General features: G+C 38.3%; 1 protein-coding gene across 5 annotated transcripts; it reads right to left on the reverse strand.

Annotated features, from left to right (window-relative positions):
- Positions 1-13966: 13966 nt before the first annotated feature.
- Positions 13967-46745, reverse strand: LOC113524599 (gamma-aminobutyric acid receptor subunit beta-2). 5 transcript variants are annotated; one of them, XR_008304046.1, is made up of 8 exons: positions 46506-46745; positions 36343-36425; positions 29023-29160; positions 26917-27069; positions 24143-24387; positions 21071-21211; positions 17424-18222; positions 13967-17352 (listed from the first exon to the last, which is right to left on the reverse strand). XR_008304046.1 is itself a non-coding variant. In XM_053240425.1 (7 exons), exons 1-7 carry the CDS (start codon positions 46709-46711, stop codon positions 17875-17877), a joined length of 1314 nt encoding a protein of 437 aa, XP_053096400.1. In that variant the 5' UTR covers positions 46712-46745; the 3' UTR covers positions 13967-17874. The 5 variants fall into 5 exon arrangements, 2 of the variants coding, with proteins under 2 accessions (XP_053096400.1, XP_053096401.1); XR_008304045.1 differs by having other exon boundaries at positions 17407-18222; XR_008304047.1 differs by having other exon boundaries at positions 13967-16953; positions 17005-18222.
- Between the last annotated feature and the right edge of the window lie 23255 nt (positions 46746-70000).

Here is a 70000-nt window from a genome sequence, read left to right on the forward strand (position 1 = left end):
AAAATTGTTAAAACAATGACAGTAATATGATAATAACCCGACAGTAATACAGTAATAACACAATGACAGTAATACAGTAATAACATAATGACATTATTACAGTAATAACACAACAATGACAGTATTACAGTAATAACCCAATGACAGTAATACAATAATAACACAACTCTGATGAATAAGTGAGTGTAGAAGCGGTCTGTCAGCGGCTCGCTCTGCGCCGTTACACTCATCTGCAGTCTGATGAAGTAAAAAGAGAAAAATGTTCTCTCGTGTGGAGATGAAGGTCACCTTTCTCTCATGAAGCTCTGTGATGAAGAGGAAATTAGTCGAGGCCCGATGTGTCCACGAGTCCTTTTCTCTCCATTAGCGCTCGTCACAGAGAATCAGAAAAAGCGTCATTATAAATAATCAAACCTGAACTTCGGTGGCCTTCAGGAGCATCAATCTTCTGTTCTAAAACCCGAACACGCTCGCAATATCACGATAAATAAACGTCACAGTCAGACGGTTAATAAACCAGCGTGAGTTCGGAGAAACTCATTACTGCCGTTCCGTCGCTCTGTGAAATAAACGCTGGGATTTATTTTTTACTTTATAACTCACATTCGTTATCAGGCTAGTGGCTAACTGCTAACAACAACAAAGCACACTTTCAGGGCTATACGATAAGAATATTAAAATCGTCTGCGTGGAGGTCACGCCTCTGAGGTTGATGATACATGAACGAGAAGATGGCGAGTGTTGAAATAAATCTAATAGGAGTTTTATATATTAATAATATATTACTGCACGAATAGTTCTAGCTGTAATTATCTCATTAATCACTGGTTTAAATTAATGCGCTTACTATTCAGCAGCTTATAGAATAGCACTTGATCCAGCACATATACAGTATTTTATTTTATTTAGAAACTAAAATGGAGGTGATGAAATCGTAATGTGTGTGTGAGATGTAGGAGATTTTATCCCACTTTTAATTCACGATGTTGACGTGTTGAATTAATAAAATAAAGTCAGTGTTGGTGTTAATTCACTATGTTGACGTGTTGAATTAATAAAATAAAGTCAGAGTTGGTGTTAATTCGATGCTGTAAAGAAAACATGCTCACGGAGTGAAGGATAATCTGACCTAGCGCTCATCTGCTACGCTTACAGAGAAACTTTACCTCCATTCATCACTTTATCCGTAAAATATTCCCTCCTCCAGATAAGCCGTGTCTGTGATTAAGACGCGTCTCCTCCCATGTGTTTTGTGTGAAAAACCTTTTCCTGAGCTTTAAAGTGAGGATATTATTAATGACTGAATAGTGTGATATTTATGTATTTAAATTAGTTCTCGAATGACGTTCCACAGTGTGTGTGAGTGTGTTTACAGCCAGAACATCAATCTCAGCGTGACGTGTTGTGGTTATATTAAACTGTCAGACGGCGGCGCTGGACTTAACGCTGCTCCTCACTCGAGCGAAATCACGCAACAAACATGCGCTTAAGCTCAAGATCAGAATCCAGCGTAACTGAGACACGCCCCTGTTTTAGATAAACTCCGCCCCCGCATGCGTAACTCTCACGTATCTTCTGAAGATCGCTTAAATCCTCGTGCACTCTTAACTCTAAATACGGCGTTGTTTCTGTAAATGTATTTGATGCTGTTCGAATTGTTAGTGTTCAGGAAGCATGTGACATTTTTCTGTGAATTCTGTAAAATAAAAGTTTCCTCCTCTGACCCTTCAGTCCTCTGAAGAAGGTTAGCATGTAGTGAAACTCTGTTACAGCTTATTAGCGTAATTACTCGGTCACCTTAGCAGTGACCCCTCTACGACCTCAGAGGGGAAAAAATCATGTGTTTTAGCCCAAACTGCATTTTTAAATCTCATTTCCGAGGGAACACATTAAAGAAAAACTATTAGCATCGTCCCAAAGGAAGGTGTGATGGGAAAATAAGCACTTTCTCTCTCTCTCTCTCTCTCTCTCTCTCTCTCTCTCTCTCTAAGGCATTAGCTCAGGCACTAAGCAAAATGCACAAACGTTTAATCGAAACCCATCACTTCCATTCAGCTGTGTGTGTGTGTGTGTGTGTGTGTGAGGCTCCGATTAGCGCTGTAGCAGTGATTAACGTAAATCAGGTCAAATGCCATGTTTGTGTAGAGAGACAAAAATGCTCCGTGCGTTAATGGGATCAGCTTCAAATCGCGTTTCGATGTTTAATTTTTAGCACAAACATTATTACAGCATGTTTGAAGATAATTATGTTGTGAGATAATTGGGATTAAGCGTCATACAGAGTTTTATACGAAGCACGTCACACACATTTCTCTGAAATCTCTCTCTGTTCTCCTGCTTGAGAATTGATTACAACGGATGTTAAAATTAATGTTTTCAAAGCGAATCCACTAACACACTCCATAATCTAAACTTGCCACTGCAAGTCAGGAATCTGCTTGTTTACTATAATGATAGTTAGGCATATGTAGGCTGTTAATGTCATTATAAAGCAACAATTTCATCACAATTAGCATAAATTTAATGCACAAATTAGCATAACTAGCACCACAGCATGATATAAGCCGTTTCTCAATATGAGTTCTTATGCGATCTTGTGTCCTTGTGTACTCGTTCTACGTCGAAGTTCAATTCCAATACTCAAGAACGCAAGCACTGAGGAGGCATGAAATTACCCAGATGTGTTCTTGATATCGACGATGCATCGGATGCAGACTTCAGCGCACCGAACAACGCTCGACGTCCCAGAATTCATTGCGGCAAAACAACGGCGGCTGACGGAAACCTGACCCGTAACTGTAACTGCTTTAACGTCATTTTAACAACAATGATCTAAACATGCATCAAAAAAGAATGATTTTTGATATATGATTTAGATTGAGATATATATGAGGTTGTTGAAAAGTCAAATTTATTATATCACGGCTCGTGAAATTAATAATTAAAAATAATTAAAATAATTTTAATAAAGTAGTAAACACATGGAGAGAGACAGTGGTGCTCAGGTTCAAATTCAAAAAGTACAAGATTCTTTATAATAAAAAGCATTTGTGACATTAAATATATATATTTATTTATACACATATACACTGTTAAAGAAAAAAGATAAAATACAATAAATATAATGTAAAACAAATGTAAATAGTAATGATAATAATGTAAATAATGTTTAGCTAGTAATTAGCATGTGTGTTTATTTTATAGCATAAACTCATTATTATAACATAATTAAAAAGAAGGAAGCAACTAGAACTAAAAATAGCACTAACGGCTGTGAAAAGATAAAGACTTCACCTTGTATGAAAAGTTCCTGTAGACACGAAGGAACATTTTTTATTTGATAAGCGGTTCCTTTGAAACGAGACGCATAAAAGGTGCATTTTGAGTCGAAAAGCGTTCTTTTTGGCTTTTGTTAGTCCTTCGAGGTCGCAGAAAAAAACACGTTCTGCATTAACCTCGCTGCAGGAGAAGCTCCCTAAAGTGACAGAATAATTACGCTAATAAGCTGTAAGAGCGGTTCAGTACACGCTCACTTTCGTGTAGGGGTCAGAGGAGAAAAATGAAACTTATTTTCCAGAAAAAAAAGCAGACTAACATCACAAGAGTGCCACGTGCTGCTCTGAACCCAGAAATTTCTTTTCAGTGAGACTTTTCAGTGGCTCGAGCCATTCGAGTCAGTTCAAGTCCAACGATTGATTCAGATTCGTTCACAGATTTATTGCACAGATTGATCATCTCTTAAAATGATCACTAATAATTGTTGGTATTTTGTGTTATTTTATAATGAGCTTGTTTGTCTATGTTTCATTGAATCAATCACTGATTCTCTGAATGAATAAAAACCTCAGAGCAAAATGAATCACTGACTCAAATACTGATTTACTGAATCTCTGCCATGACTGAAAGGTTCACTGACTCATTTACTGATTCATTCAGTGAACGAAAGAGAGGAGTGAATCTCACATCTCAGTCTTGACCAAAAAGATTCACTGACTCAAACACTGTTTTGCCGAATGATAGAAGAGCGAACATCAGTCTTGGCTGAAAAGATTCACTGACTCAAACAATGATTCACTCAAACAATGATTCACTGAATGATGACCAAAAGATTCACTGACACATTTACTGATTCACTGAATCTCTGCCATGACTGAATGGTTCACTGACTCAGTTACTGATTCATTCAGTGAATGAGAGAGAGGAGTGAATATCAGTCTTGACCAAAAAGATTCACTGACTCAGACATTTAATCACTCGATCAGTGATTCACTGGATGATGACTGAAAGGATTTGCTGATTCAAATACTGATTCACGGAATCTCTGCCATGACTGAAAGGTTCACTGACTCATTTAATGATTCATTCAGTGAACGAAAGAGATGAGTGACTCTCAGATATCAGTCTTGACTGAAAAGATTCACTGACTCAATGATTCACTTGATCAGTGATTCACTGAATGATGACTGAAAGGATTTGCTGATTCAAATACTGATTCACTGAATCTCTGGCATGTACAAAAGGTTCACTGGCTCATTTACTGATTCATTCAGTGAACCAGAGAGCGAGAGAGAGAGAGAGAGAGAGAGAGAGAGAGAGAGAGAGAGAGAGAGAGAGAATCTCAGATCTCAGTCTTGACCGAAAAGATTCACCGACTCAAACACTTGAACAATGATTCACTGATGATGACTCAAGCACTGAATTTCTGAATCTCTGACCCAAATGCTTATTTGCTGAATGAGAGAGGAGTGAATCTCAGTGTAGAGAACATGGACTATGATCTACAGTAAAGGAAAAAAATCAAAATACCATCACCTTGGTTTAGTAGCTTGTTTAGCATCAAAAACTAGCATGACTTACTGCTCATCAAACTCCGCCATGTTCACAGATCTAATCATTCAGCTGATCGATGTACCTGATCACCTGATCACCTTCTCACCGAATCACGCCTCATGTCGTGTCTCCACTCCTTCTACACTCCTAACATCTGATCCTGCTCTTATTTCCTCCTGGAAATTATGGAAACTATTATGAATGTATTATTAATCATATTGATCGTGTGGGGTTTATTTTTTATTAATTATGCTTTAAAATAAAGTCTTTTAGCTGGTGAAATTAAAACACCATGAAAAAAAAACCCTGACGATTATTTTTAAAAAAAAGTTAAAAGAGTTCAGCATTGGAAGAAATCAATTCTGATTAATTTTCTATAACAACATCTCTGACAAAATAGTATTTATTTAATATTATTTTATTTTACATTATTATAAGATTAGGTTTATTTATTCAATATTATATGAATTTATTTATTATTTATTTATAAACTCAATTAAGGCAATATATTGGATATAATAAATGATCTTTTTTTTTTTTCTTTCTGAGAGTACATATTATTGTATTCCGGATATTAATTTCCGGTTCCTCTTTCGGAATTCTGTGCTGAGTTCAGGACAGACACACCGGCGAGATGATAACAAGCTGGTAGGAAGGAGGAAAATCAATCCAGTCGGAATAATTTTATTGTCAGGAGACAACAGGATTAAACACGAGGCTGTAAACAGATCGATCGAGATTTTCGTTGTTACTGTAAGATGTTCGAGACGTCCAGCTGGAGGTGTGACCGGAAGACGACGAGGCATCGATACCTAGAAGTCTGGCATTCCTGCGTAAATCACATGACCCTCGTTTAGCTCAAGGTCAAGGTCAAGGTCAAGGTGACTCGGGTCTTTAAAAGACAGCTCCTGCGCTGTTCTGAGATGATGTATGAGTTTGGAGACAGTTCAGGGGCGTGGCCATCAACTGAATCCATCAACCTGACGAGAGCTCGTTCTAATACGTTATCGTTTCCATAGTAACAGCTCCTGTACGGAGAACGCGACACTAATAATTAACGGGTTTAAAAAATCATTGATTTGTAAAGAGAAATGGGTTTATTTAATTAACATTTATGGAAGGAGTCTCCAGTGTCAGAGGTGAAGCTGTAACTGTAAGTTTTCCGAAATCTTCAGGACCGAGGAGTTTACGCTTCTTTTGCAGTTTCTTGGTAAAATGACGTAACAAGTTGCATTTAATTTTTTCCGTCTTATTAACTTGAAGAGAGAGAATAAAGAGGCTGGTGAGGGAATGAGTGTTTATAGCTGCTATAACGTAAGTGACAACAGGAACTAACTCGTTTTATGGACTTTCCACAGCATTAAATGTAACGACAAACTGATAAAAACTAAATAAAGACGTTTGATTCTTTAATTAGTTAGATTTAATTTAAGTTGTTGGGAAATCACTGTGACGTGAGAGGAGTAAAACGTTTTTAATACAGTAGATGAACGTCTTCTGTATCAGGGTTTAATTTTAGCAGCGATTTTATCTTTCGTTCGATCGAACAGCAGTAACATGTCACACGACACAGACGTAAACAAACCCGTCCCGCTCTGCGCGCTGCTTTAGAGTCGGCGCCGCTCCTGTCCTCACGCCAGATTAACGCCTGATTCTGCGACATTTGTGCACAGCGAGGACGCACACACTCCCCTCAGGACACCGGTAAACACGCCAGCCATGACATCACCCTCTTCATACACACACACACACACGCACACCCTCTTCATACACACACGCACACACACACACTCACACACACTCTTCGCACACACACACGCACACACACACACCCTCTTCATACACACACTCACTCACTCACTCACACACACACACACACACACTCACTCACTCACACACTCACACACAAACACACACTCTCACACTCTCCATCTTCACACACACACACACACACACACACTCACCATCTTCACACACACACACACTCACCCTCTTCACACACACACACACACACACACACACACATTCTCTTCACACACACACATTCTCTTCACACACACACAATCATACAGACACACACTTTCTTCACACACACACTCTTTACACACACACATAACACAATCATACACACACACTCACACACCCTCTTCACACGCGCACACACACACACTCTCTCTCGGTGAAGAGCTGAGGCACGTGTGCTGCCAGGAAACGCTGTGAGCTCAGCGGGAATTTCATCAGCGCTGATTGGATACGGAAGATAAGCTGCCAGCAGCAGATGTGAAGCCGTGGCTTCGGACTGGAAATAAAGAATAAAAAAATAAAAGCAGTCGCTGGTTCCGTCTCAGTGCGATAATGAATCAATCAGACGCTTAATTTAATTTCAAATTCACCTTCTACACGGAACATCAGAGCGCAAATCCAGGGATAATGCGGGAGAATTTTATAACCTTCTCGAGGTTTTCTGTCATCAGTCAACAATCCAATACCACAGAACGGCTAAATCTGTGACATCCAATCTGTCGTCTAATCTGTCGTCTGATCTAATCAAATCAGAAAGAAAAAAGAAAGATATTAGACTCGCAGGAGACTCGAGAAATGGTTTATTTCCTTCCTGCATCTACTCTGTAATGTGGGGACTAAATCTTACGGCTAGTGTTTAATCTAGGGGTCTAATTTGCTAACCAATTTGCTAATCTGGAAGTTGATTTGCTAATCTTGTGGCTAGTGTCTAATCTAGGGAGCTAATTGGCTAATCTTGTGGCTAGTTTCTATTCTAGGTAGCTAATTTGCTAATCTGAGGGTTGATTTGCTAATCTAGTGGCTAGTGTCTAATCTACGGAGCTAACGAATCTCAGAGCTAACTCAGAGTTAATCTGGAAGCTAACGAATCAAATTGGAAAACAGGTTTAGCGTCTGTGTCGTTAGCTTAGCACTGGATCTTATAGCGACGAGTTTAGCATCGTGTTTTTAAACATGGTTTGAAGAGAAACCTCACTGCCAGATGCTTCTCGTGTAACTGGAGATGTCTTCTCTCTTTAGTAAAACACATCTGAAAAGCACTTCCTGTGCACCCGAACACCACTTCCTGTGCACCGAACACCACTTCCTGAGCAGTGAACACCACTTCCTGTGGAGAATATTATGTCCAGACAGAACCTTCTGTTCAGTTCAGGTGAAGAGCACTAATACAAACCCTTATTTTACTATTTATTAAAAAAATATATATATATTTTTATCCATTTATAGTTACATTTAAGCTAATCTAACGAGTTAGTTCCTGTTGTCACTTACGTTATAGCAGCTATAAAAACTCGTTCCCTCACCAGCCTCTCTTTATTCTCTCTCTTCAGGTTAATAAGTTTCAAAAATGAATCGCAGCTTGTTACGTCATTTTACAGAGAAACCGCAAAAGAAGCGTAAACTCCTCTGTCCTGAAGATTTCGGAAAACTTAAACTGGAGACTCCTTCCATCAATGTTAAATAAACGTCTCCTTAATTTAAGAAAACTTCACCACATCTACACATCCTCATATTTTTTTTATTAGCGGAGCGTCCGTGGTACATGTCCCTTTGGTTTTGTTACTATAGAGATGATAACGTATTGATGTTCACGCTAGCAAGTGCCAAGTGTTTTTGATTCCTACTAGCTACTTCCTTCCGAGCTTTATTTTTCTTCGTAACTTCTCTGTCTGTACACGTTTAACGAGAGTACAAGTTTAACGTTAATGACAGGAGAAGATGAAGTTATATGTTTTTCTTCCAAATGCGAACTAATTACAGGTAGGAACTAAAGTTGCGAGCGGGGAACGGAAAAAAACGTCGGACCACATGAGCCGTACGATTGGTCCGAGGAATTGTTCAAGACGATTATTTGGATTTATAAAAGAAGAAAAATTTTTTGTCGCTTTGTTACTCGCTAGTGTGAATTCAGTGTCAGAACGTAAAACTCACTAACGACAAGAACGTAGCTAAAGAGCTACAACGTTGAACACCGTTCATGCTAACGCTAAACTTCTGCACACTCACACTGAGGCGGCGGGGGAGGGGAGAAGAGACGTGTGGTAACTCGTGTGTGTGTGTTGTGTGTGTGTGTGTGTGTGTTTGTGTGTGTGTTTCTCTGGTGGAGAGCAGCGATGAGCAAATCGGCCACTTCATCACGACTGCGTGCTGAGCCGAGATAACGATAACACTGAGAACAGCTTCGTAGCGAATGACTCAGCGGAGAACAAAAAGCGCTAACGCTCCATATTTCTGCACATGCCGATTAGCATTAAAGCTCGTTTTGTGTGTGTGTGTGTGTGTGTGTGTGTGTGTGCGTAGGCGCAACAAATAGCCTTGTTTTTTTTTTAAGCAGAACCTCATGTTAAGTCACACACTCACACACACATATCCTGCTAAAATAATAATAATAATAATAAAAAAAACCTCCTTTAACACTTACAACAATAATTCATAAAATAGCTTATTTTACATCTTTCTTTCAGCTATAACGCTAGTCTGTGCTTTAGCCCGTTTACTGTAACGCTAGTCTGTGCTTTAGCCCGTTTACTGTAACGCTAGTCTGCACTTTAGCCTGTTTACTCTAACGCTAGTCTGTGCTTTAGCCCGTTTACTGTAACGCTAGTCTGCACTTTAGCCTGTTTACTCTAACGCTAGTCTGTGCTTTAGCCCGTTTACTGTAACGCTAGTCTGCACTTTAGCCTGTTTACTCTAACGCTAGTCTGTGCTTTAGCCCGTTTACTGTAACGCTAGTCTGCACTTTAGCCTGTTTACTCTAACGCTAGTCTGTGCTTTAGCCTGTTTACTGTAACGCTAGTCTGCACTTTAGCCTGTTTACTCTAACGCTAGTATGCACTTTAGCTTGTTTACTGTAACGCTAGTCTGCGCTTTAGCCTGTTTACTCTAACGCTAGTCTGCGCTTTAGCCTGTTTACTCTAACGCTAGTATGCACTTTAGCCTGTTTACTGTAACGCTAGTCTGCACTTTAGCCCGTTTACTCTAACACTAGTCTGCGCTTTAGCCTGTTTACTGTAACGCTAGTCTGCACTTTAGCCCGTTTACTCTAACACTAGTATGCGCTTTAGCCTGTTTACTGTAACGCTAGTCTGCGCTTTAGCCTGTTTACTCTAACGCTAGTCTGCGCTTTAGCCTGTTTACTCTAACGCTAGTCTGCGCTTTAGCCTGTTTACTGTAACGCTAGTCTGCACTTTAGCCTGTTTACTCTAACGCTAGTCTGCGCTTTAGCCTGTTTACTCTAACGCTAGTCTGCGCTTTAGCCTGTTTACTGTAACGCTAGTCTGCACTTTAGCCTGTTTACTGTAACGCTAGTCTGCGCTTTAGCCTGTTTACTCTAACACTAGTCTGCGCTTTAGCCCGTTTACTGTAACGCTAGTCTGCACTTTAGCCCGTTTACTCTAACGCTAGTCTGCGCTTTAGCCTGTTTACTGTAACGCTAGTCTGCACTTTAGCCTGTTTACTCTAACGCTAGTCTGCGCTTTAGCCTGTTTACTCTAACGCTAGTCTGCGCTTTAGCCTGTTTACTCTAACGCTAGTCTGCACTTTAGCCCGTTTACTGTAACGCTAGTCTGCACTTTAGCCCGTTTACTCTAACGCTAGTCTGCACTTTAGCCCGTTTACTGTAACGCTAGTCTGTGTAAAAATCATTCTCCATCCCAGTGTGTGTGTGTGTTTAAATGCTATAAATAATATGTCACAGGTTAGCACTTGAGCTCCTTAAACACTTTTTTTAAATAAAAGAAAAGAGTGACGTTTTGGTCGCAGTTTGGAGAAAGCTTCATAACACTGCGTTAACACGAGGTTTCATTTTTAAACCTGTAATTAATCCCGCCACTGACACACACGCTGACACACACGCAGACACACACGCTGACACACACGCAGACACACACGCTGACACACACGTTTATCCGTCACAGCAGAGCTTCACGCCACACGCTGATGGAGGAATCAATCCAGAGCCCAGATGGGAATTCCAGCCGAGTGTCAGCTCCGAGCTCGGAGCAGGAGAAGAAGAGAAAGAAGGTGTGCATTTCCTGTAGCACCATCGTGAAGTTTGTGGATGATGCTGTGGTAGGAGACCTGCGGTGATGACCACCAAGAACGATGAGATGAAGTGGAGCAGCCGTCCCAACAACCTGCTCCTAAACATCAGCAAGACAAAGGAACTGGTTATGAACTTCAGAATGACACAGCGGAGGACCTACACAGCTCTAACCATCGATGGAACACCAGTGGAGATAAGGAGCAGCTTCATGGACTCTACACACTTCACCACTTGACCATCTCAGACAGCTGAGGAAGTTCTACATCTCCTCAGCTACCCAGAAAAGCTTGTATACTGCCACTACAGAGAAGTTCCTCAACGGGAACTGCAGTGCTGAGGACCACAGAAGGTGGTGAGATCTTCTGAACGGATCACTAGGTCAGGACTGCCCAGTCTGAGAACAAAGATCTTCAGGGATCCACAACCACATGGCCAGGACTGAGAGGATGAAGAGGAGCTTCATCCCTGAAGCCATCAGAACCCTGAACTCCTAACCTCCAGCTCCTTACATTACATTCTACTTCTGATGGACGTCTCCATGGATTCTCACTGAAAACAAAACAAATAATCTTTCACTTCCTGGTTCTAATATTCTGAAGTCATGTGGGTGATTTGTTAAGGTGTGTGTGTGTGTGTGTGTGTGTGTGTAGAAATCACACTCTGAGGTTTAAATCTGGAATTCAGCCACAGCTTCACACACGTCCGAGTCCAAATCTCTACAAACCTCCAAGAAAATCTTACACAACTTCCCACACTCTTATTCTCTATTTCCTGGCTCCGCCCCCAAGCGCTATCATTCCTGTCTAATTTGTCCTTTTAGAACATCAGAGAACGTTAATTTAATAATTTACGCTTTAATGCGCCTCTCATTGACTGTCTGGAGGAAATACAGTCAGGTCCATAAATATTGGGACAGTGACACAGTTTTGGTAATTTTGCCTCTGTACACCGCCACAGTGGATTTGAAATGAAGCAGTCAAGATGTGACTGAAGCGTAGACTTTCAGCTTTAATTCAAGGGGTTTAACAAAAATATTGCATTAACCGTTTAGGAATTACAGCCATTTTTTACAGAGTTCCTCCATTTTCACAGGCTCAAAAGTAATGGGACAAACTAATATAATCATAAATATTAGGATTATTTTTATTACTTGGAGGTAAATCCTTTGCAGTCAATGACTACCTGAAGTCTGGACCCCATGGACATCACCAAATGCTGAGTTTCCTCCCTTGAGATGATTTGCCAGGTCTTTACTGCAGCCATCTTCAGTTGCTGCTTGTTTGTGGGTCTTTCTGCCTTCAGATTTGTCTTCAGTAAGTGAAAAGCAGCTCAGTTGGGTTGAGGTCAGGTGACTGACTCGGCCATTTAAGAACATTTAATTTCCAAGCTCTTGGGCTGCTTTTACAGTATGTTTTGGGTTGTTATCCATCTGTACTGTGAAGCGCTGTCCTATCAGTTTTGCAGCATTTGACTGAATCTGAGCAGAAAGTATAGCTCTGTACACTTCAGAATTCATCCTGCTACTTCTATCAACAGTCACATTATCAATAAACCCCAGTGACCCAGTTCCATTGGCGGCCAAACATGCCCATGCCATAACACTGCCTCCACATGTTTGACGGATGATGTGGCATGCTTTGGATCATGAGCCCTTCCTTTCCTTCTCCATACTTTTCTCTTCCCATCAATCTGGTACAAGTTAATCTTGCATCAGAACGGGTCAGGCTTTTTTTAGAGGTTTTTTAGCAAAGTCTAATCTGGCCTTTGTGTTCTTGAGTGTTACTGGTGGTTTGCATCTTGAGGTAAACCGTCTGTATTTACATTCATGAAGGTGGCTCTTGATTGTAGACTTTGACAATGATAGGCCTACCTCCTCCAGAGTGTTCCTGACTTGGCTAGATGTTGTGAAGGGGTTGTTCTTCAATAAGAAAAGAATTCTGCAATCATCCACTTTAGTTGTTTTCTGTGGTCTCCCAGGCCTTTTGGTGTTGCTGAGCTCGCCAGTGCATTCCTTCTTTTTAAGAATGTACCAAATTGTTGATTTGGCCCTCCTAAAGTTTCTGCTATCTCTCTGATAGGTCTGTTTTGGTTTTTCAGCCTAATGATGGCCTCCTTCACTTGCATCAACACCTTTCTGGACGGCATATTGAGAGTTCCCATGAACAGCTACCAAATGCAAATTCAGCACTTGGAATCAACTCCAGACCTTTTATCTCCTTAATTTATCATGATATAAGGAGAAAACAGGCCATAGCTGGCCATGAAACTGCTTATCAGTCAATTGTCCCATTACTTTTGAGCCTGTGAAAATGGAGGAACTCTGTAAAAAATGGCTGTAATTCCTAAACGGTTAATGCAATATTTTTGTTAAACCCCTTGAATTAAAGCTGAAAGTCTACACTTCAGTCACATCTTGACTGCTTCATTTCAAATCCACTGTGGTGGTGTACAGAGGCAAAATTACCAAAACTGTGTCACTGTCCCAATATTTATGGACCTGACTGTAAAATGCTGGATGTCAAATAACGTCCTGCTGCTCAACATGGATGAGACTGAGATAATTCTCTTTGTTCGCTCTAAAACCAGAAATTCTGTTGTTGGGAATTTAGAAAATCTCGCTCCATATGTAAAGTCTCATGCAAAAAATCTTTATTATCTTTAACTCTGAGTTTTGTCTTGAAAAATGAATTAGCTCAGTTGTTAAAACCCATTATTATCAGCTGAGAATCATCTCCATCGTCACTTAAATCGTCGCTTTCCTTTCACGGTATGGAAAAAAATCTCTATTTTTCTATATTTCTATTCTCTTGCTTTTCTTCTCTTTCTATTTTCAAGTCTAGACTTAAGACACATTTCTATTCTCTTGGCTTTTAACTTATTATGTACTGTTGTCATTGTTGTTGATATTGTTTTATTATTATTATTATTATTGTTGTTTTTTTTTTTATTCTATTTGAGAATTTGTTGTATTGGGTTTGTTCAGCACTTTGGTCAGTGTAATGCTGAATTTAAATGTGCTTTATAAATAAAACTTACTCACTCACTGTAAAACAGCAGAACACACAGTGGTTGATGGCGGATCGTTTATTTTCCAGTGTTTTCAGTAAAGTCATAAAATCAGCAGCACAAAGCAATCAGAAAGAACATTCTCTCTCTCTTGGGTTTGTGTTGTTGCTGTTGCTGTTGTTGTTGTTGTTGTTGTTTGTTTGTTTATATTTACAGTATGATTTGTCCGTTTTGCCGTCGTCCATGCCGTTACAGTAAAGTATAAAACATTAGAAATTGAAGCGTATTTACAATAATCGGGTTTTTAGCGCTGCGCCGTATTTACACAGGAAGCCCTGATTGCTCTCGTCCTGTCGCTAATAACACACAGTTCAACAGAAACGATCTCGCTAGCGTGAAATTCTATACAGCGTCTGAATGATAGAGAGATAAAGAGTAAAGCAATAGAAATAAATAAATAAATAAATAAATAAATAAATAAATCAGGGCAAAATTACACGAAGGTCTCGTTTGTGTTTGTGTCGTTACAGACAACGCGCTCTGCATGCTAACGAGACTTCCTGTTTAATCTTCATTTCTACCTTCATCCAGCTGCTAATGACCCGTTTATCTGTCAGGATGTTAGCTAGCTAGCTTGGTGTCGCCTAAGTGCTACTTATGATAGTGTGCTAAACGTTTTAAACTGCTAATAAATATTAAATATATAACTGAAATATGCTTTAAATTTATTAGTGTACAGCAGCGCAGGTCACATGATTAATATTAATATTATTATGATGAAGAAAAGTGACTCTTATAACTACAGCTACGCTAACTACAACATCTACACCTGTGCCGATATTACAGTAAAATACTTTTAGGAAGGATTTCTGGCTGAATGTAACCATGGAAACAGCTTCAGACGGAATGTAACCATAGCAACGACGTATGGCGGAATGCAGCCATGGAAACGATTCAGGACTAATTGTAACCATGGAAACTGCGTCTCTCTAAACGTAAACCAGGAACTCTGACTATGACTTCTGAAGGTAACGATGGAAAAATCGTTAGACTAAACGTAACCATGGAAACGACTCTGGACTAAATGTTACCATGAAATGAATTCTGTCTAAATGTAGCAGTGGAAATGACTTCTGGCTGAACGTAACCATGGAAACGATTTAGGACTAGCTGTAACCATGGGAATGACTTTAGACTAAACTTAACCTTAGAAATGACTTCCGGCTGAACGTAACCATGGGAACGATTAGGGAATAAACGTAACCATGGGAACTGCATCTGTTTAAATGCAGCAATAAAACAAATTCTGGCTGAATGTAACCATGGAAACGTCTGCAGATTAAATGTAATAGAAATGACTTCTGGCTGAACGTAACCATGGAAACAACTTCATACTAAATGTAACCACGGTAACGACTTCTGTTTAAATGTATCCATGGAAACAGCCTCTGGTGATCTACAAACATGACATTTAATGAGAATAAAAGTACAGGAAGTGATGCATGAGACATGAATAAAAGTACAGGAAGTGACGTATGAGACATGAATAAAAGCACAGGAAGTGACGTACGAGATGAATAAAAATACAGGAAGTGATGTATGAGATGTATAAAAACACAGGAAGTGATGTATGAGATGTATAAAAGCACAGGAAGTGAAACATCATGTGTTTAAAATATCGCAGTACGACACACGACTGATTATCGGCACGTTTTATTCGAGGATTATGAGACATTATTAGAGTTTATTATTTTAAATAAAAGCGCTTTTAGTAAATAAATAAATAAATAATTTAAAGCGCAGCTGTAGCGTGTGATGAATAAAAGCGTGACAGAGAGCGTTATTAACCCTTTCTCTCCTCCTCCCTCTAAACCCCTCCTTATTGTGCTTCATCACTTACAGGCGTTTAGTCTGAAGGTTCGACAGAAATATTTACATCCTCCGGCGTAAAAGGTAAGAAGAGCAGATTCAAGTCGTCCTTTTTTTTCCTGATAAAGTGAAACTTTCCAGACGGAGAGAAAGACTCTGTACAGTCCACGACGTCGGTGTCTTTCCCCCGCGATTCCTTCAGGCGTTTATCTTTCACATTTTTATAAAGAAACAGATCATTCCGTATGTAAACACACACATATATATGCTTAATAGTAATAATGCGTACTTGATTCGAATACATATAACAATCCTATACAGCATGTATTTACAAAAAATAGAGCAAAAAAAAGAAAAATTTAATTAGTTTTAATTTCTTTTCCAGACTCCTTAACTGCTGGCTGTGTTCAGAAAATACAGAATGAAAAAAAAAGAACAAAAGAAAAATTCAGATAATAATTAAAATAAATAATTTAAAAACTTATTTATTTAAAAATTATGAAAAAATTCTGACCAAATGCAATTTTTTAAATTAGATATTTCTTGTATTTTTTTAAAGCCCTCACTGAACCTCTCGAATCGTCCTTGCACTATCTGTAATTTTTTTTTTATACAATTGACCTAAAAATTTAAGGATCTAAACATATTTAATTAATTAGTTAAAAATTTAATTAAATTGTTTAATGAAGCTGAAGAATAGCAGCTTGTCTAAAGTAATGAAAGTAAAAATTCCTTCTTCATTTTGCAGTAATGTAATAATAATAATAATAATAATAATAATAATAATAATAATAATAATACTTATAATAATTAATAAAATAATTAATAATTAATTAAAATTGCATTACAATTTAATAAAAAATATAATAATAATAATAATAATAATAATAATAATAATAATAAAATATCAATTACGTAGTGTAAAAAACAAAAATATAAAAACTATTCTACTCTCTAATTAAACTACACAACGTGATACTTCTACATATTACAAAATAAAAACAAATCAAAAATAGAAAAATCAATTAATGAGTTAATTTCACTCACTGGCAGTTTCACTTAATATTATCGTAAGAAGGACGTGAAATTGTGTATAAGTTGAACAAGAAAAAAAATTATAATAAATAAGTAAATGTAAACATTGAAACAGACTGTAGAATTGACTGTAAAACCTAAGACACCTGTAGAAGCGTAACACCTGTAGAAGCGTAACACCTGTAGAAGCGTAACACCTGTAGAAGCGTAACACCTGTAGAAGCGTAACACCTGTAGAAGGCGTAACACCTGTAGAAGCGTAACACCTGTAGGAGGCGTAACACCTGTAGAAGCGTAACACCTGTAGGAGGCGTAACACCTGTAGAAGGCGTAACACCTGTAGAAGCGTAACACCTGTAGGAGGCGTAACACCTGTAGAGGCGTAACACCTGTAGAAGCGTAACACCTGTAGAAGCGTAACACCTGTAGGAGGCGTAACACCTGTAGAAGCGTAACACCTGTAGGAGGCGTAACACCTGTAGAAGCGTAACACCTGTAGGAGGCGTAACACCTGTAGAAGCGTAACACCTGTAGAGGCGTAACACCTGTAGAAGCGTAACACCTGTAGAAGGCGTAACAACCTGTAGGAGGCGTAACACCTGTAGAAGCGTAACACCTGTAGAAGGCGTGGTCTGTTTAAGTGTAGTCGCGTTAGCCAGCAATTAAGGAATGCTAAACGATAAACTAGCATTCGTTTTTTATAAGTTAAGGTAATAAAATATTAAAATATTCGTCTGTGTTCCAATACTGTACTTAACACTTCCTTATAAAGATTTCTCTAATACTTAATAACTACATTTCTCTCAGTTTCCTTTTCAAAATAGCAAAAACAATTAAAAAAACTGCAGTAAACGAGGAATAAAATGCTAGCTACATTCAAATTCAAACTCCTGTTACTTAATACCGCTAGCTAGTTAGCGATATAGCGAATAATTAGCTTCAGCTACATCGTTCTCGGTGCCTGATTCGTCCCGACGCTTACGTTATGAACAGTAGTGGAACACAGGATTACGAAAATAAACAGCAGGAAACAAATCGAAACGAGAAAAACAAATCAAACGTCCCGCTCAGTTGATGTAGTAGAGCCAGTAGACGACGTTGAAGAAGGAAAAGACGGTGGGGAAGATCATCCTCGACCACTTGTCGATCGAGTTCACGTCAGTCAAGTCGGGGATGGTGATCTTCAGCTGCGAGGCGCGTCTCCGCAGCCGACTTTTCTTCTGAGTGACGTGACGTTCCAGCGCGTTCCGTCCGAAGTTCTGCCGAGCGAGTCCCGCTTTCCGGTACTGTAGCGCCGAGCTGTCGTACGCTAGCATGGTGCTGCGCGGGTCGCCGAGACCCAGAGCTAACTCAGACGGAGACATCTCGTTCTTCATCTCCAGAGGCGTGAGGAGGATGTTCTCATGAGGGTCCATCTGAAAGACGATAGAAATTAGTCCTGAAATGTTCATTATTCATAACAATGCTAACAATGAACTATTGCTAGCTGGAAATGCAAACGAGCAGCAGGTTCTCTGTGAATTCTATGATTTTTTTTTTTATTTTAAATATCATTTTTTGTTATATTATCTCATAAAGCTCCAATAAAGCACTAACATTAATTCTTATGAAGACAGGAAGGAAGTGAGTGAAAAGAAATAACACAAAATTATTACTACATTATAATTTCACACAGTTGATGTATTTCAAGTGCTACACACACACACACACACACACACACGGCACACACGCACACACACACACACACACACGGCACACACACGCACACACACACACACACACACGGCACAATGGTCACGTACGTTTGTGAGTATGAGTCGCAGGAGAGTGGAAATGATCTGAGAAAGCCGAAAATATGTAAATATTTCATTCGCATCATTTTATTTATTTTATTTTATTCACTTCATCTCTTGCTTATCGATTAACATCAGATAAAATATATACAGTGTTTTATATGTGTGTGTGTGTGTGTGTGTGTGTGTTTGGGAACCAGGTTTTATTTATTTATTTTATTTATTAAAAGTTGTTTTCAAGTTTACATTTCCTTTCTAACTTAGAATTAGAATATAAAAAACTTTAATTAGAATATAAACTTACCCACATTAATGAAAATGAAAATGATTTGAATTATATATATATATATATATATATATATATACAGCACTGTGCAAAAGTCTTGGCACCCTATTTTTTTAGTACAAACTTTATTATAGATGTTTATTTTCTGGCTTCTACATTATGGATTCAGTACGAAAACCTTTTAGATTCCAAACATTAGTTTTCCAGCACAAAATGAAACGTTACAGAAAAATGTTTGTATGTCAGTAAAGAAAGCAGCAGATTCCATAAGAGACACTTTTCAGATAAAAACATAATGAAGGCTGCTGGGTTTCGCTGCAGAAATAAGAAGCGAGTCGACAGTCAAAGTCTCCAGAAGAACTGTGGCTGCTTCTGCAAGATGCTCAGTAACACTTCCAGCTCATTTCCTTATAAAACTGCACACACTGCACCTCAGATACTGCTTTATTTATTTAAAGTGAAGGATCGTCACATTAAATACTGACTTTGTTTCATTTATTACTGTTTACTGCTCTTTATAGGATTTTTTAAAATGTAGAAACATTTAATTTCATTATTTTTGAAGGCGTCTTTACTCTACAGCATTTCTTTACACACGACTAAGACTTTTGCACTTTGTACTGTATATTTGTATAATGTTTATATATATATATATATACATAATGTACAATGATCAGATTTAAAATTCAATTTTAATCTCTTGAATAAAGAAATCCTACTTATTATAATTAAAACACTTAAACATTTATAAAAAATTATATCTTCGAAATTTATTATATAAATATCATCACCATATTACTAACTTTACTAATAATATACATAAAATAATAATAATAATAATAATAATTTATGTTTTATGTATATTATTAAAGTATTAAAGTAAAGTTAGTAATATGATAATGATAAATATATTGTTTATATATTATTTTATTTATTATTATTACATTATATTATTTATTTATATACTGTATAAATAAATAATATAATATAGAAAAAGAAATAAAATAACCAAAATAACTTATAAACAATATATTTAATTTATATTATAATACCATTTGTTGTGTTAAAGTTTTAATAACATAATAATATAAAATAATTACGCATGAATACGTCCAAAATTAAACAAACTTAAACATTCATCAGCTCTTAAATTAAAAATTAAATTAAATTAAAATATTATTATACATGACAAGTTGCTTCATTTTAATTAGAATTTTAAAAATGTGAACTGAAATTTAAAAAATTTATAATAATAATAATAATAATAATAATAATAATAATAATAACAATAATAATAATAATAATAATAATAATAATAATAATAATAGTTTTTTAACCAAGTTTTTGGATATAAAATTAATAAAATTGTAAACTGTAGAATTAATACAGTTATTAGTATTGGGGTAATTTATGTTTTGACACACTTTGTAAAAGTTAGAAATGAAAAATATATGATAAGTTTTTGGATTAAAAATAATAAAATTGCAGAAATAAAATTGCTTAAAAAGGTTAAAAGTATTAGGGTAATATAGGTCACAGTAATAAACAGAGTTTTAATAATAAACAGTAATTTGCTTTGTAATGTTTATGTCTGTGTGATTTGATTGTTTGTTTACACTTTGGAAAGGTTACAGTAAATCACATGTAGTTGTTGTTGTTATTGTTGTTAGCATTGTTTGTTTAAGCTTGCGTTGTTGTTGTTGTTAGCATTGTTTGTTTAAGCTTGTGTTGTTGTTGTTGTTGTTAGCATTGTTTGTTTAAGCTTGCGTTGTTGTTGTTGTTGTTAGCATTGTTTGTTTAAGCTTGCGTTGTTGTTGTTGTTGTTGTTAGCATTGTTTGTTTAAGCTTGTGTTGTTGTTGTTAGCATTGTTTGTTTAAGCTTGTGTTGTTGTTGTTGTTAGCATTGTTTGTTTATGCTTGTGTTGTTGTTGTTGTCGTTAGCATTGTTTGTTTAAGCCTGCGTTGTTGTTGTTGTTGTTGTTAGCATTGTTTGTTTAAGCCTGCGTTGTTGTTGTTGTTGTTGTTAGCATTGTTTGTTTAAGCTAGCGCTTTTGATTGCGGAATGAAGAGCGGGTGTAGGACAAGCGATGGTAGCGATGAAAGAAAAAAAAACTAAATCGTGCTCTGAAACCAAAACAGAACAACCAGGATCGATGGATTCGTCCATGACTCGTCACATGATACCTTATTTTTTTGCTCGCCTAGTCCTATCGCCGCATCGTCCACAAAGATCGGTTCCCACATCGAGTCATGAGCGTCAATATCCCTCGGTTTCATTCTGGCATACAGAGCATCGTTTCTCTGAACTACATTTCCCATCAACCACTGCAAGCACACAGAACCACACCGTCAGCCGCCTCGGGCCCGGACGAGCAACTCGCTTAGTCACGCTACACTTCACTTAGAATAATAATAATAATAATAATAATAATAATAATAATAATAATAATGATGATAATATAAAGGTTTAGATTGCGGATGTGTTATTAGGATGTGAGAGGAAGCAGGAACTAAACGAGCGTCAGAAAATAAACAAACCGCTAGAAATTCTAAACAAAATCTAAAAACTAAAATTAATTCTTTAAATTTAATATCTCTAATTTTTTCCTACAGAAGTCTGGGATAAAGAAAAGGTCAGAAAAAAAGGTTTTCTCAGTTACTTTGGAAAAAATGCGAACAAAAATTATTCACAGTCAGAATATATTTTATATGTAAATATATGTAAATGTTTAAAGTCAGTTTGTGGCTGGATTTAAACTTTTGACATCAAAACATCTGGTTCTGATCAACACTTCATCATGATGTTCTTCATAATATCAGTCAATATCCATTTTTTTTTAAATAAAAAAACTAACTTACTAAAAAAATTAATGAAAATGGAGAATCATCTTGAAAATTTGTTGTTTTTATTTATTTTGAGAAAATCATTACACCATGTTCTTTTCTTTCAGAAACAAAAATTTAGTAAAAATGACAAATTTTCAAGATGATTTTTCCCTTTTCACGTTTTTTTTTTTTTAATGTATGATTTTTTTTGTTTGTCTGTTTGTTTGTTTGTTTGGCTGTTTTTAATCTGATCAAAAACTCAATCATGATGTTCTTCATAATATCAGGAGCCAGTGGAACTTCAGCAGTTCGGTTCCTGTGGAAGGTTCTGAGTTCGAATCCCTCAGCTGCCCGTGAGCCAGTTTTGGATTTTCGCTCTCGAGATCTCGTTTCTGTGCTTAAATGAATCAACGTGACGTTGAACATTGATCAGCTCTATTCATATTTTGTCTCAGAGTCTAGAAAAAAAGGCTTATTATGAGTTTTAGCACTAATCATTTTCCATTTTTCCTTTTATTTTGCTTAAATTTTTTAATTTTAAAATACAGTTTATCATACAGAACTCTAACGTTCGCTACTGAAGCACTTGATATTTTTTTCTTGAGTTTGTTTTTCTTTTTTTTTGGCTGTCGGATATCAACAGCACATTCGATCAGCTCTGTGATGCTGTTTATGAAACATTAATAACCATTAATAACCATTCATAAACATTCATAAACATTCATAACCATTTATAAACATTAATAAACATTTATAAACATTTATAAACATTTATAAAATGAAAACTGACTGGACAAAATGATCAGAACAGAAAACACCAGGTTAGCAAAGCTACATGCATTATATAAGTAATAAACACTCTGTGTGTGTGTGTGTGTGTGTGTGTGTCTGTGAAATTTTCATCAATTAAAAAAAATGACACGTCATACTTTTTAGCCGCTTATAGTTACTTTTAATGTTGAATGGTGACTTCCTGGTCTCACTTACACTATATGACCATAAGTATGTGCGCCCCTGACCATCACACCCAGCAGTTTCCCTTCACTGGAGCTACGAGGCTCAAACCTGTTCCTGAAATCAAGTACAAAAGGTTCCTCAAAGGTTTCTTAAAGGTTCTTTGGATATTCTTGGCATCCTAGTCTCTTTGAAGAACATCTTTTCTTCAAGGTTCTACAGAGAATTTCCCCACTGGGACAACCAAAGAAATCTTAAGATTTCTAAGCTGCATCCCAAATCGCAAACTTATGCACTATCGCTGTTCTGTAGTGTAAATAGTGTGAGTGGTGTGTTCACACTGAAAATTCCAACGAGAAGAAGAAACAACGAGAAAACAAAGTGTGGAACGTTGGACGCTTCATGCACGCGACGGTTGCAGATTTGCTTACGTAGTGGAAAAGGGGGCGGGGCTACCAGGCGCTGACGCTGGCTCAAATTTGCTCAGAATCAAAAAACGTCATGTTGGGAATAAAAGATAACGTTGCCATAAACAGTAAAAGGAAGAAATTAATTTTCGTTAACTCTGGATATTCTGCTAAAGCTAGCGGCGTCATGTTACGTGAGTTTGACGTCGTTTGCTATCGCCTAGGAAACGGCTCGTACTTCCGGTTAAAAAAATGTTAGTGTTCCATTTGAGATGATACTAAACGTGTATAGTGTAGAGTGTAGAGTACATCATTTGGGACACAACTCTAGATTTTACCTTTTTTCTTCTAAGAGTTACATGTAATATCACTTTTAGGACACATACAGTATATGACCAAAAGTATGTGCACCCCTGACCATCACACCCATATGTGCTTCTTCTCCAAACTGTTACCACAAACATTAAACCACACAGTTGTATAGAACGTCTCTGTGTGCTGTAGCTTTACAGTTTCCCTTCACTGGAACTAAGAGACTCAAACCTGTTCCAGCATGACAATGCCCCTGTGCACAAAGCGAGCTCCATGAAGACATGGTGTGTGAAGGTTGGAGTGGAAGAACTCGAGTGTCCTGCACAGAGCCCTGACCTCAACCCCACTGAACACCTTTGGGATGAACTGGAGCACCGACTGAACCCCAGACCTCCTCGACATCCCAACATCAGCGCCTGACCTCACTAATGCTCTTGTAGCTGAATGAACACAAATCCCCACAGCCACGCTCCAACATCTAGTGGAAAGACTTCGCAGAAGAGTGGAGCTTATTATAACAGCGAATAAATCTGGAATGAGACGTTCAGCAAGCACATATGTGATGTCTTGTGATGGTCAGGGGTGCACATACTTTTGGAAATATAGTGTATGTTATAGCAGTGCTTCATCAGCCTCTCTTTGTTCTCTTTAAGACAAAAAAACGCTGCTTGTTATCACGTAAACTCCTCGGTTCCGGCTTTAGCTCTGACTGTTACAAAGCGCTGACACTGGAGACTCCTTCCTCATAAATACGTACCTTGTTGGGATCCATCCTGAGTTTCTCGTTGTTGGCGTTGGACGCTTTCTCCGCCGCTTTCTTCTGCCGCTGAGGTCCCTGTCCGAAGAAGATGTAGTTGACGAGCGCGTACTCGAGCAGGGCGAGGAAGACGAAGACGAAGCAGCCCATCAGGTACATGTCGATGGCTTTGACGTACGGGATTTTAGGCAGCGTCTCTCGCAGGTGTGTGTTGATGGTCGTCATGGTGAGCACGGTCGTAATACCTGCACAGAAAATAGAAAGGTTTCGTTATTTAAAATAAAAAGAAAAACAAGAATAAGAGGATAAAGCGACGTACATTTTAATTCTTATATATATATATATATTTTCATATTTTTAGACAGACACTGTTCTGTTTTTAATAATTGTACATCTACATCCAAACATCAGGTAATAAAGTCTCTAAAAAAAAGAAATAAAATAAATGAAAGCTCAGAATGATTGTAATTTGGATCATTCATGAAAAAAAGCTCTTTTGATTTGCTAATATTTATATTTACACATATAAATGAAGTTTTTTTGGCTAATTAGCATTAGCATTATGAGTGAATATTGTTGCTAGCGCTAGTAATGGTGTACGCAAATATAAATAACAATTCAAATTAATTAAATATTGCTAATTACTGCTATTATTAGTTAGAATAATTTCATTTTATTAACCTTATCAGGCAGATTATCAGCTTAGCATATTTGTTTACTGTAGTGCTAGTTTTTTAAAATCGTTTTTATTAGCTTGTGATAGAAATGAGATCTGTTTACTCGCTAACTGCTAACTAATTCATATTCAGCCGAGCGCTCTGATTCCTCTGCATGGTTTTGTTCTTTCTCTTTACTGACAGCCTGCATTTTTCCCTGTCACGCTGGAACACACACACACACACACACACACACACACACACACACTGATTGGCATCCGACCTGGATTCAGTTAGCTATCAGGATGACAAACAAAAAAACAAGAGATTTAAGAATAAAACAGCGTATAAAATAAATCAGTCTGTGTCGAGGTGAGAGGGTGTGATGTGCTGTTTCTCACTCCAGCTTGTTTTGCCTCCATAATAGCATTATAATAATAGCATTATTAGCTAATTATGATAGCATTAATGCTAATTTGGATCTGGTTATACACCCAGGCTAACAGATGGCAGAAGGAAGCAGTGTTTTTCTGTGCGTTTAATGACGTCATTGCCGTAAACAATGACAGAAGTAAATCATTCTCTTCCATTCGTGTCCAGTTCATGACTCTATAACTCACCGAGTCTCATTACCGTCTCCGTCCTGGCAACTAACGGCACGCGATCCATCACAGTGACACCACAAACGGCGAGCTTTGCTAGCGCCGGGACATCGTTTGTCCAAAACTTGGCAGCGTGTTTAAGTTGCAGGAGTTTGTTATAAGAGACGCATATAACTTTCGCTAACTTTCGCAGGAGAAACCATTATAGTTATTACATCAGTGTTGTTTGTTGGTTAAAGAGTCGACACGTTCTAGACGCTCTGTGACTGAATCAGCGTGAAGCTATAACCTTATTTTATTCATTAGAAAATAAAGTTTATTGAACGGTTTTAGTGACAAACCAAAAAAAACCTGGTAATGATTCGTTGAAATGAATCGGATGTTTCCCATCACTGAATTACTCACATACAGGACGAGGGAATAAATCCCGTTAAAGACCATCAAAGCCACGTCAATTACTAAATAAATATAATAAAAGATTCACACAATATTTAATAAAAACATAGAATTCATTTGAAATCCAATGTGTTAGCCATACTAGCGATATCTGGTTTAAACGTTCAAACATTAAATGTTCAGCTACAACTTTTAAGCACAGTCCAATTTCACACACAGCAAATTAATAAAATATAATATCAACCTAAAACTAGCGCTACAGTTAACGGGCTAAAGCGCAGACTAGCATTACACTAAACGGGCTAAAGCGCAGACTAGCGCTACAGTTAACGGGCTAAAGCGTAGACTAGCGTTACAGTAAACGGGCTAAAGCGCAAACTAGCGTTACAGTAAACGGGCTAAAGCGCAAACTAGCGTTACAGTAAACGGGCTAAAGCGCAGACTAGCGTTACAGTAAACGGGCTAAAACGCAGACTAGCATTACACTAAACGGGCTAAAGCGCAGACTAGCGTTACAGTAAACGGGCTAAAGCGCAGACTAGCGTTACAGTAAACGGGCTAAAGCGCAGACTAGCATTACAGTAAACGGGCTAAAATGCAGACGAGCGTTACAGTAAACGGGCTAAAGCGCAGACTAGCGTTACAGTAAACGGGCTAAAGCGCAGACTAGCATTACAGTAAACGGGCTAAAATGCAGACTAGCGTTACAGTAAACGGGCTAAAGCGCAAACTAGCGTTACAGTAAACAGGCTAAAGCGCAAACTAGCGTTACAGTAAACGGGCTAAAGCGCAGACTAGCGTTACAGTAAACGGGCTAAAGCGCAGACTAGCATTACACTAAACGGGCTAAAGCGCAGACTAGCGTTACAGTAAACGGGCTAAAGCGCAGACTAGCGTTAGAGTAAACAGGCTAAAGCGCAGACTAGCATTACAGTAAACAGGCTAAAATGCAGACGAGCGTTACAGTAAACGGGCTAAAGCGCAGACTAGCGTTACAGTAAACGGGCTAAAGCGCAGACTAGTATTACAGTAAACGGGCTAAAGCACAGACTAGCGTTACAGTTAACAGGCTAAAACACAGACTAGCGCTACAGTAAGCAGTGAGCGCTGGAGTTTGTACCTAAAGCGACTCGGGCTGCGGAGGCGTCGTAGTTGATCCAGAAGGAGACCCAGGACAGGATGGTGATCAGGATGGAGGGCATGTAGGTCTGCAGGATGAAGTAGCCGATGTTCCTCTTCAGCTTGAAGCTGAGGGACAGGCGAGGGTACGCACCTGGAGGAACACGGCAGCGAGATCACGAACATGTGAGTCGTTTATACATCCATTAAAAAAAAAAATTAAACGTATTTAACCCCGATGCTTCTGCCAGATTTCTAAGATTTTAAGATTTCTACATGTTCTACATATATACAATATGATATACCTGAATTAACATCATCGTGCTGCTGCTGAATTCTGGACTCTGATTGGTCGTCAGGTGTTGATTAATTTTCTATAACAGCAGCTCTGACAGTAGCGCAGCTGCAAATCACAGCTTTATTTATAATTAATGCAGTTGTTCTAATACGTTATTGTTTCTATAGTAACAGCTCATTTGGAGGAAAATCATAGATACGGTGACGTTTTCTTAAAGTAAGGAGACGTTTATTTAACATTTATGGAAGGAGTCTCCAGTGTCAGAGGTAAAGCTGTGACAGAGGAGTTTACGCTTCTTTGCGGTTTCTCAGTAACATGAGAAGCTGTGGAGTTTATGCTCCTGTAGTATAAGAGGAATAAAACACTTGGGGATGTGCTGTTATTGGAAAATAATCAACTTCAGAATAAGAAATTTAACTCTAATTAAACCCAAAGATGATGTCGGGCACTTTTACGTCGGATTCGCCGGATTTTTTCTTCTCCTCAGCGCAGAAGATTTCTGCACGTCCCCACAGAACACTTTTTCTAAACGACCTCACCTGAATCAGCTAATGACGCCTCTGTAATTAAGCTAAATCAGGTTCATTAAATCACAGAGAAGACGAACCCGTGCAGCTCCTCGAGGAGCTCCACACCATCCCCTCGTTAAAGGTTAAACTTCCCAAACTGCTCCCGATCCTACTCCAGGATTCCTCTCAGGAGTCGTTCCCGCTCCTCTGCAGGAACGCGTGGAGTTCTCCTCACGTCTGGAGCTCACTCGGGTCGAGTTCACATGTTGTTGTTGTTGTTGTTTTTTTGCTTCACTAAGCATCTGAGCTAAATTACCTTAATTAGCCTGAGAGTCCTGAGAGAACGAAGCGAGAACATCAAAAACCAACCTGCAATTTCAATCTAAATATGAAAATACTTTAATATTTCTCAGACTGATATAAGATTATTTCACCGTACGAGACATTTTTACTCATTTCCGTTCTGTCGACACATTAATCTGTTTATTTCCGGCATTTATTTCTCAAGAAAAATGAATTTTTCTCAAAATTAAAAAAAAGCCAATCTCAGATTTCACTGTTATCACCCTGAAGTTGATTAGTTTCCTGTAACAGCACGTCCCCAAGTGTTTTATTCCTCTTACACCACAGCGACTTACCAACTATTACAATCTTTTATTTATTAAAGAACGACACACCATATTTTTTATCTATTTATAGTTACAATTAATGATATGAAAAAAAATACGCAGCTTGTTACGCATGTTACCGAGAAACGACGAAGAAGCGTAAACTCCTCTGTCCTGAAGACGTCGGAAAACTTAATGTCACAGTTTTACCTCTGACTCTTACAAAGCGCTGACACTGGAGACTCCTTCCCTGAACTTTAAATAAACATTTCCTCTCAGAATCTACGTTTTTTAATCTGTTTATTATCAGTGGATCGTTCGCTGTACACGTCCCTGTGAATGAGCTGTTACTATAGAAACGATAACGTATTAATATAAACCTGCGTTACTGTCAGAGCTGCTGTTATAGAGAATTAATCAAAATCTGACAACCAATCAGAGTGCAGAATTCAGCAGCAGCACTGTGGGAAAAAACATGAAATCATCTAGAAATGCTTTATTAAAAAGTTTATGAAAAAATAAATATAAAAACAAACAAATAAATAACCATAAAAATACTTTTAAAAAAATCTGCATTTCTTCAGTTCAAGCTAAATAGAGACTCTTCAGATTTTTTAAAAGCTTTTATTTCCGTAATACGACCAGAGAAACACAGAGAACTTCGGGAAGTGCGAGTGTTCGTTGGTCTTCACCTGTAGAGAAAACCACCTTCTTGGCTATGAGCTTGTAGTCGACGATGGAGAACTGAGGCAGCTCGATTCTCTCCACTCCTGCCACGGCGCTGTTTTCTCCTCGCCAGTAAAACTCGATGTCATCCGTCGTGTAGCCGTCTGCGGAGAAAAAGCAACAAATCATCCCAGAAGGTTAGCGGCACCAAGTGATTCGGTGAGATCGATTTTTCTCTTGCTAATAATGCAGATCAGGCAGTTTGTTCAGATTCTCATTAAAGAAAGTAGCCGCTGTAATCAATTAGCCGTTATGTAAAGAGGCCATGTTGGAGGATCTTGTATAACGAGGTGTCACCGGGCTTAATTAGGGAGAAGTTCTGTAAACGGGCTCGCGCTGGAGACGGCGAGAAACAAATTCATAAAAGCTGAACATGCTGACCAGAACATCCTGTTCCTCACTACAGCCGTTAAAAAAAAGGGCTGGGTTTCAGACACGGTTTGGGACGAGATGTGAAAAACTCGCTGTAGTTTCTATTTAGTGAAAGTGTTTCTAGAACTGGGATACAAACTTTAAAAATAAATCATTTATTGAAAATAGTTCTAGTAAAAAAATAGTAAAAAATAATAAGACTGTGGCTTGCAGTATCGCAACTGCCCCCAATCCTAACAGAACTCCATAGCTCCGCCCATTTTCCCTAAAAGGAAACTCATAAAATCGATGTAGTTTGAAGAGAAGGGGCAGAGTCAGTTGGATGGAACCAATCAGTTAGTGTCAATCAATTAGAGTCAGTTGATTCAGTTTGTCTACTGGAGTCAGCCGTTTAGAGTCGGTTGTTAAGTCAGTTGATTAGAGTCAGTTATTTGAGTTTGTCAGTTGGAGTCAGTTGATTGGAGTCAATCAATTATTGTCAGTTGATTTAAGTCATCTGATAAGACTCAGTTGATTAGAATCAGTTATTAGAGTCATTAGAGTTATTAGAGTCAGTTGATTAGACTCGCTTGATTGGAGTCAGTTGATTGGAGTCAGTTGATTGGAGTCAGTTGTCTGGGGTCAGTTGATTGGAGTCAGTTGATTAGTGTCTATCAATTAGTCTCAGTTGATTAAAGTCTTTGATGAGACTCGGTTGATTGGAGTCAGTTATTTGAGTTTGTCCAGTGGAGTCAGTTGATTCGAGTCGGTTGCTTAGTTAGTTGATTAATTGATTATTTGAGTTTGTTGACTGAAGTCCATTGATTAGAGTCAGTTGATTAGAGTCAGTTCCACACCTTTAGGTCAAAAAGAAGAGCTATGTTTTTTTCATGATGGTTAACAGAATCTACTGAAATAAAATAAATCCAATGATTAGAATCCTTTGATTGGAGTCAATTGCTTGAGTTTGTCCATTGGAGTCAGTTGATTAGAGTCAGTTATTTGAGTTTGTCCATTGAAGTCTGTTGAATAAGAGTCTATCAATTAGCGTCAGTTGATTAAAGTCATCTGATGACACTCGGTTGATTGGAGTCAGCCGATTGAGTTTGTTCACTGGAGTCAGCTATTTAGAGTCAGTTGTTCAATTCAATTCAATTCAATTCAATTCAATTTTATTTGTATAGCGCTTTTAACAATGGACATTGTCACAAAGCAGCTTTACAGAAATAAATGGATTCACAAAAATATATTGTAAATATTTAAATTTATCACTGTGAATTTATCCCTAATGAGCAAGCCAGTGGCGACGGTGGCAAGGAAAAACTCCCCGAGATGATATGAGGAAGAAACCTTGAGAGGAACCAGGCTCAAAAGGGAACCCATCCTCATCTGGGTGCAACGGATAGTGCAATTATAAATAAATCCCTTCTATTGTGTACTATATGGACAAATAGTGCAATTGTGCAACCAATAAATTCATCACGTTCAGTCTGTTGATTAGAGTCAGTGATTTGAGTTTGTCAGTTGGAGTCAGTTGATTGGAGTCAATCAATTAGTGTCAGTTGATTTAAGTCATCTGATGCGACTCAGTTGATTAGAATCAGTTATTTGCATTTGTCCACTGAAGTCAGTTGATTGGAGTCAGTAGATTGGAGTCAGTAGATTAGAGTCAGTCGCACACCTTTAGGTCAATCAGAACAGCTATGTTTTTTTCACATTTTTTAACAGAATCTACTGAAATAAAATAAATTCGGACGAGTTTGAGTAAAATAAGTTTGAGTTTTCTGTGTTTACTGAAACCAGCAGCATGTGGAGCGACTGAGGAACAGAAAAAACTTCAGCATGAGACTCAGCACTTCATAATCCACTCTGAGACAGAGAGAGGCATTAAATCAAGAAAAGGAGGAAGGCAGAGAGAGAGAGAGAGAGAGAGAGAGAGAGAGAGAGAGAGAGAGAAGACCATGCTTCTTCCTAAATCCTTCACTGACACAGGATTAAGAAAGGGCAGATGTGCTTGTGGAGAAATACGGCTAGAACACGGGGAAAAGCTGAAATCCTTCCAATTTTTTTCTGGCAAGGACGTCGCAGTGAGTTTAGATCGAGCATTAATCCTGACCTGACCTCTTTTCTTTCTCTGACTAACTGCTCCTGACTGCACTGCAAATATTTTCAGAGCCTTAACGTCCAAAACAAGTCCTGATTTTGTCGCACCTGTGTTAGAAAGGGGCGGAGCTTAAGTTCAATAAGCTCAAATCACAAACTTGATGTACGTACGTAGCATAAACTAGCGGTTATTATAGTAGTTATACACATTATAGTAGTTTTTAGTACTGTGCTAATGTCAGCTAGCTAACTAGTTGTACTATGTGTTGACTAGCAAGGTCACCATATCACGTGTATGCTAGTCCGTGTTTTAGCCTGTTTACTGTAACGCTAGTCTGGGTTTTAGCCTGTTTACTGTAACGCTAGTCTGGGTTTTAATCTGTTTACTGTAACGCTAGTCTGTGTTTTAACCTGTTTACTGTAACGCTAGTCTGTGTTTTAACCTGTTTACTGTAACGCTAGTCTGTGTTTTAGCCTGTTTACTGTAACGCTAGTCTGTGTTTTAACCTGTTTACTGTAACGCTAGTCTGTGTTTTAGCCTGTTTACTGTAACGCTAGTCTGTGTTTTAGCCTGTTTACTGTAATGCTAGTCTGGGTTTTAACCTGTTTACTGTAACGCTAGTCTGTGTTTTAGCCTGTTTACTGTAACGCTAGTCTGTGTTTTAACCTGTTTACTGTAACGCTAGTCTGTGTTTTAGCCTGTTTACTGTAACGCTAGTCTGTGTTTTAGCCTGTTTACTGTAACGCTAGTCTGTGTTTTAACCTGTTTACTGTAACGCTAGTCTGTGTTTTAGCCTGTTTACTGTAACGCTAGTCTGTGTTTTAGCCTGTTTACTGTAATGCTAGTCTGGGTTTTAACCTGTTTACTGTAACGCTAGTCTGTGTTTTAACCTGTTTACTGTAACGCTAGTCTGTGTTTTAGCCTGTTTTCTGTAACGCTAGTCTGTGTTTTAGCCTGTTTACTGTAACGCTAGTCTGTGTTTTAACCTGTTTACTGTAACGCTAGTCTGTGTTTTAGCCTGTTTACTGTAACGCTAGTCTGTGTTTTAGCCTATTTACTGTAACGCTAGTCTGGGTTTTAACCTGTTTACTGTAACGCTAGTCTGTGTTTTAACCTGTTTACTGTAACGCTAGTCTGTGTTTTAGCCTGTTTTCTGTAACGCTAGTCTGTGTTTTAGCCTGTTTTCTGTAACACTAGTCTGTGTTTTAGCCTGTTTTCTGTAACGCTAGTCTGTGTTTTAGCCTGTTTTCTGTAACGCTAGTCTGTGTTTTAGCCTGTTTACATATATATGTATATATACATATATATATGCTAATGGTTGATCAGCTATAAGAATAAGAATAGTTTGAGTCTGCATGAGGCCATACACTTCCTTAAACTCTGCTCCAGTTTAGTTGCTTTGAAAATAAATAATAAAACTTTGTAAGTGTAATTCTGAACGGTTGCGCTTGTTGAAAGAGAACGATCACGGCACTCGTCCGTGATCCTGACACAGCCTGACGCTCAGTTTTCTGTAAGTGAGACTTCAGCAAGAAGAGCACGCCTTTAAAACACGAGAGGTGTCTAAGGCACAGCTCCCGCACGGAGATGGAAATAAATTTTTAATGCGCAGAGTTCAAAGCTACTTTAATCCTATTCCTGTTGGGAGAACAAGGCACAGACGGAGAACAGGAGCATCTAATGCAGAGGAAGACTCAGCACAAACGCACTTCCTCTCAGCACAGAGGGTGTAAACAGTGTGTAAAATTGGATCCGATGGCTGCCTGGTTCTTCTCGTTCTGTTTCAACAGCGCAGAAAATTTACCTAATATACGCTAGAACCTGGAGCCGAGATTAACGCTGTCAAGTGGAACAAATACTATGGAAAATATATTTCTTATTTCTCACAGGCTGTGAAAACAAACACTACACCGTTTGCTCTTGGTTAGTCTACAAATTTTTTTGGAAAGCACAAATGCTCCCAAAAAAAATTCTGCCTGCTTAAGCACGATCTTTCTATATGGCTTCATTTCGTAGATACACACCTTTACTTTTATTCTTGCTAAGAATTCTTTTGCAAAACCTAATTATCCGGCAGCAGGAGAAGAAACTCGGAGAGGAAGAGCACAGAAAGGTCGGCGAGGGAGCCGTATTAATTTGAGTGCGGTCTCTAAATGGGAGGCGAGCGCACTCGCACAAAAGCAAGGTCAATTTAACGTATTTTTCTCAGAGAGCAAAGAGAAATCCGTGAGAGCAGAAGGAATCGTGTTCTTGCATTAAAATACCCTGCTCTTTTTTTTAATCCGTGTTCATCTGATAATGCGTCTGATGTTACAAAGTCAACCATCCTCGACTGAAAAGTCATTTTAATAAAAGAGTAAAAACATAATTTGCTTTGTAAGAGCGTACCTCAGGCCAGTTGTTGGGACTGACAGATCTGTTCACACCATCAGTTTCTCATGTTTAAAGAAAGAAATCTATTTTATCAGACGACGTAAACAATCTCGGTCGCTCTCAGAGGTTACGCAGCAATTACGGCCGCAATACGCAAATCCAATTACACACAAAACAGAAAACACATTTAATCAGCGTCCTGTTTCACGTGTCCTCGTTTGCGTTGCTCTTCAGGAGTTGTGTTTTTAATGTTCCTCGCTTGATTCTCTCGTAGTCGCGTACACTGCGGGCAGCAATCCGTCATGTGTTAATGAAATTAATTCTGCAGGCAACGATGTGCATTTTAATCACAACATAAACGCTAATAAACGTTTAATGGAAAGTCGACAGGAAGTGACCGTGAACGCGGCCTGTGCGCCGTGACGGTTAACCCGAGTTACCATGGTAACAGCTTCCAGTGCAATCCCCCTCATAGCAAGACAAGTATTCTCACACATGGACATAACGTTTAAACATGGTGGATGATGTGAAATTCTACATTAATACCATGTTTATTGATTGTTCTCAGAACGTGGCTATTGAGCTGAACTTGTTCGAGGGGGCGGGGCTTGGTGTGCCGCTGTGGTACACAGATATCATTTCAAAAATAAAAACAACTTTACACATCTTTATCGGTTCTCAATGCTCGGTCTGAACAGTAACTGTGAGCATGGTTATTAAAAACGAATGCAAGGTGATGTTAATTGCAAAGGAATTCGCACGTGAGAGAGAGAGCACTTCAGTTCAGCGAGCACTGAGCACTGACACACTCACACTTCCTTTCCTCTCATGAAATCAAGTTACTCTTAAGAGTTAGGGTTCTGGGTTAGGGTTAGGGGTTAGGGTTCTAGGTTAGGGTTCCGAGTTAGGGTTAAGGGTTAAGGGTTAGAGTTAGGATTAGGGTTAGGGTTCTGGGTTAGGGTTCTGGGTTAGGGTTAATGTTATGGTTAGGGTTAGTGTTAGGGATAGTGTTAGGGATAGTGTTAGGGTTACGGATAGTGTTCAGGTTAAGAGTTAGTGTTAGGGTTAGTGATAGTGTTAGTGATAGTGTTAGGGTTAGGGATAGTGTTCAGGTTAAGAGTTAGTGTTAGGGTTAGTGATAGTGTTAGTGATAGTGTTAGGGATAGTGTTAGTGATAGTGTTAGTGATAGTGTTAGTGATAGTGTTAGTGATAGTGTTAGGGATAGTGTTAGGGATAGTGATAGTGTTAGGGATAGTGTTAGTGATAGTGTTAGGGATAGTGTTAGGGTTAGGGATAGTGTTCAGGTTAACCCTAACCCACTGTGCTGCTACTTTAGCTTCAGCGCTGCATCCAGTCATTAGTAAGTCTGACAAAATGTGTTTGAATTTGATGTAAATGATTTATTATTGAAATGTTCACTGTGAAGTGAGCAGCGCTTATGAGAACAATCTCGCTCTGTCTTTCTCTAACGTCAGCGCTCATGCTCACACGCTCCCAATTACACTTGATTGGGTGTTTTTTCTGTTCCGTGCATTCCTGATCCCTCGGCTTTGTGGAGATGAAGGTCAGCCTCATTACGGTAGCACGAGAGCAGCTGTTTGACTTATTTCAGCATTTCAGACTTGCACACAGAGTCAGAGCTCCGCACAGCTCCAGCAGTACGGCTCGGACCCGGCGCCGCCGAACGGTCCGGCTGTTAAACACTGATTTGTTTGTCATGTGGTTGATATTTGTGGTGCAGTCAGGCTCGTCTTTTTCACTCTGATGTGTAATGTGAGTTATTTTTGTGGTATTTAGGGACCTGCAGCGATACAGCGATAACCAGGTTCCTCTTCGTTCCTGACAGGAAGCGGTTAATTTAAAAAACATATATCAGTGCACTAGTGAAATAAAACAGGGAATTTTTTCTTTTTCAATTTCTAATGGATATCCCATGAATGTGTCATTTTAAAATATGAACTTTTGAATCTAAAGTTAAACTGCCTTGGATCATCTCCTTTATCCTCATTAAACTATAAATAGAAAAGCTCTATAAATATATATGAATATGCAAATTTAAACACGCCCCAACAATCTCCTGTCATCCACGATACCTGAATATCGCTAACATTAACTAACTTCGCTAGCTGATAGTAAACTAACTCACGTTAGTCACACGAGAGGGATTTTTGTATCAGAGTCTTGATTTACATCCTTGTTTTCCCACCGATCGTTCATTGTTACCATGACAACCACCATCTGACCACTGCGAACATTTGCTAAGTTGGATAGCTAGCTAGCTTAGCATGCTGATTCTGCAGTTTCCAGGCAGCATTTCGTCATCCTCTAATAATCTGCATATCATGGAGCTTGTTTAGTGACATCACAAACTGAGCTTATACGTAGCCCCGCCCCCAGAGAGACAGAGAGAGAGAGAGAGAGAGAGAGAGAGAGAGAGAGAGATCTTGTATCACTCACAGCTCTCGATTTCCAGAGTACAGTTTTGTTCGTCCAGCGGATATCGTCTCAAATCCATCATGCAGGCCGCAGTTGTAGTGATCCTACACACACACACACACACACACACACACACACATGTTAAATTCATTGATTTACATAAACCTAAATGTCACAATAGATTGAATTTTGCATTTTGAAAAAAAACCTCTTTAATTCTTTTTATTCCTAGCATACCAACTAGTGTGTTTTGTGTTTGTTTGTTTTGTTTGTTTGTTTATTTGTTTGTTTATAATAATGACAATATGGTCCATTAATATAGTCATTAAACCACTGATTTTTCATCACCACATATTAATTTCATGTCTAGTTCACGGCGTTTGTTTACGTGGCCTAAAACATCAACACAGAATAAATTCGTTTCTCCTCCTTTATGTCTGTCCAGGAAATAAAGCCGATCCGTTCCACATATCACACCATCCTCCAGTAAGGATTGAGAGACGAGTGAAAAGTCCTTGTCCTACTTTCTAGCGCTCTCAGAATCTTTTTCCCGACACCGGCTGTGGAAGACGTGGTGCGAGGACGAGCAGAAAGGAGGACAGACTGAAGAAGAGGAAGGAGATAAATAACAAACTGCATCTACCCAGAACGCACTGCAGCACCAGCTGTGACTCCTGCTCGACGCGGCGGAGGCTGCTGAGGGCCACGCCGACTTCCCTCAGGTGAAACCTGCAGAATTTAACAACCACAGAACAGCTCGAGGCAGAAGAGGAGACGAGATCAGAACCAGGCTGGGGGTTGGGAATGGCAGGTGTTAACATGGACTGGCTATAATTGTGTATAAAACCCTTAAAATAATCATTATGTTTAATAATTAACTGTAATTTTAAATATGTATGTTACTGCAGAAAGGACGTGGAGCAGCGAGCAGCACTCGACGATGGATTTGTCTTTTAACTAATTAGAGAAAATGAACTAAACATAAAACAGAACCTGATTTAAAAGCCAGTAAAATGTGTTGGATGGTTTTAGGATCCGCTCCAGCTGAAACCAGAACCGACGGACTGAGCCTCAGAGACTGCAGCGAGACTGCAGCGAGACAGCAGATAGTTAGGAGTGAGACAGCAGTGAGACAGCAGTTAGTTAGTAGTGAGACAGAAGTGAAATGGTAGTGAAATGGCAGTTAGTTAGAAGTGAGGCAGCAATGAGACTGCAACTAGATGGTAGTGAGACGGCAGGGAGACAGCAGTGACATGCCACCAAAACATCAGTGAGACATCAGTGAGACAACATTGAGACAGCAGTGAGACAGCAGTGAGATGACAGTGAGTAATGTCAGGAAAACAGTAAAACTGCATTGAGAAAACAAGAAGACACTGAGATGGCACTGAGACATCAATGACACTGCAGGGTGACTGATGGCAGGGTGATGAGACGGCAGGGTGATGAGATGTCAGTGAGATGAGATGGCAGGGTGATGTGATGGCAGGGTGATGAGACAGCAGGGTGATGAGATGGCAGGGTAATGAGATGGCAGGGTGATGAGATGGCAGGGTGATGAGATGTCAGGGTGATGAGATGGCAGGGTGATGAGATGGCAGGGTGATGTGATGGCAGGGTGATGAGATGTCAGTGAGATGAGATGGCAGGGTGATGAGATGTCAGTGAGATGAGATGGCAGGGTGATGAGATGTCAGTGAGATGAGATGGCAGGGTGATGAGATGGCAGGGTGATGAGACAGCAGGGTGATGAGATGGCAGGGTGATGAGATGGCAGGGTGATGAGATGTCAGTGAGATGAGATGGCAGGGTGATGAGATGTCAGTGAGATGAGATGGCAGGGTGATGAGATGGCAGGGTGATGAGATGGCAGGGTGATGAGACAGCAGGGTGATGAGATGGCAGGGTGATGTGATGGCAGGGTGATGAGATGTCAGTGAGATGAGATGGCAGGGTGATGAGATGGCAGGGTGATGTGATGGCAGGGTGATGAGATGTCAGGGTGATGAGATGGCAGGGTGATGAGACAGCAGGGTGATGAGATGGCAGGGTGATGAGATGGCAGTGAGATGAGATGGCAGTGAGATGAGATGGCAGGGTGATGAGACAGCAGGGTGATGAGACAGCAGGGTGATGAGATGTCAGGGTGATGAGACAGCAGTGAGATGAGATGGCCGGGTGATGAGATGGCAGTGAGATGAGATGGCAGGGTGATGAGATGGCAGTGAGATGAGACAGCAGTGAGATGAGATGGCAGTGAGATGAGATGTCAGGGTGATGAGACAGAAGATCACAGAACGATGTAATCTTTCATGGGTATAAAGTGGAAGAACCACTGAGGCATAATAACAGCTGTGTGTGTGTGTGTGTGTGTGTGTGTGTGTGTGTGAGAACTCAGTGAGAGCAGATAAAAGAAACGATGACATTAGAGCACTAGAGAGTGCACATCAAGTTCCCTAAACGCACCCGCTGTGAGTGTGCAGAGAGGATTAATAATAAAAGGTCTTGGTCAGTTTCTCTAATTAATAATCAGATTTGTGTGTAAAAGTGTGTGAGGGTTAAAAACTAGACGAATGCTGATGCAGTGTGTTTTATTAAAGGGAATGATGTCTGAACCTCTTAAAGGGATCAAGCTGATTACTGATTACTGCTGTAAAATCTGAAGACCCGGCGTGGACTTTATACCCGAGCTGTGTGTGTGTGTGTGTGTGTATGTTTGTGTGTGTGTGTTTAATGCGCTGCTGCTCGAGGCTGCATGGTGATGTAACACTAGCAGCATCGGAATCAGCAGCTCGTGCATCACTGAAATTATCGTTATGATAGGTTTAACTCATTTATGATCGTTACGGCACGCCAACGGTGCCATCAGTCTCTTTTATTCACTTGTTCGGCCCGAGCCAAGTGCTCTGAATGATGAATGGAAATGAGATTGGCCGGTGAAGTTGTTGGGAATATTAAGACGTCTCCGTGGCTAATCAGACTGTCAGAACAAACCACGCCACTGTTCGTGAGGCTGAGAGGAATCTATGAATTTATTTTACCGTCTGCTGGACAAGAAATAATGCGACAACTCGCTAAAGTTTTTTTTTTTTGTAGGCCAAACAAAAACAAATTATAGCAGTGGAAGTATTTGTGCTAATGTATAATTTATAACCGACCCTGCGTTGCTTTTGTTTAAATCTCATTTTAATATTGTTTTCATTTCAGTTGAGAAACGGTTTGGACAAAATATTAAAATGTGCCAAATGCAGTCCATCAGCTGAGACACGTTTAGTGTGTGAAGTTTGTTTCTTTAGTTTTATACCCGAGTTTATTACCTGAGTTGAGCACTGTACACTCTACATCAGCACACACACACACACACACACACACACACACACACACACACACACACGTGCCTCAGAAAATGCCATTTGCCTCAGTAACACAATTTAAACCATTTCATAAAATGTCACAATGTGAACTTTATCATCTGATTCACTTCTAACTTTGGGCCACACGTCCTTCCTGAGTCTGATACCTACCTGAGTCTGATACCTACCTGAGTCTGATACCTTCCTGAGTCTGATACCTACCTGAGTCTGATACCTTCCTGAGTCTGATACCTACCTCAGTTACTTAATACCTGCAGAGTTCTACTTAATTCTGACGAGACAGAAGTACTTGTACTAGGACCACATGCAGCTAGAAGTAAGCTTTCTGATTACACAGTAACTCTGGATGGCCTTTCTGTTTCATCATGTGCAGCAGTAAAAGACCTTGGTGTGATTTTTGACTCCAGTCTTTCATTTGAAGCTCATGTAGATAATATCACTAGGATAGCCTTCTTACATCTCAGAAATATTGCTAAAATAAGAAATATATTGTCACTACACGATGCAGAAAAACTAGTTCATGCTTTTGTTACCTCTAGGTTGGATTATTGTAATGCCTCCAGTTAGTCCAGAATGCAGCAGCGAGAGTCCTTACTAGAAGCAGAAGATATGAGCACATCACCCCTATCTTATCCACACTGCATTTTCATATGTCTGTAAAGCTGCATTGTGACAATGTCCACTGTTAAAAGCACTGTACAAATAAAATTGAATTGAATTGAGTCTGATATCTACCTGAGTCTAATACTAACTGAAAGTCTGATATCTACCTGAGTCTGATCCCAGGTTGTTACAGTGATGTGAATTGCTTCCATTATTTCCACCTGGTGGTCTAATATGAGCGAAGTGAGCCTCTTTCCTTGTGAACTCATATTCCTTGGATTAAATTAAACCCGTATTTTATTTTATTTTCTGTTCTTTGGGCTCGTCAGTGATTCGCTCACCGCACTCACTCGACTCGGGTGTAAATCTGATGTAAGACAGTGAAAGCTAAAGTTAAAACCTGAGCTTAACACAGTTCACCAAGACATCCGGGTGATTTTGTACCTCTTACATTGTTCTAATTCCATTATCATTCCTGATTCGCCCTCCACTCGATCCCTGATTGATCCTATCTTCTCCCTGATGGAGTCTTTCAGCTTCTCGCTTCTTCTACTCTCCCGCTAATTAGACTATACATAAAGTTCATATCTCAGGATAATTAGGAGACGCTCTCATGCATATTTATTTAATCAAGCACGTGTTCGGCTAGAACAGCTGAGTCGAGGAAGTCAAGCAAGTTTTAGAAACTCGTCCTCGGGGTTTCTGCTCTTCCCGGGGCTGGAGAACGAAACTGAGGGGAAATAAATTTAGCGTGAAATCTCACTGAAAATAAAGTGCTTTTAGTGTTTAAATGTAAAGTGTATAATGTGTGTATAATGTAATGTGTGTAATGTGTGTAATATGTGTAATGTGTGTAGTGTGTGTAATGTGTGTAGTGTGTGTAATATGTGTAGTGTGTGTGTAGCTGCTAAAGTGTAAGTTTTATCTGCTATTTATTAATTTGGTGTTTTATAAAAGGAAATGATTTTTAGCATCTCTTCACTTCCTTTCTCATGTCTTTCTGTCTCTCTTTCAGTCTTCCTGCCTGTCTCTCTGTCTGTCTCTCTTTCAGTCTTCCTGTCTGTCTCTCTGTCTGTTTCTCTGTCTGTCTCTCTGTCTGTCTCTCTTTCAGTCTTTCTGCCTGTCTCTCTGTCTATCTCTCTTTCAGCCTTCCTGTCTGTCTCTCTTTCAGTCTTTCTGCCTGTCTCTCTGTCTGTCTCTCTTTCAGTCTTCCTGTCTATTTGTGTTTTTTTTGACCTTGAGAGGTGTGAGTCGTTCCTGTTGTGCTCGCTGAGATCTGGTCACAGCGCTGTAGTGCACTAGGTAGGGGTCAAGGGGTCAAAACTACAGTCAGCATCCAGCAGAGCAACTACACGGTTTTAATCTCGATACTCAGCTCCTCTATGAAGAATAACTCGAGTCAGTACTAACAATTCAGTACTAATGAGTCAGTACTAACGAGTCATCACTAACAATTCAGTACTAACGAGTCAGTACTAACGAGTCATCACTAACAATTCAGTACTAATGAGTCAGTACTAACGAGTCATCACTAACAATTCAGTACTAATGAGTCATCACTAACAATTCAGTACTAACGAGTCAGCACTAATGAGTTGGCACTAACGAGTCAGTACTAATGCATCAGAACTAACAAGTCAACACTAACAAGTCAGTACTAACGAGTCATTACTAACGAGTCAATACTAACGAGTCAGCACTAACGAGTCAGTACTAATGCGTCAGAACTAACAAGTCAACACTAACGAGTCTGCACTAACAAGTCGACACTAACAAGTCAACACTAACGAGTCAGTACTAACGAGTCTGCACTAACGAGTCAATACTAACAAGTCAGCACTAACAAGTCAGCACTAACGAGTCAGTACTAACGAGTCAGTACTAACGAGTCAGCACCAACGAGTCAGTACTAACGAGTCAGTACTAACGAGTCAGCACTAACGAGTCTGCACTAACGAGTCAGCACTAACGAGTCAGCACTAACGAGTCAGTACTAATAAGAAGTTTATATTTCATCAGCTGGTGATCAAACGCTAAAGTGCCATTTTCTTCAGCGTTGTCTTTATCGTCTAAAACTGACACAGAACTGACATTAAATTAACATTTATATTAACGCTTATATTCTAATTTATTGTATTTACTTTCTATCTTTGTCTGAATCTTTTTTTATTCTGACCCCAAATTCAAGTGGCAATTAAAACAACTGGTGTTGTTTCAGCGCTCTGAATCTGAAGTGCCCTTGAATAAATGAATAGGATATGAGCAGCTCGGCGTGGTGTTGAGTTCAAGCTGCCGTGGAGGGACGCGCTGAGGGACGCGCTGAGGGACGCGCTGAGGGACGCGCTGAGGGACGCGCTGAGGGCGAGCGCTGAACGCGAATGTCACCGAGACTTTACAAACACCCGCTCGGCATGGACGCTTGTTTATTCTACGCTCAGAAGTGCAGGCAGGAATTTGGCGGATGAAAGAAAAGTGAATATTCATCGTGCGTCTTTACACAGCGGCCGTGTCGGTTATTGTTCACATTAATCACGCTGAATATGATTAGAAATCTCCTCGCTGTGGATGGAAAACTGCGGCACGCGCTGAGCTCCGCATGACCTTTAATATACACACAAACAGAACGACGTCTGGTTTTTTCTAATCTCTATTTCACTCTTTTTAAACATAAACTCTTTAACAGCAATGCTTCCACAGCAGCGATTGTCGGGTCCAAGCATTTCCTTCACAAGTAGGTCACGTGATCTACGTGACTATCACTTCAGAGCTGATTCATGTTAAGATTATCCAGTGCTTGCTGAAATCCGATTGGCTGTTGGCAGCCATATTTTTTAACACATTATTTATTCATCCATTATACATTTATACATTCATCAAATGAACAGCATGCAACATTCCAGATGGAGCGAAACGTAACTGCGTGTTATAGCGCCCCCTACTGACAGCCGTGCACCACTTCAAAGTCACGTGACATATAACCACATCAAATTTGGTGTTGATAAACAAAAACGTTATGAACGTTATGGCTTCACTTCCTGTGTACACTGAGCGAGTGAATAATTCGTCTAATTCGTCTCAGCTCAGCGTCTTAGAGCTCATTTTTGTGAAGATTCGATTAAATATACAGGAAAAGTAGCTGAATTTTTTTGCATGTTATGCTAATTAGTGCAAAGTTTAAGGGATGGATCTTAACAGTTCTTGAGGTTTATTAAGTTTGGTTTGAGACAAAAAAAATAAGCAGAGGAAATAATTTTTTCTCTTTCTCACGTTGCAGGAATAATTATAAAATTCTGTGCTATAGCGCCACATCGCTGATTCAGGTCAGTCAAGATCATGACAATTTAATAAAATCAACAAAATACCAAAATAAATGAGTTACATGAGTCAGTTCTGTAAGGCCTCACGCGTTCCCTGACTCCGCCCATAACCACGCCCCCTTGATCATCAACCTCAGCCACATTTATAAACAGGGTCACATTTCAGCCTTAGACGCACAACCTTCTTTTTTTAAAATATATATTTTTAACTTGCATGCATGAGTAAAGCGTAAACCCACAATTCCACTTTCTACATGCTGCGAACTTTATTTAAAATCTTAATCTACAACAACGTTGTAATTTTGCAGCCTGTAGCTACACAGCAATGTGATAGCTAATGAAGCTCGACTGTCCCGTGTTGCACTGACGCCGCTGTACATTTGGCGTTATTTTTCTTTTCTTCTTTTCATTATAAGAAAGAAGCAAATCATCAGGCATTTGAATTTCCTTTTGGGATAAATAAAGTTTCTTTCTATCTATCTATCTATCTATCTATCATTTGTTATGTAAGTATAAGTATCGAATAAAATGTTTTGTTTTTTCCTTCTTATGCATGTGATTAAGTTCATATTATTATAATGATGTCATGACGTCATGTGATGGTTTGGGGGCGTGGTTCCGGGCTACAGTCTTTTTCCTGGTAAAATGTGGACATGTGCATCCCAATAAAACTCCGATTAAAGGCTGTATGTGTGAAATAAAAGGCAGAGCGTAATGAGTAACGGTTTGACTGTGATGTCGTAACTGCACGTTGCTTTCTAACAGAAAAATAAACGTGTAATCTTTAACTGCGACTTTTCACTCGTTTACAGGTTATTAAAACTCCTGCTGATTGTTGTGAGAAGAAAACCGCAGGAGGGTTCAGGCACTTCTATTTTTTCTTTTCTTTTTTGTTTAATTATGAGTCAGAACATTTTTTAACTCGTAACACATTTTCAAACATGTAGGACAATGATGAATAAAACATCACACACACACACACACACACACACACACACACCTTTCTTTCTCTTTACACCAGATTACACAATCTTAGAATTTTATGAATAATAAATACTTTCTGTTTAACAAACTGTTAACTGTTAAAAAAATTAAAAAAGTTAAAAAGAAAACTTAGTGTAAAGCTTTATTAGTGGAAAAAAAGCTGATATAAAAGTTATTATTTGTATTTACACACACACACACACACACACACACACAGAAGCAGAAAGACAATGATTTATGTGTGTGATTATGATTTTTACCTGCTGACAGTTCTTCACTGAAATGATTTATAGACGGACATTAAGGCAGGAAAGGCATGTGACCGTCGGGGATTTTTATTTCATCATACATCATATAACATCATCGCTTCTGTTTCATAAAACACGCCGTGTTCGCAGACGCAGGCTGCATCCTGAACGCTAACGTTTATATCAGAGTCCTGATTGAATTTCCTCTCACGCAATCTTCATCTCAATTCAAACACTTCAAACACATGTTTATTAATGCTAGGCTAATGCTATGCTAGCAGTGTTACTGGTATCACCATGAAACCTCAACATGTGAAAAATGTTAGCAAGTATACTATAGCCCACTATACTCACTATATATACTCCCACTATACTCACAAACTATATACTCCCACTATACTCACTATATATACTCCCACTATACTCACAAACTATATACTCCCACTATACTCACTATATATACTCCCACTATACTCACAAACTATACACTCCCACTATACTCACTATATATACTCCCACTATACTCATAAACTGTATACTCCCACTATACTCACAAACTATACACTTCCACTATACTCTCAAACTATATACTCCCACTATACTCACTATATATACTCCCACTATACTCACAAACTATATACGCCCACAATACTCACTATATATACTCCCACTATACTCACAAACTATATACGCCCACAATACTCACTATATATACTCCCACTATACTCACAAACTATATACTCCCACTATACTCACAAACTATATACTGCCACTATACTCACAAACTATATACTCCCACTATACTCACTATATATACTCCCACTATACTCACAAACTATATACGCCCACAATACTCACTATATATACTCCCACTATACTCACAAACTATATACGCCCACAATACTCACTATATATACTCCCACTATACTCACAAACTATATACTCCCACTATACTCACAAACTATATACTGCCACTATACTCACAAACTATATACTCCCACTATACTCACAAACTATATACGCCCACAATACTCACTATATATACTCCCACTATACTCACAAACTATATACGCCCACAATACTCACTATATATACTCCCACTATACTCACAAACTATATACTCCCACTATACTCACAAACTATATACTGCCACTATACTCACAAACTATATACTCCCACTATACTCACAAACTGTACACTTCCACTATACTCACAAACTATATACTCCCACTATACTCACAAACTGTACACTTCCACTATACTCACAAACTATATACTCCCACTATACTCACAAACTATATACTCCCACTATACTCTCAAACGATATACTCCCACTATACTCAGTATTACTCCCACTATACTCAAACTATATAAACTTAGTTTTCCATTATATACATGGTTACTCCCACTATACAAACTTATACTCAAACTATACTCAAACTATACTCAAACTATACTCAAACTATATACTCCCATTATACTCACACTATATGCTTACACGTCCACTATACTCTAACTTTATAAACTTATATTTCTTCTATACACACACTATGTAAAGTGGTACTTCCACTACATATCATTATCTGAAATTTAAAATGCAATTTTACAAATAATATAGAATTTTCACATAATTAAATTTTACCCAAAATAAATCGTACCTCAGCCCGTAGAGCACCGTGCCGTCCGGATGGAGGCGGATCATCCTGTTTTTCACCGTCACACCATGAACGAAGGACTTTTTGTCGTTTAGGAAGTACGTGTCCGGGACCCACAGCTGATCTGCCACCCGATTATCCAGCGTGAGGTTGAGAGGGATCTCCGAGTACGAGAGGCGTTTATCTCTCCACGCCTGCTGGAAGTACATGGTCAGGGTGTAGTCCTGCAGAGGAAACGCGGAGAGATGGGCGGAGGTGAGCCGGAAGAATAGAGGGAAAGAGGAATACAGTCTTACAGAATACAGAATACATCACAGAGAAGCTCTTTACACTCAGTATTTTCATGACTCAAAAGTATTCACACCCCTGTACATTACCTACATTAGCTATATTTACAATACAGTTACACTGATGCGTCTCAGTGCTTCTCAAATCAGGATTTAAAGTTACCAGGATGTGTATGTTAACATGCAAAACAAACTACTGCTAAGTCTGGAATTTTCTGCACAATTTAACAAAAAAAAAAAAAAAAGTAAAGCTGTTTTTTTTAATGTCTGTAAAAAATACATTAAAGAATTTCTCTTATTTCTACCTCAGACCGAATCAAGAGCTTTAGAAAAGCATTTCCGTATTAAATGTCATGTTTATGATTAATACAGATTAATCCATTTCCACTCTCTCTCTATCTATCTATCTATCTATCTTTCATCCACTACTTTCTGATGCCACATTTTTTTAAATCTTTGTTTTTCCTTGTTTTTTTTCTCACTTTAGACTGACACGCTTTTAAATCTCCACAAAGATTAATAAAAGTTTCTCTTATCTTTCCTTATTCTCGCTCCTTATATTTATAATTTATCATAAAGCACACTGTGACGTGTTGTAAATAAAATTCTAATTATTATTATTATTATTATTATTATTATTATTATTATTATTATTATTATTATTGTATGAGGCGTGGCAGACAGGCGAGGTGTTTTAGAGAACGTCTGTTAGAAATGCAGCGTAAACATTTCAGTTAGTTAGTGATATTTGTCTGTCTAAGAGACATTCACTTAAAAATGCAAACATTTCTAAAAGTTGTAATTACAAGAGATTAATTAAACAGTTACAAATGTTAATTAAATTATTTATTTTACCATTATTTTCTCTCTCTCTCTCTCTCTACAGCTGGTATTTCTGTCTGTAAGGAGGTGAAGTTTCTCACAGGTTAAATTGTACATGTGACCCGGGAGATGTGTGTGTGTGTCTGTGTGTGTGTGTGTGTGTGTGTGTGTGTGTGTGTGTGCTGCAGAAATAGCTGCAGACCCCTCTGTCCCACGTCTGCTCGGTGGAGGTGGCTGTCACATGTTCCGCGATAATGAGCATCATGGAGCCGAGCAAGCTCGAGGCGAAAGAGGGAAAAAAAATGAGGAAACTGTGAAAACTGTGAAGCTGCCGTTGCAGAAAGTGCACCACATTTACACCACATTTACACCACGTTTACTCGTTCACATTTACTCTGTTCTCCATATTCATGATATTTTTCCTGCGCTGATGCGTTATTGAAGCTTTCCGGACACTCTTACAAAGTAGAGGTGAAGTTTCAGCTGAGAAAACGAGAGAAATAAAACCACAAGCCCACGTCTCTGGAGAGCCACAAAGTGAAAATCTATGAAAGTTCGGCTAAAACTAAAACATCCGTAATGTTCCGTAAATACAGTCCATTAGTCACATTACGCTTAAAACTGTGCACAAGATTTAACACCTTGGCCCATAAAATATTAAACATCTGGCCAAATAATGTAGATAAACCCTATACTGATAAACTAAACCAAAAATAAAATAAAACTAAATTGAATTAAATTGATCAGATGATCGTTCTTGGTTAAAAAATGAAATATGGATTAAAAAAAGATATATGATGAACCAAAAAATAAAGAAACGAAATGAAATAAAACAAGGAACGTCAAAGGGAAAATACTGAATAATACTGAGATGGTCAGAATAAAAGAACAGTAAAATAAAATAGAAATGAACACTAAGAAAGTCAAACGCAAAAACAAACAAACAAATAAAGAAATAAAGAAATGCTTATATACACTGAAGAACATTTTGTGGCCTTAACGTTGATGGAACTCTTTAAACAACATGAATCCGGTTCCTTTTAAAAATGAAATAAAATAAAATAAAATGTTTAGGACTATTCATGAAGATCAGCTTTAATATATTTACAACATATTCAGTGATTATTAGATGTTTATTTAAATTCTAAGACTTATTACATGTACGTGATAACAAGGAATTATTATAATTTTCTTTTCTTTTGGTTTTATTGGAATAAACAGCAAAAAAGTGAAATGCTTTATCATTTTTTTTTAAATCCCATATTTATTTATATTTTTTTTTTCTGGGCTTAAAATGATGGCGCTATTTAGAAATTCCTACGAAGCGAGAGAAGGACAAGGAAAACACGAGGAAAAATCTGGAAATCTGCTTTAGAAATGTCCCAGTTTCCCTCGCAGTTAAACTAACTTTAAATAGCTTCTGGTAAAATGTCATTTTCTTACCAAAATATCATGATGGTATAATAAATGACGATCAGAGATTAAGCAGCCATCACGGTGTAGAAACTTTAATACGCCGAGAGGAAGAAGACGCTGCTTCAGAAGTTTCGGCCCCCTAATCGACAGAGAGCTGTGTGTTGCTCCGGGAAAAGAAAAAAAAAAAAAAAACGCTGATGCTGCCAAGAAGCGAGTGGAGAAGTGTATTGTATGCAGATCAGAGTTTTATTCACGGGAACGTCTGGAGGCTGTTCACAGATTAAACGCTGAACTGGAGGAAAACTAGCGAGCGACTTCTCTAAACCTGCCTCCGAGTCGTTTAACCCTTTAACGTCACTGTTCGAGCCGGTGATAACACGTTCCTGCTCCTCAATTCAGAGCAAACCAACGATTAACATTTAGAGAAGGAGTCTCCAGCGTCAGAGGTGAAGCTGTAACTGTAAGTTGTCCACAATCTTCAGGACAGAGGAGTTTACGCTTCTCTGCGGTTTCTCGGTAAAATGATGTAACAAGCTGCGTTTTTTTTTTTTTTTTTTTTTGACTTTTTGAAATTCAAGAGAGAGAATAAAGAGAGGCTGGTGAGGGAACGACTGTTTACAGCTGCTATAACGTAAGTGACAACAACGAACTTAACTTTAAATGGATAAAAAGTATTATGTGTCATTTTACAGATTTGTAATTGTTGGTAAATTGCTGCTGTATAAGAGGAATAAAACACTTAACATGGAACATGCAGTTAGAGGAAAATAATCAACTTTGCAGCGGTAACAGTAACTCTGCTTCATCACACCACACCGTCACTCAGTGTTTCACTGTAAGCGCATTAATTAGATTAGATAATTAGTTAATAAATAATAATTAGTAATACATTTGCATAATCTTTGAGGCTCATTTATACGTCTAGCTCAAACATACGAGCCATTAAAGTGTGTGTTATAAATAAATAATAAAATCCTCCGACTCTTAGACAGTAAAATTGATCTATTTCTCCTGACGCATGCAGAAGCAGTAAGGGATCTCAGGGCACAGGTCATGGGTTTGGACACGCCCACTACACTTAGAATATTAGCAAAGACATAAAAATAATAAATAATGAAATATTATGGAATAAGTTTGCAGTCACTAAAAAAAACCCCAAGCTGATACCTCTATACAGATATAAGCTTCATTCTGATTCGTTAATGTTATAATCTATATAATATGTGAGATGTTTAACACTGAAACATTGGTTTAAATAAAATCTTTAAATAAGAATATTTTATTTTAATTTTAAAATGATAGAATCACATTTTAAAATGGTCTCTGTCTTATTTTCCTCAGAGGAACCATGAAGGAGCTTCTCACACTCTCCGTGCCTCAGCAGCTTCATGAGGAACCCGGTGTCCCAGATGACATTTCTGCAATTTCACGCAACGTCTTGACGATGACTTTATATATATATATACCTTTTTGCTGCTTTTATTTGGATCAGTTGCCATAGTAACCACATCCCTATAAGGTTCCTGTCTGACTGGGTGGCATTTTACAGCCTTCAGGCTCTTTGCTGTTGTCATACATCATTTATTTTTGTGCTTCGCTCGTAACATAAGATTATTCACTCATATCACTCGCTAGTTTATTGACTTATTGACCAGTCGATGACCAGCGAAGGCTAATTACCAATTTATACACATACGTTAGCGACGTAATCTGTGATATCACCTCATATTCACAGCCTAGTCGACATTTTAGGCTTTGGTGATTAATTATGGTTTAAAAATTTTCCAAAGAACCTTTAAAGGACCCTTTAGGAACCTTTAAAGAACTGTTATTTTTTCTAAAAGTACAAGTGATAAAGCTAAATGTTAAACTCCTGACAGGTTCTAGATATTAAGAAGAAAATAATGAGCAATAATTTGTAGTTTGTGCTGCACACTTACTCACTTAATACACACACTCTTAGAAAGTGTTTTAAGGGTTCTTTAAGGGTTCCTGGTTCCCTAAAAGGGTTCTACTTTTTGATACGGAACCTTTTTGATACAGAACCTCTCTGTTGTAGGGTTCTACATAGTACCATTAACTATTTCTCCAAAAGGATAACCAAAGATCTCTTAATGGTTCTAGATTTAATCTTTTTTTTTTTTCAAAGCTTTCAGGAGAAAATAAAGACTTTATAAATAAATACTGTATATGAAAATTTAAAACTATAAGTTTTTACTAAAACATTTCAAGAAACTTTATACTTTTGCTATCTATCTATCTATCTATCTATCTATCTATCTATCTATCTATCTATCTATCTATCTATCTATCTATTTTTACTCCTCTACAAAACATTGAAAACAGTTCTCTATGTATTTTTAATTCCTATGAGTCTCCAGAGATCCTGTTTCTCTGGGGTTCTTCAGGGGTTCTTCAGGGGTTCTTCAGGGCTTCATTAGATAATTAAAGGTTGTTAGGTTCTACTTGGGATCCTTATTGAAAGAGAAACTCTCTATTGTGAGGTTCTACATAGAACCTTGAAGGTGTTTTAATTTTCTAAGAGTGTAGTCGCTCATTAGAACATTACAACGGCGTGTTGTGTTTCTGCCACCATGAACTTTAACGTTAGCACGAACACAATGACAGGAACCGAGTCTCCATGAATTGCGTTTACATAAACACCTTGGCAAATTGAGTGCACTGAGAAATGAAGAAGAAAGGTTTTATTTTTGTTTTTATTTAATTTTATTTTGTGAGTAAAATGCCACTACGTTTAATCAGAGCGTTTGAGGATGAAGGTGAATTATTCACGTGGTTAATGAACTTTTTTTCGTTTTCGCCCTCAGAGTGAGCGCTGACCTGATGAAAGGAACTTTACCCGAGAATTCTCTCTCGTCTGTCTTCTTACAGTTGAGCTGTTAAACAAAAACTCTTTCTTTATCCACTAAAAGAGTTCCTTTCACTGGCTCCTCATTTTTTGTGCAGGTGAATAGCCACTTAGCTCAGCTCCTCTTCCCGAGCACACAAAAGCTCCTGCAGATGAGCAGATCTTATCGACTAAATGGCCTTTAGCTCAGCGTTTATATCAGCAAAGCAATCTGCTGCAGTTTGGAATAATGTAGAAGAGCTGCTTTTATTCTGCTCTCTCTCTCTCTCTCTCTCTCTCTCTCACACACACACACACACACACACTCATAAACACTCCCTCTCTCTCTCTCTCTCTCTCTCTCACACACACACACACTCATAAACACTCCCTCTCTCTCTCTCTCACACACACACACACACACACTCTCTCTCAATGACATCCAAGGTGAAGTGGTGGATTATTCTTTTTCACACAGTGGAGCGCTCAGTGTTGGTATTTCCCTCACGGCACAAACCTGATCGTTTTCAAAACTCATGGAGCAAAGCCGTAACCTCGAGCTCAGCTCCGAACACGCTCCACAAATGAGCCACGAACGCGCCATGAACGTGTTACGAATGCTCCACAAATGCTATGAAAGGGCTACGAACACTTCGCAAGTGCTCCACAAACGCTTCACGAATGTTCCACGAACGCGCCATGAATTCGCTACGAACGCTTCACAAATGCTACACAGATGCTTCATGAATGCTCCATAAGACTCCATGAATGCTTAACAAATGCAGCACAAGGCTCCACAAGACTCCACGAATGCTTCACGAACACTCCATAAGACTCCACGAATGCTTCACTAATGCTCCATAAGACTCCACGAATGCTTCACGAACACTCCATAAGACTCCACAAATGCTTCACTAATGCTCCATAAGACTCCACGAATGCTTCACGAACACTCCACAAGACTCCACGAATGCTTCACGAACACTCCACAAGACTCCACGAATGCTTCACGAACACTCCATAAGACTCCACGAATGCTTCACTAATGCTCCATAAGACTCCACGAATGCTTCACGAACACTCCATAAGACTCCACAAATGCTTCACTAATGCTCCATAAGACTCCACGAATGCTTCACGAACACTCCACAAGACTCCACGAATGCTTCACGAACACTCCACAAGACTCCACGAATGCTTCACGAACACTCCATAAGACTCCACGAATGCTTCACGAACACTCCACAAGACTCCACGAATGCTTCACGAACACTCCATAAGACTCCACGAATGCTTCACTAATGCTCCACGAACGCTCCATAAATGCTACATAAATGCTTCACGAATACTCCACAAACGCTCCATAAATGATCCACAGATGCTCCAGAAGACTCCACGAGTGCTCCATGCACGTTCATGAACGCTCAGCGCACACACTGCAGGATTACTGAGCTCATGTTTAAGGGCTGATGTTCAAGCGGTGGCTCTGTGGCAGTGACCTCATGACCTTTAGGCCTCTAGCACAGAACCTCGACCTCTGAATCAACATGGCCGGGTTTTAATCCAACACCTGCTTAAAATGACTAAAAGCTAAAAAACCCATGAAGATGGAAAGAGAAGAGATTCAGACCAGAACCAGAGCAGAATCAGAAGAGAATCAGAACTTAACAGATGAACGGATTCTGACTCTGTTCTGATTCTTTCTGGTTTTCTACTTTCTCTTCAGGTTTAATGAAACTTTTCTCACATCAGCATAAAACCACACTGAGACTTCATCTAGACTTTAGGAGTGCGTCGCTCTCCTCAGGCGTTATTATTGTATAATAATCTCTATAATAATCCGGCGTGTCTAATCTCTGTATGGAGCTCTTCAAGCTGCCTGTAAGAGCTTTAGGGTCACATCCATCTTCTATCTTCTCCTCCTCATCCACTCCTCTTCGTCCTTCTGCGCATTACGATCGCAGCCGTAAAGTGACCGCAGAGCCGCTCTTTATTCGTCTGGAGTTCCTCTGTTCATCCTCGGGTTCTTCTTCTTGTCATCTTCATCTTCAAGTGTGTAATTAAACTGTACTCTATTTTTTTGTGGAGTAAACTCAAATCGAATCTTTTCCATTTGTTAAATAAAATCCATTCAATTTTTTTCTTTGAAATCTGATCCATATTTTGCTGCTATCGGCCCCATCCTGATCCTGATCCCAACCCCGATCCTGATTCTGATCCCAATCCTGATTCTGATCCTAATCTTGATGCTGATTCCAATCCTGATCCCAATCCTGATTCTGATCTCAATCCTGATCCTGATTCTGATCTCAATCCTGATCCTGATTCTGATCTCAATCCTGATCCTGATTCTGATCCTAATCTTGATTCTGATCCTGATCCTGATTCTGATCCTGATCCTGATACTGACTCCGATGCCGATCTTGATCCTGATCCTGGGTATCGGATCAGTGCCGTCTCTATTTCTCAAGATTCCTAAAACATTTACAAAATGGTCACACGGTCGCACGTGAGGTCACACGGTGGTTGATGATGTCATCACGGAGGTTATTCACCGTCTCGCACCGTCGGCGTGAGCTGCTTTGGCTCGTTTACGTCGTGTCCGCTGAGTTCCTCGCTAAACGAGAGAGTAATGTGTTCAGACAGGCGGAATGATGAAAACACACTGTCTCTGTCACTTTCGCACTTTCGCCTCGGACACACACACACACACACACTCACACAGACACACACGCGCACACACACGTACACACACACACACGCACCACCACCATCATCATCATCATCATCATCGCTGAGGCTCAATCGATTGAGGGAATGTTTTACTTCCTGAATACTGAATATTGATATTATGGCTTTTAGCGTTTATTAGAGAAGTCCTGGACTCTGATTGGTCGTCAGGTGTTGATTAATTCTCTATAACAGCAGCTCTGACAGTAGTGCAGCTGCAAATCACAGCTTTATTTATAACTAATGTGCTCGTTCTAATACGTTATCGTTTCCATAGTAACAGCTCGTTTTTCGTGATGGTTGAAGTTACTGATAACTTCAGATATTATGTTTATATTTGTAACCAGAAAAATGATTTATAAATCACTGACATGAAGGTAATAAAGGATAAGTTTAATAAATAAACGCTATGGATGATGTAAGAGTGCTCTGAAGTGTTTGTTGGGTTCGATTGTGTTATAAAGCGTTACTATAAATATACGGCATTTAATGAAGTCTCTGCGAGCGAGCGGTAACCTAGCAACCATCGCTTTAGTTACACGTTTTAGACAAACTGTTCTCACCTCTGAAACCCACACCAACCAGCCACGTGTGTGTGTGTGTGTGTGTGTGTGTGTGTGTGTGTGTGTGTGTGTGTGTGTGTGGGCTGAGCCTCGCCATGTGAAGCTCCAGTACATTCTGTTCTACTTTTAATTAGTCAGTAACTTTAGTTGGGAAAATGGAGTAATAAACCTTCAGTGTAATTAAAGTTTAAACACACAAACACCCTGCTTTCCAAAACCACCGAGACGTAAACACTTCTTCTACTAAACACTCCTCCTACTAAACACTCCTCCTACTACTAAACACTCCTCCTTCTACTAAACACTCCTCCTACTAAACACTCCTCCTACTACTAAACACTCCTCCTTCTACTAAAAACTCCTCCTACTAAACACTCCTCCTACTACTAAACACTCCTCCTACTACTAAACACTCCTCCTACTAAACACTCCTCCTACTACTAAACACTCCTCCTCCTACTAAACACTCCTTCTACTAAACACTCCTCCTACTAAACACTCCTTCTACTACTAAACACTCCTCCTACTACTAAACACTCCTCCTTCTACTAAACACTCCTCCTACTAAACACTTCTTCTACTAAACACTCCTCCTACTAAACACTCCTCCTACTACTAAACACTCCTCCTACTACTAAACACTCCTTCTACTAAACACTCCTCCTACTACTAAACACTCCTCCTACTAAACACTCCTCCTACTACTAAACACTCCTTCTACTAAACACTCCTCCTACTACTAAACACTCCTTCTACTAAACACTCCTCCTACTAAACACTCCTCCTTCTACTAAACACTCCTCCTACTACTAAACACTCCTCCTTCTACTAAACACTCCTTCTACTAAACACTCCTCCTTCTACTAAACACTCCTCCTACTACTAAACACTCCTCCTACTAAACACTCCTCCTTCTACTAAACACTCCTCCTACTACTAAACACTCCTCCTTCTACTAAACACTCCTCCTACTAAATACTCCTCCTTCTACTAAACACTCCTCCTACTACTAAACACTCCTCCTACTAAACACTCCTCCTTCTACTAAACACTCCTCCTTCTACTAAACACTCCTTCTACTAAACACTCCTCCTTCTACTAAACACTCCTCCTTCTACTAAACACTCCTACTACTAAATACTCCTCCTTCTACTAAACACTCCTCCTTCTACTAAATACTCCTCCTTCTACTAAACACTCCTCCTTCTACTAAACACTCCTACTACTAAATACTCCTCCTTCTACTAAACACTCCTTCTACTAAACACTCCTCCTCCTACTAAACACTCCTACTAAACACTCCTTCTACTAAACACTCCTTCTACTAAACACTCCTCCTTCTACTAAAAACTCCTCCTACTAAACACTCCTCCTTCTACTAAACACTCCTCCTTCTACTAAACGCTCCTCCTACTACTAAACACTCCTCCTTCTACTAAACGCTCCTCCTACTACTAAACACTCCTCCTTCTACTAAACACTCCTCCTCCTACTAAACACTCCTCCTTCTACTAAACACTCCTCCTTCTACTAAACACTCCTTCTACTAAACACTCCTCCTTCTACTAAACACTCCTCCTTCTACTAAACGCTCCTCCTACTACTAAACACTCCTTCTACTAAACACTCCTCCTCCTACTAAACACTCCTTCTCCTACTAAACACTTCTTCTACTAAACACTCCTCCTACTACTAAACACTCCTCCTTCTACTAAACACTCCTTCTACTAAACACTCCTCCTTCTACTAAACGCTCCTCCTACTACTAAACACTCCTTCTACTAAACACTCCTTCTACTAAACACTCCTCCTTCTACTAAACACTCCTCCTCCTACTAAACACTCCTTCTACTAAACGCTCCTCCTACTAAACACTCCTTCTACTAAACACTCCTTCTACTAAACACTCCTACTACTAAACACTCCTCCTTCTACTAAACACTCCTCCTTCTACTAAACACTCCTACTACTAAACACTCCTCCTTCTACTAAACACTCCTCCTTCTACTAAACACTCCTTCTACTAAACACTCCTCCTACTACTAAACACTCCTTCTACTAAACACTCCTACTACTAAACACTCCTCCTTCTACTAAACACTCCTCCTTCTACTAAACACTCCTCCTTCTACTAAATGCAGGACTTTTATTCATTTATTTACCTAGTCAGGGAAGGAAAGGAAAGGAAAGGAAATGAAAGAAATTAAAGGAAAGGAAAGGAAAGAAGGAAATAAACGAAAGAATAAATGATGAACGGTTTTAGTTAAATAAAGGATGAATGTTCCGTCTTTAGCGTTGCTCTGTGATGTTAGCGTGAAGTTTTTATGATGTTTTTTTATCTTTTATCTTTGTTTGTCCTCGGGGAAGGAGTGAGCGAGGCCGCTCCTGCTACATGGAACAGTGTTTAAGGGAATAGTAAAGAGGAATTAGGGAGGAATCCTGCAGGAATATCAACTGAAGGTGTTTAATGTAACCCTGACCTTTGACCCCTACTTCCATTCAGCTACTCGATGCAGCACGCGCGAGTGTGTGTGTGTGTGTGTGTGTGTGTGTGTGTGTGCGTGTGAGAAAGAAAGACTCCAGTTCAGCAATAAACCTGGCTGCTAAAGTGATTGCTGCTCGTGAGCCGGTCGCTGCCCAAATCTAATCAAACAGCTTCACAGCGCGCAGAAGAAACCATCAGCGGCGATTAGCTCACACTCGTTTATCACTTCCCTTCCCCTAATCCACTTCCCAACACCATCGGAGAACAACCGCAGGAGAGACGGGAGGAAGAGGAGGAAAAGGAGGAAGAGGAAGAGGGGGAGGAAGAGGAGAAGGAAGAGGAAAAGGAGGAAGACGAAGGGGGGAGGAAGAGGAGAAGGAAGAGGAGGAAGACAAAGAGGAGGAAGAGGAAAAGGGGGTGGAAGAGGAGAAGGAAGATAAAGAGGAGGAAGAGGAGGAAGAACAGGAAGAGGAGGAAGAGCTTCTCCAAAACACACACACACACACACACACACTTTTAGTATTATCTTTTTAGTATTATTTAATTTAATTGTATTTTCTTTTTTCTTTGGACTGTCCTAATTTTTTGTTTTATGGTAATTTATTTTACTTCCTTTTATTGTTATTTATTTATTTATTTATTTATTTATTTATCTATTTATTCTGACACCCTTGTTTTAATGTAATTTACTTTATTTTATTGTTTATATTTTTCATTTGACCTTCTTAGTATTCTTTTTTTATCTTATTTCATTTTTTTCTGTTGATCTAATAAAATCTTTCCTGTTTTGCTTAATTTTATTTTATTTAATTTATTTTTCCCTTTCACTTTACATTTATTTATTTATTTATTCATTTACTTTTACTAGTATTCTATTTTATTTTTATTTATTTATTCTTAAGCTCAGGGATATGGGTAATTTTTTTTTTCAATATCTTCATGGTTTAACATTATTATTAGACCTCTTTATCAGCCTCACACGCAGTGCATCATGGGAAATCTTGCACAATCATTTAGATCTCGCACAAGAAATACCTGAATGGGATAAAAACTAAATAAAACCAGATCAGCGAGATAACACTAACACTAACACTAACACTAATGCTAACGCTAACGCTAAGGCTAACGTCTCCAGCTGCTCGGCCGCGTCCCGAATCTTTAATTAAAAATCTTGGCCGAGGTTTTAGGAAGCTGCTTCGATTCACAGCTGAAAATCCACGAGTGGCTGATCAAAGCACAGCGATGATGATGATGATGATGATGATGGAGAGGATGAAAGGAGGAGGAAGTGATGCGAGCAGCGAGGGAAGGGGGGGTGGAGAGTTGGCTCGGGGAGAACGAGAGGAAAAGAGGACGACAGCTGTGGAAAAAGAGCAGCAAAGAAAAAACCCAGCTCTGACTTTCATGCTAATGAGCTAGCGACTAGCGCAGAGCTGTGAGGCGTGTTAGCTATAAAACACACTCTACATGGCTAACTGGCTAACTTTAGCATGGCGCTAATCTTAGTTAACATTAATCTGTCATTAAACTGCATGATTTATTAAATTCATCAGTAAACAAACATCTTAAACAAAAGCTTCTTAAACATTAATAGCAATCAGCTAGCGCTGGATTAGCAATGGTTTATTTATTTATTTGTTTATGTATTTATTTATTTATTTTGACCTTCACAGTAATATTTTCTTTTAATTTCTTTTATTTTTTTTTCCTTTTGAACTTCCTTGTTTTATTTTATTTTTCTTTTTTTCTTCCTAATATTATTTATTTGATCTTATTTTTATTTTTACTTTAACTTTTTTAATTTAATTTTATTTTAATATTTCCTTTTAATTGTTTTTTTCTCCTTTTTTTCTTTCTCCTTTTTTTCTTTGTTTGTTTACAGATGGATGTGTTGGATTGGAAGCCAAACCGTGACACATACACTTTTCGGAGTAATGCGCTATCTGCCCTCTTCTGCATACACAAACTCACAGATGCCCACGATTGGCTAGCATCGCTTTGATTGACAAGCAGAGAGAGAGAGAGAGAGAGAGAGAGAGAGAGAGAGAGAGAGAGAGAGAGAGCGTATGCCCCGCCCACCCAGACATCACGGCCAAGAGTCTCAGCCACGTCGGGGTTCGAACTTTCTGGACGAAGTTTTATTATTTTTTTTCTTCATGGATTTCTACCGAAATATGTAAAATAGTGGGCGGAGTCAAAGCAAATAACTGACTCTAATCTCTCGGGGAGAAAAACCAGGTCAGGATCTGAGACTCAGGGCAGGAATTAAACCCCCAAAAGTCTGTTTCTGCTATTTAAAGACCAAATTACAGTATTTTTAGTTTTAATACTGAATTATTAATGAATCTCAAAACGAACAACAAACACACAAAACCCTTTTTTTTAACACTTCAGCCGTAAAAGTTTTATTTTTTTATATATATATTTAAAAACATAAGTTTTATATTTGTTATATTTTATATTTTATATATATATTTTACCTCACACGCTTCTGCTCAGAACTTTATTTATTTATTCTTATTATCACACTTCTGTCTCCGTCTCTGTCTCCAGGCAACAGAAAAACTCATAACACCACCTCAAACACACACACACACACACACACACACACACACACAGTCACATCGCCATGGTAACCGATGTAAAAACGATGAAAACCCAGAGGTTATTAGAGGTTATTAAAGTTTATTAACATTTATTAGAGGTTATTAGAGGTTTCATTTCATTTCATTTTTCATTTTTGACCTTTTGAGCATTATTTTATTTTATTATTTTATTTTTGTGTTTGTTTGTTTTATTTTAATGTTTTAACAAAGGAAGGTCAGTGGGTTTTATTTTATTTTTAAAATTTTGACCATTCAAGTATTATTTTATATTTTCTGTTTGATCTTTCTTGTATAGTTTTATTTCATTTTGTTTTATTAATTTATAAATAATAATTTTTATTTTTATTTATTTTTTTCTCTTGACTGTCCTTTTCTTTTAAACCAGGAAGGTCATTTTTTTAAAATATATTTTTAATTTCCTTTTATTTTAAAAATTTGTTTGTTTATTTGTTTGTTTGTTTGATTGTTTTGAGCCTTTTGTTTTTTTTGAGATTGTTTCTTTTATATTTTGTATTTGATATTTTATTTTATTTTACGCTGCTTTACTTAATTAGTGAATTTAGCATGAACAGAAATGTTAGACTTGTTAAAATGTTAATGTTCACTTTCTGAAATGTAATTAAACACGACGAAATCCTCCTCATTTCTTTAATTAAAAATGAATCAATTGAATTCATTAGAAATGCAATAAAACTTTTGTTTAGGTTTAATTTTTTTTAGATTTTAATTAGATGCTAATGACATTGGTAGCAGTAATTAAAAAGAAAAATAAAGCAATATTAAAACTCTTTAAAGCAGAAGAGAGAGAGAGAGAGAGAGATGCAGCATGTCGGTGTGTTTTGTGGAAAATCAGTAAAAAGCCCTAAACGACATTAACGCCTCATTTCCTGATTTTATTCTCGGGCTTTGAGTGGAATGCGAGTCTTTTATCACTAATTATCCCTGACAGCTCTCTTCGCCTGAGCACCAGACGAGTGGAAGCTCCGAGTCGAGTCGAGTCGAGTCAGTAATTACAGACCGGAAGAGTCGCCCGAGAGCGACGCTACGACTCCTTCACCCAGACTTTACGCTAATTCTCGCTAAAGGGTCACAAAATAACTTCAGCTAAACTGCACAGGAGGAAACCTCACCTCGCCTCTGTCAATAATAATAATAATAATAATAATAATAATAATAATAATAATAATAATAAACATTAGAAAAATAAATACACAGAAAAATGTTTGCTAAGTTCTGGTTGGTTCATGAGTACACTAATGCTAACGTATGGTTTAAAATGTGGACAAAAAATTACAAAAATGTAATACTGTAAAATAATATTTAATAATTAATATAATAATAGATAATAAAAATAATAAAGTTTTCAAGTTTCTGTTCCGACATTTTTTATAGATTTTGGTTTTTTTTTTGCTATTTTAAAAGTTTAATTAATATAACATAACATTAGTTTAGTAGTTCTAAAAGTGTTTTTAAATCCAGATTAAATAAAAAATTATTTATTTATTTATTTATTTATTTATTTATAGCTATTTTCATAGATTTATATTTAATTCTAGTGAAATTATACTTTGTTTATTTTGTGTTTATCATAAATATTTAATTTTGACCTTCTGATATTTTATATTTAAAGATATTTAAAAACAAAAATTTAAATCTATAAAATCTAAAAGATTTATTTATTTATTTATTTATTTAGTCAGAGACAGGTGAATATTAGGTTGTCGCTCTTAAAGAACCCTGCATCTGAGAGTTTTCCTGTTAGAAAGGTTTCCAAGTAGAACCCTGTTTTTGGAGGTTAAAACCCCTTAATTATCCAATGAGCCTTTGAAGAACCTTAGAAGAACCTTTGAAGAACCCTTGAAGAACCCTTTCTTCCTAAGAGTGTCATCTAACACAGTCAATAGTTTAATATTAAACACATCACAGGTTCTAGATATTAATCATCTGGACCCAGATAATACACACATTCTTAGACATAAAGGGTTCTTTAACGGTTCTTCAAAGGCTCATTGGATAATTAATGGTTCTTGTCTTACAGTGAAGGGTTCTACTCGGATTGGAACCCTTTCTGATTAAAAAATAACAAAACCTTTTTTACATGGAACCTTCCACCAGAAGGACAACCAAAGTTCTGTTAAGGTAAAGGGTTAGAAAGGTTCTCCTTCGGTTCTGTTAGAACTGTTAAGGGTTCTAAGGAGCGTGCACAGTATATACAGCACACACACACAGTACACACTTATACAGTATAATACACTCTCAGAAAAGGGTTCCTCTTTGGTTCTTTGGATAGTTTAGAGTTCTCGGTTTTGTAAAAAAAGGTTTTTACTTTATAACCTCTCTGAACGTGGAACCCTCTGTTGTATAGTACCCCAAAAAAGGGTTCTTTAAGGGTTCTCAGCTTCCATTTAAACCTCTGTGGACAGGTAACTCTTTGTTGTACTGGTTCTGCAGGGTTCTCTGGATAGCTAAGGGTTCTCAGCAAGTGGGGTTTTATTTTAAAGCTCCTCCGAGAGGGAACCATCTGTTGTAGGGAACATTCCTTAAAAGGGTTCTTTAAGAGTTCATTAGGTTCCAATTATGGGTTCTACTTCAATCAGAATGTTTTCTGATAGAAAGAGACTGTGTTGTGGGGTTCTACATAGAACCTTCCCTCAGAGGGACAACCAAAGAACCCTTTATGGTTCTACAGAGTGCACAGTGTATACACAGTACATACTTATGTATAATAATACACTCTTACAAAAGGGTTCCACATGGGTTCTTTGGATTATTAAGGACACTATTCTGAGGTACACTATTCGTTAAGGGTTCATTAGGTTCCAATTATGGGTTCTACTTGGATTGGAACCTTTTCTGATTGAAAGATATGTTGTTGTAAGGTTCTTCATAGAACTTCCCACAGATGGACAACCAAAGAACCCTTAAATACGTTGTGTTAAATTTTTAAGTCTGTGCAGTATATATAGTAGAGACTCACAGTAAATACTTATTTAATGAACTCTGAGAAAAGGGTTCCACATGGGTTCTTTGGATAATTTAGGGTTCTAAGCATTCTAAAAGCTCTCTGAAGAGGAACTCTCTGTTGAAGTGTACACTCGTAGAAAAGTTATTTAAAGGATCATTGGATAAATAAAGTTCTTAGCTTCCAAGAAACAGGTTCTACGGACAGGAAAAGACTCTGTAGGGTTCTGCATAGAACCTTCCCCCAGAGGAACAACTGAAGAAGGCTTAAGGGATTGAAGGTTTTTAACAGCGTGGTTTTATTAGCTTAATTAGCGTATTAGTGTTGTAGTTGTGACGTATTCCTTTGACTCGTGTGTCTTCATTTCATTTTAGAGCCACTTCATTCGACAGGATTTCCGTCACGAGCTCGAGGAACGGCGAGGCGAGGAGTTTAAGAGCAATCAGCTGAAGAACACGGATCTAGTCCCGAGTCTACGGTTCTCCGACCTCCTGTTAATTCGTTCTGAGAGAAAACATTAACATTAACGTCGGTTGGCTCTTAATCGGAACAGAACCTCGGCGTGTTTCATTAGCTGGGTAATGAGAGCAGGAGCGTAAAAAAGCTTTACTGCGGTTCTGATATTTGATCAAAGCGGTCAGAAGAGGAAACGGGGGAACATTAAAGCGCACCGGCGGCCATTACGACAATTAGCGAGCGGCTAAACACGGTGCTTACTGCGCTCGTTTGGATCGACGTTCATTAGCGTAATGGAGGTGTAAATGGAGAACGGAACGTCGGCCTCCACCTGGAAAACTCTCGCAGCTGCTCCTTAAAACGATATAAAATGCGCCAAATCTTTAGTGAGGGATTTGAGGCTCGCGCTCGTTCATCGTCAGCGATATTTTATAAAGTTTTAATGATTTTACGCACAAAACTTTTCAATTAATGCAGCAGCAGCAGGGCTTCTGACTCACACACACACACACACACACACACCAATAAAAGTGTAATTATTTATCAATTTTCTGCTCTGAAGCTGTAAAAGACCAAACACTACAACAAAACAGAATTATTTATTTCCTTTTACTCGGCATAAAAATCCAGCTGAAACTGCTGAAAAGACTTAACAATGCAAGTTTTTCTTTGGATTACGATGTATTATATTTACATATGCAAATGAGGCAGTAGATCATTAAAATACGCCACTTTGCTCCACCATCACACGTCATTTTTCAACAAATTAATTTCACTGAATATTTCACACTTCATTTTATGGAATTAATTCTAAAATGCTATTCTTGTGCATTACATGTTACTTATTTTTTTTAAAAAATTGAAAACATCTCAGGACATTAATTCAACCTCAGGAATAAAAGTCAGTGTGTGACTATAAGACGTGTAATTCATAAAAGCGTGTGGAATGACGTGGATTTTCAAAACAAAAAACAAAAATAAAAGGCAGAAAAACAGGTGATTTTGAGAAAATGCTTCATAAACACACTGGAGCTCAAACACACTGGAGTCTTTCAGTAAAGTTTTCATGCGTAAATGTTTTTATTTTCTAATTCCAAACATTTTCACCACATTTACAGACGTTTCTTTCTGCTTGTCCATTTTTCTTTACATATTTTAAATCTATATTTTTATATTGGTATTATTTTTCTTCTTTTTGTTCTCGCACAGTTATTACTTCTTGAATTTTTTTAAATAATTTGGTTATTATTTTATTATTTTACCGTTTTGTTTTTGACTATCTGTTGTGATGTCTATAAAATGAGACCTGAAAACAATAAAACATTTATGGAAGGAGTCTCCAGTGTCAGCGCTTTGTCTTATTAACCTGAAGAGAGAGAGATATAAGAGAGGCTGGTACTTGCCCTCCTTCTGAAACAGAACAGATGGATAGAGGAAGTCTTACGCATACAACTAGAGAAATTAAGCTTCTCAGTGAAGGAATGAAAGACTTGAGGGCTTTTCACACTTATATTTATATATATTTACCCCTGAATCATTCTAAACCTCAAAGAATCCTGAGTTCTCCTGTTTCATGTTTCACATTGCTCATACTTTACCCGAGTTAATCCTGGGTATTTATAACCTGATGTTTCACACTGTTCACTCCTAAACCCTGAGGTAACTTTCTTATTAGCGTATTTGCGTTGTCAGTAACCACGACTCGATAAATACAGCACGCGACCGGTTTAAATAACGGCTCGTCTCGCGCTTTCGCATCACTGACAAAAAATGTCGCCATGTAAATCCTCCTTGTCTGTTTTAAGCCTCCTGAGACGCACAAAGGCAACAAAACAGAGACGAAAAATAAATAACTGTAAAAATAAAACTGTCTCCTCTTCACTCCAATTAACACGTTTTCCGTCACCATTTGACATTATTTTTTTATTTTTCCCTCAAACGCTGCAACTACTGTTTACACGACACGCAGGGTTTCTGTGACTGTACGGAGCACGCGATAGGAGTTACACGCTGTTCACTTTCTGACTGGGTTTCTGTTGCTAAGCATCTCGCAGTAAACCCCGGGTAAAAAGCGTTGCTAACACCGCTTCTCAATTACGAGTGTGAAATGTTCCTCTATCCGGGGTTAAAAGCGGGGTTTAGAACGACGATAACTCGGGGTTAAGCGCAGTGTGAAAAGCTCTTTGGAGCCTTTTCTAAATTTTATTAATTTCCTTACTATCACTCCTGACACTCCGGGAAAATAATCAACTTCAGCGTGGTGACAGTGACTCTGAGCTTCACTCAGTCCAGGTTCACATGATTCTCCTTCTAGGTAAAAAATATAAACAAACTCAAAGCATTTTTCTGAACAAATCATTACATCATCTAGGAACATGATGATCGATGAACACAGCTACAGATTTACATGACTCCTTATTCATCAGCTCCGTATCCGCGTGTGATTTTCACTCCTGACTCGCTCGGATCTTCGCCTCCTCTTCCCGGCGTTATTGGATAAACCTCGAGCGCTGCGTGTGCGTCGGCGCGTTCGCTCGCTTTCTGTCAGGTTTATCTGATTCGTCCTGCCATCTCTCTGCACCGGTTCCATAACCATAAAAAAATGTGTTGCTAAAAGACTTTCTGAGTAAACAGTGATCTGACTCACAGTCGATTCAGTTCCACACCACAGAACCACATGACAGGTGCTGTGTCAGATTCCAGATGATGGAACCGGTCGAGTGTGTGGACGGAACGGGAGCGAATGGAGCTGGACATTTACACCGAAGCCGTAAACCAATAAATCCTCAGAGAAGAGAAATAAAAGAAAAAGAAAAGAATGAGCAAACGCCAGAATTCAGGCTTAGAACATTTAGAAATCTTTCTCTGGTTCTTTGGTCGTCCTTAACTCATAAACCTTCTATTTAAGAGTCTACATTAGAGACTAAACCTGGTTTTAGATGCTAAGAACCTTTAATTAGTGAATAAACACTTAAAGAACCGCTGAAGAACCCTTCTGAGTATCATCCGTGTTTCTGAGCATTTTTCACTACCTTTACAACTCTCCTGGAAATCATCATGACTTATCTTGTTTTTTTATTTTTTTTTTCAAGGACGTCTTTGACTACACAGATATGTCTTTATTAAATATATAATTCCTAACAGATTTGATTTGGTATCATTATTTTATCAATAAAAATCTACTTGTAATTGTTATAATTGTAAGTTAAAATTATGGACCGATGATGTTTGTTTGTACTTTTCCACTGTTTCAGTGTTTATTGTCAATGTTTCTTTTTGTATTTTCTTTAATACAACACTGCTGTGTATCGTAGAAGTATCAATATCGTGATATGGTATTTGTTTTGGAAAATCATCCAGCCCTAGCAAGGAATTAAAAAAAAAAAGCTTGTTTTCGTCTCTGTTATGACAGTAAACTTCACACGGCTTATGATAATCTGATTTGTGTTCGAGCATTACACAGTGCTCATCTCTAAATTCAGCAGTTTCAATCTCCTCAGAAGGAAAAAAATCGTTGTTCAATCCCAAAATGTCGCATGTAGTGTTTGTAAAATTATATCATGATGTATGATAATACGACTGCGACATCGTACTCACATAATCAGCGACGGCTTTAAACCCACTGCCTTGACTCATGCTGATGAATCATGTACAGCCTTTTAAGAAGACCCAGATACACACACACACACACACACTCACTGTCGCAGTGTTTTGAAAAGGTTACAGCCACATGCTGACAGTCATTAATCCACCGGCTCTCCCTCCAGCATTTAGCATTAAAGTGAACATCACAAACGTCCAGAAACGTGATTCAGATTTAATTTTGGATTTAAAAGCTGCAATCAAAGTGATAACGATGCATAAATATAGTCTACTGACCCGAAAAAGAGAAAGTTAATAACAGTATAATATTTCCAGATCAGGCAAAAGTAATAAATTAATGAAATATATGTATTTGGCTAATGTGAAACTGTATAATAGAGTGTATTAGTATAAATTTTTCTGTAGTGAAATGACTCAAAACTTGACTCAGTATTCAAAGCTTACGATTCACAATTTGACTCAGTCTTCCAATCTTATGATTCACAATTTGACTCAGTCTTCCAATCTTATGATTCACAATTTGACTCAGTCTTCCAATCTTATGATTCGCAATTTGACTCAGTCTTCCAATCTTATGATTCACAATTTGACTCAGTCTTCCAATCTTATGATTCGCAATTTGACTCAGTCTTCCAATCTTATGATTCGCAATTTGACTCAGTCTTCCAATCTTATGATTCGCAATTTGACTCAGTCTTCCAATCTTATGATTCGCAATTTGACTCAGTCTTTCAATCTTATGATTCACAATTTGACTCAGTCTTCCAATCTTACGATTCACAATTTGACTCAGTCTTCCAATCTTATGATTCACAATTTGACTCAGTCTTCCAATCTTATGATTCACAATTTGACTCAGTCTTCCAATCTTATGATTCGCAATTTGACTCAGTCTTCCAATCTTATGATTCGCAATTTGACTCAGTCTTTCAATCTTATGATTCACAATTTGACTCAGTCTTCCAATCTTACGATTCACAATTTGACTCAGTCTTCCAATCTTATGATTCACAATTTGACTCAGTCTTCCAATCTTATGATTCACAATTTGACTCAGTCTTCCAATCTTATGATTCACAATTTGACTCAGTCTTCCAATCTTATGATTCGCAATTTGACTCAGTCTTTCAATCTTATGAGTCGCAATTTGACGTATGATTCTTAATTCAACTCCAGTTTAAAAGCCTACGAAAAGTAACTTAACTCTGTCTACAAAGCTTGTAATTTGCAGCTTGACTTAGACTTCAACTCATACGACTCATGTTTCAAAGCTTATGATTGCTAAACTGACTCATGCTTCGAAGGCTTAAGATTTTCCACATGAGTCTGACTTAAAATCCAGCTTAGTTTACAGTTAATTAATTGTAGGAAAACTCATTCAACTGTATATAACTAACTAACTAACTAACTAACTCACTAACTAACTAACTAACTAGGTAAATAATCTGCGGATAACTCAGTAATCTGTTCATACGATATTTTTTTAATCGGTATCTTAAAAAATGTTTGTTTCTCAGTGTTTAAATGATGATTCTATACATTATATATTTTTCCTTTTTTATTTTTATTCTCAAACAGTGAAAATGTTCATTTGTTAGCAAATATAGGGATTTTATTAACTTTAATATTAATATTAATATTAATATTATTTAATACCTTACTATTAACTTTGTAAAATAATGTTTTTCAAATTAAAAATATATTTAAACTGTAATTATTTCATAGCGTGAATAAATAATCTGTACGTCATTCAGCTCTCTGCAGTGTTCTCAAACACCTGCAACTCGCTATACATTAAAGTTTAAGTGTCTCACGTTACCTGAGTAATCTCTCACACACACACACACACACACACACACACACACACACTCACTTACCATCAGTGCACTGTAGGAATAAATGTTACTTTATTAAACCTGATTTAAACTGACTGAATGTAATTAGTGTTAAAATATAAATCCTGTAAATGTGTATCGACTGCTGAGGTGTAGCAGCACTCTGACCTGTGCACTAATGGATGTGTAATAGGACACACCCCATCACACACACACACACACACACACACACACACACACCCCATCACACACACACACACACACACACACACACACCCCATCACACACACACACACACACACACACACACACACACTGTTAGTCATTGTGTGGAAATGTAAAATCATTGGATTGTGTCAGTGTAGAGTGCCACCTATCGGTGCCCGGATCACGGCCTGCTCTGACCTCACACACACACACACACACACACACACACACACCATCAGTGACACACTACACACACACACACACAGAGTTCAGCTCTCATGCATTACTGAATTCAAACTGTGCTGCATGAGAAATGAAGAGGACTGAAAATGTGTCACTTGGGGTGTGTGTGTGTGTGTGTGTGTGTGTAGTGTGTGTGTGTCAGTGATGGTGGGTACAAGAAAATCAGAGAGATATTATATGAGAGAAAATTGCAATGTCCAGATAGAAATAAGGATTAAATAAGAAAGAGACAGAGAGATAGAGAGAGAGACTAGAAAGAAACTGACAGAAAGAGAGAAAGAGAGAGAGACAGTGACACAGAAAGTGACAGGGAGATGGAGAGAGAGATAGTGATAGAAATAGTTAGAGATACAGAGAGAAAGAGACACACACACACAGAAAGAGAGAGACAGGGAGATGGAGAGATAAACACAGAGAAAGACAGAGAGAGAGAGA

Source organism: Pangasianodon hypophthalmus, chromosome 15, assembly GCF_027358585.1.
Source record: "Pangasianodon hypophthalmus isolate fPanHyp1 chromosome 15, fPanHyp1.pri, whole genome shotgun sequence".
Classification (NCBI taxonomy): Eukaryota; Metazoa; Chordata; class Actinopteri; order Siluriformes; family Pangasiidae; genus Pangasianodon; species Pangasianodon hypophthalmus.

What these genes read in the sequence shown, in the direction of transcription:
- LOC113524599 (XM_053240425.1), bottom strand. Translation starts at nt 46,711, where the DNA reads ATGTACTTCCAGCAGGCGTGGAGAGATAAACGCCTCTCGTACTCGGAG. An exon ending in TACTCTGGAAATCGAGAGCT is followed by an intron (nt 29,161 to 36,342) that starts GTGAGTGATACA and finishes TTTTCTCCGCAG; the next exon opens with ACGGCTACACGACGGATGAC. An exon ending in GAAGGTGGTTTTCTCTACAG is followed by an intron (nt 27,070 to 29,022) that starts GTGAAGACCAAC and finishes GTGTTCCTCCAG; the next exon opens with GTGCGTACCCTCGCCTGTCC.